The 53,818-nt window shown below is 39.6% G+C and overlaps 6 protein-coding genes across 7 annotated transcripts; 4 read left to right on the forward strand and 2 right to left on the reverse strand.

Moving 5' to 3' along the window:
• The first annotated feature begins 4,590 nt into the window (after positions 1-4,590).
• On the forward strand, positions 4,591-8,059 carry LOC111239393 (torsin-1A-like). Its single transcript, XM_022769263.1, has 5 exons — positions 4,591-4,847; positions 6,242-6,510; positions 6,618-6,793; positions 7,502-7,629; positions 7,739-8,059. Exons 1-5 carry the CDS (start codon positions 4,658-4,660, stop codon positions 7,981-7,983), a joined length of 1,008 nt encoding a protein of 335 aa, XP_022624984.1. The 5' UTR covers positions 4,591-4,657; the 3' UTR covers positions 7,984-8,059.
• A 38-nt stretch (positions 8,060-8,097) lies between these two features.
• LOC111239394 (torsin-1A-like) lies at positions 8,098-13,470 on the forward strand. The gene is made up of 5 exons (XM_022769264.1): positions 8,098-9,523; positions 11,661-11,929; positions 12,037-12,212; positions 12,395-12,522; positions 12,612-13,470. Exons 1-5 carry the CDS (start codon positions 9,328-9,330, stop codon positions 12,854-12,856), a joined length of 1,014 nt encoding a protein of 337 aa, XP_022624985.1. The 5' UTR covers positions 8,098-9,327; the 3' UTR covers positions 12,857-13,470.
• Positions 13,471-13,532: 62 nt separating this feature from the next.
• Positions 13,533-16,089, reverse strand: nsa2 (NSA2, ribosome biogenesis homolog). Its single transcript, XM_022769265.1, has 6 exons — positions 15,948-16,089; positions 15,003-15,190; positions 14,725-14,875; positions 14,447-14,626; positions 14,084-14,276; positions 13,533-13,808 (listed from the first exon to the last, which is right to left on the reverse strand). The coding sequence occupies exons 1-6, from the start codon at positions 15,948-15,950 to the stop codon at positions 13,741-13,743; spliced, it is 783 nt and encodes a 260-aa protein (XP_022624986.1). The 5' UTR covers positions 15,951-16,089; the 3' UTR covers positions 13,533-13,740.
• A 280-nt stretch (positions 16,090-16,369) lies between these two features.
• gfm2 (G elongation factor mitochondrial 2) lies at positions 16,370-22,978 on the forward strand. The gene is made up of 20 exons (XM_022769266.1): positions 16,370-16,677; positions 16,769-16,853; positions 17,551-17,596; positions 17,679-17,776; positions 17,879-18,004; positions 18,121-18,209; positions 18,306-18,394; positions 18,499-18,559; positions 18,777-18,962; positions 19,053-19,133; positions 19,224-19,372; positions 20,136-20,276; positions 20,372-20,471; positions 20,560-20,746; positions 20,838-20,914; positions 20,995-21,133; positions 21,233-21,415; positions 22,211-22,326; positions 22,412-22,594; positions 22,671-22,978. The coding sequence occupies exons 1-20, from the start codon at positions 16,636-16,638 to the stop codon at positions 22,797-22,799; spliced, it is 2,307 nt and encodes a 768-aa protein (XP_022624987.1). The 5' UTR covers positions 16,370-16,635; the 3' UTR covers positions 22,800-22,978.
• Positions 22,979-23,072: 94 nt separating this feature from the next.
• Positions 23,073-29,582, reverse strand: hexb (hexosaminidase subunit beta). Of its 2 annotated transcripts, none has more exons than XM_022769267.1 (14): positions 29,247-29,582; positions 28,927-29,078; positions 28,003-28,068; positions 27,441-27,487; positions 27,192-27,302; positions 26,997-27,098; positions 26,781-26,913; positions 26,473-26,653; positions 26,295-26,381; positions 26,137-26,209; positions 24,252-24,432; positions 23,720-23,810; positions 23,499-23,603; positions 23,073-23,372 (listed from the first exon to the last, which is right to left on the reverse strand). In XM_022769267.1, exons 1-14 carry the CDS (start codon positions 29,513-29,515, stop codon positions 23,309-23,311), a joined length of 1,662 nt encoding a protein of 553 aa, XP_022624988.1. In that variant the 5' UTR covers positions 29,516-29,582; the 3' UTR covers positions 23,073-23,308. The 2 variants fall into 2 exon arrangements, with proteins under 2 accessions (XP_022624988.1, XP_022624989.1); XM_022769268.1 differs by lacking the exon at positions 24,252-24,432 and adding an exon at positions 25,121-25,295.
• Positions 29,583-32,895: 3,313 nt separating this feature from the next.
• On the forward strand, positions 32,896-44,689 carry enc1 (ectodermal-neural cortex 1). The gene is made up of 3 exons (XM_022769269.1): positions 32,896-33,202; positions 38,953-40,768; positions 43,895-44,689. The coding sequence occupies exon 2, from the start codon at positions 38,959-38,961 to the stop codon at positions 40,732-40,734; it is 1,776 nt and encodes a 591-aa protein (XP_022624990.1). The 5' UTR covers positions 32,896-33,202; positions 38,953-38,958; the 3' UTR covers positions 40,735-40,768; positions 43,895-44,689.
• Positions 44,690-53,818: the final 9,129 nt, after the last annotated feature.

A 53,818-nucleotide genomic window follows, 5' to 3' on the forward strand; every position in this document is an offset into this window, starting at 1 on the left:
TGAACCAGCATTGCCCCTCATCCAGTGCTGTTGGTCCTCCCCTCGCTCCAGCACCACTCTCTCCTGAGAGAGATGAAGAGAAGACAGGAGGACCAACTTCTTCTGTCTTCATTTATACCTTTTTGATTGACATTATCTAAATTATGTCATTTGTTGCAATTGGAGAGGTGTTTTTGTCTGTCACCTGATGTCTCATGATGATGTCAGTCCAGTGTTCCCTCTCTTTTAGCTCTGTGTTTGGTCTCCACCAGCTCCTGAGGGAAATCTGTCTCTTTAGCTTCTTAATGCTCCACTATGTTCGCCAGCTGCTCTCGTCCGTGTCTGTCTGCTGAGGAGGTCGTGGACAGTGGCTACTGCTGAAAAAGTACATATATTCAAAGATGACAAAGACGGTAACTGAATCATTATTTTACTGCGCAGTTCTTTTTTCTTTTCAATTATATTCTTGAATTGCGTTCACCATTTAATTTGTAATTTGTGCTTCCTTTTATTCTTGCAGCTCACATCATGTACTGCGGTACAGTGGATGGATGGGCATCGGTTGGTCGTCACATGACTCACTATCACAGGGTGAGGAGCCCTGGAGAGAGATCATCAGTTTCACCTGTACCTCAAGTTCTGTTAGGCTTCAAATATATATATGTTGAAATAATTCTATAATGAATTCAGATTTCTCAAGTACTTTCTCATCCACTTTATTTTAAAAGTGGAGTGTAGAGTGTAATAGTCTAACATTTAATCCACCAACTGAAGCTTGCTAATCGTTGTTCTTTCTGTCACCATGATGAAACGTCAGCTCATCTCTCTTGGGATTGTACTTTCAGCTAGTCTTTTCAGTGTGACCTTAATCTGTTTTAAAGGGGCTATTTGTACGTTTTCTATGACATTGACTGGGGTTTCTTGTCGGGAGCAGGTGGTGATGATTGTCATTGCAAATAGAAGATATGAGGTTATAATATGCTCTCCGAGCAGCCTTACTTCGTCAGGTCAGATTGGAGGCTACAGTGAGATGCTATCGGAAAGTGACAAGACGGGCCGGGGCAAGCTGGTTGGCATGCTAACTTCAGTAGCATAAAAGACATGATAGAGACAAGAGTTAACTTTGTTGTTGCTTTCCACCACTGGACACTGATCTTGGAAAGTAAAGGAATGAGGTTTGATACTGAACTCAACGTTTACTCTAGACTGGTAAGTAAAGAGCTGTTAATGCTAACGCTAGATGTAGCGATAGTAAAACTTACAAATAGCTAATTTTCAATTTTTAATTTTCAACAGACTATTACATACTTAACTCAGAATTGAATTAGCTGTGAAAACTAGTCTTGTGTAATGAATTTGATTTGTAATTCATGTAATTTAAGTTTGTTTATGTTTGTTTTTCATTTTTATTTCTTTATGTTTTTATTTTTATGTATCATAATCTGTGCACCAACTCCTGCACACATTGCCCCATTGTTGGGTTTATTAAAAAAATTAAAGACCGCGGCAACTCCACCTCCAGCTGTATTTAGTCATTCTGCCACCAGCTGTTTACTCACTTACCCTCCAGCTATGTTTACTCACTCCGCCTCACCAAGCTGTTAGACAGTTTACTTTTTCTTAACTTATAAGAAACACTTGCACGAGATGAAACCGAGGAAGCAACATGTCCTGCTGGTGTGGATGTTGGTCTGCACCGGAGTAGCAGAGGCGTGGGATGATGTCTGCTTCACAGCAACATTAGTGGTTGGCGTTGTTGCGACTCTGGCTGGAGTTTCATATAAGTACCACACTTCCAACTATCATGAGAGCTGTGGACACCGGTTGATTTCTTTCACATGGCAAGGTAACACATATTCACTACAATTCAGTTCAGTCCAGTTTAGTAAGCTTATTGGCATGAATGTCAGGTGAGCAGTAGCTACTGCCAAAAGAACATATTTCATATTTAAGTAAAATTAAAAAAATAAATAAATGAATAGGTATTTTTCGTTTTGTGAAATGTTAATTCATGTTACTGATGAGCTAGTTAATTTGTCAGGACTGAAAGTAGGCCTAGTTGTCAGCCACAAGTGGAAGGTGTCAGTGGAGGAGAGGATCAGAGCATGAGAGAGGAGTCAAGGTGAGAGTACCAAGTCTTTAGGAGTGTATTAACGAGTGTATTAAAGCTGACGTTTACATGATTTTAAAAGCATAGAGTGAGTGGCTTTAACCCGCAGTGCCTGGAGAGATAATGAAAATATAATTTTTGCATTTTCCAGGACTTGCGTATGACCTCGATCCTCAAACTGTTTGGACAGCACATCGCAGCACACAGCATCTTTTCCTCAGCATCAGTTAAAGCAGTGGCTCAAAGAGGGCATCACTGACTGTGAACGCTCCATGTTCAGGTGGATAAGATGGATCCCGAATTGATGGACAGCATTTAGCCATACCTGGACTACTATGACAAGCTGGATGGAGTTTCTTATCAGAAAGCCATCTTCATCTTCCTCAGGTGAAAAGCTGAATGTATTCCTCAGGGTTGGGTTACGCTTGATCAGAACTATTTTGTATGGCGTGTTGTCTGACCATGTTAGAATTGAAATGGGTTTATAGCTTTTTCTGAATGGCCCCACTCAAAGGCAGAGTGAACATTTTCAGGCAGTCTCTCCCGGAGGGCATTCAGAGTATTTCACTTGGTTGTTGTTCACTTGAAAGGTGAGAGAAATTGTTGTGTCAAGAAAATAAAAAATAGACCTATAGAAGGAAGTTCAAAACCTGGATCCTTTCTCACCTCTGCACAGCCGGTTAATCACGGTGTGAAGTGGGTCCGAATGGTGGATTATTGGTTTTGGAAAGGTCACAGAAATGTCTGGATACAGCTGCGTCTAATCCAACGTTGGAAAGATGTGTGAGGAGGGGGTTTCTGAAGCTGACCACCCAGCGAGCAGTTCTGACTAGTACTAGAGTATACATGCTCTTAAGTCTCTAAACATTTTCATTTGAACCATAGAAAGGTATCAATCAAACCCGCCAGCAATAATATCTGGCCAGTCAGATTATTTTGATAATCTGATAAATCCGCGCTGGCGACAGCCAGAGGCATATCGATTTCGGGTTATCTGTCCATCCATCCATCCGTCCCAGTCCTGTGGACATATCTCAGTTAAATTCCTTGACAGAACTTCTTCAAATTTGGCACAAACATTCATTAGAACTTGTGGATGAACTGATTAGATTTTGGTGGTCAAAGGTCAAAGCTCATGGTGATGACCAGGCACTGTGGGTAATAATTGTGCCCCAATCCAGCCAAAATGTTTTTTTTAAAGCAGAATCCTATTTTGTCTTTAAAGAGGAGGAAGTGTTAAATCATACATAGACCTCTGACAGATTACTGTGATTGTGAAGGAACACTGTAGGTGTGGTTGTAAAGATGACATTATCAAGATGTGTCCCTGTTAACACCACCAGAAAAAACAAATCACAAATAAAATAAGAAATTTCGAAATAAGAAAATCTGAAATTTTATTTGAGTCACTGTTCCTGATGCATCCTTCACAACAAGGTTGATGAGTGCACTGCATGACTTATGAACCAGAGGGGTACGATTAAATTAATGATTGAATAGTTTTATGTCCTTGCCTAAGATAAAGAGGAGAGAGAAGCAGTGACATCATGTGGTAGATGCAGGTACGTGTTGCAGGCAGGGCTTGTCCTTCGCCCACGGACAGTGAGGTTCCAGTAAAGCATGAAGCTGAAATGCAGTATCAGAGTTGAAGAGCATGTTTGCAACAAAAGTAACTGTGAAAGGTCTCGATACAATAAAGCTGTGAGTTTGAAGCATCAAAATATGCAAAGTGCATTTTTTTTTATGTCAGCAGGAGTGGAGAAATAGTCATAAAAAGCTATAATACTGCTCTATTATAATATGGCTTGCATAAGGAAGGATGGACGCTGCTTTTTTGTTCGTGCATAGTTATTTAATAATTTTTGTGTCTGTTCAGATGTGTGCTCTGCCTGTCAAAGTACAGTGGGTACTTCTTTCAAAGGTCACTGAGGCTATGGCAAATGTTACCCCAAATCAGCCAGGCAGCAGGGCTTACTCAGGATTTTTTGTTCCGTATTCTGTCACCACACAGGTGGAACAGCTACTAATCTCTTTTGGGACTGTACTTTCACTCAGTCAGTCTTTTTGGCATGACCTTAATCTGTTTCAAACAAAAAATGAGATACTTAAGTTAAAATTTAATTCATTTATTTCGCTGATGAAATGCCTGCCAAGAAAAAATGTATATTATTAATGTCATTTCTTTATATACATACCGGCAAAATTGCAAAACAGAAGCCCAACCTTGTTATCCTCATGTCCTACCTGGACACACTAAAATACTGCATAAACTAAAAGCTCTAAAGCTGTGAAAACTAGAACCATATGTAATGATTTAACTTTGTTTTTTATTTATTAATTTTCTTTTTTATTAATTGTTTATGTATTATGATATGTGCACTACCTTGAGCATAGGCTACATTGGCTTCTTACAGTTGTTTAAACCTATTGTCACTTCCATTGTGTGAATAAAGTTTATGTAAAAAAAATTATTTACCCATCACGCCTCCAGTTTACCGAAGTTCATCTGCTCCGCCTTAAGCCTTTAGACAGTTTACTGTCTTCGTCAATAGGCAACTTTTGTTCGAAATGAAACCGAGGGAGCGACACGTTCTGCTGCTGTGGATGCTGGTCTGCTCCGGCGCGACTGAGGCGTTCGATCCCTTCACCATCGGGGCCGGTGTGGCAGGGACTGCCGCTGCGGCGATGCTTTCACCCATGATTTACTGCCGTTTCAAAGAGTGCTGTCGACCAGACTGGGTTTCTTTCAAATCGACAGGTAACACCTTTGTCCTACTAACACATTAGCCACGACATCTGACTTTTTTCAATGCAGTATGATTTATTGGCATGACTGTCAGGTGAACAATACTGACAAAACGCCACAGACAATACAGCTTTAACTATAATAGAATGCTGCAGGGTTGACGTATTTCTGTGTGCCAACCCGGAAGTTCGACTGAACCACTTTTTTGACTTTTGAAGCAGATACTATGGCTATAAGTAAAAAGCTAATGGTATGCTATAAACGAACTACACCACTTTCTGTTTAGTGCTTACCTCCTCTACAAAAGCTTTTCCTCCATTGCGAGTGAATTAGGATTTTGAACATAACGTATAATATAATAAAATATTAAAACATAATTATTCTATAAATTATAATAATAGTAAATATTATATTGTTATTTTACACAATTTTATTCTATTTTTTTTCAATTTACTTTCTCTTTCACCCTCTTTCCTTTCATGCTACCATGCCACACTCTACACCATAAACTAGTCTACCCAGGATCACAAAACACAGATACAGTACATATGATTACCTCTAATATAAACATCAAAACATGTGCATGCACACACACACACTGTCATACATAACTGTCTCAATAACTTCTTATTTTTGTTGTCGTCTACATTTCTGTCCATTAGGTCTTTTGCACCATTTCAGTCACACCTATTTTTGTTATGTTATGTCACCAATAAAGGAAATAAAAAGGAAATTAAAGCTGCAAGCAGTGTTGAGTGGGCCCTTTTGTGGACAGCAGGAGTAGCTGGCAGGAGGCCTGTTAAAGCAGCCTGCATCGTCACAACCATGGGACACTGCGCTTACGAGTAAGACTTCCTGCATGGCGGCAGGCAACGTGTTGCATGCAAGATGCACCAAACATGCATTTTTTTGACATTATTATTGCATATTTTTTTTCTTTTATATGCTGTATATCAAGTGCAGACCAGAACATGAAAATTTCATGTAAATCATGTAAATGAAATGATGATTGTATCTCAAGGGGGATATTTCCTGTATCCAGTAGGTGGCGCTATGACTATAACTACCTTTTTTCCATGCAGATGTGTATGACTGTCATCAAACGTGAAATTTGCAGCAGAATAGACAATGTATATTATAGTCATAACAACTTCCTGTTTAATTGTGAAACATCAAAATTCGCAGCGCCATCACAGCTGCACCATTCAACGAAAATTCACCGTGACGCATCATAAGGGTGTTATGCATTTTCTGACCAATTTTGGGGCAGATTGGACCTTGTATAACAGAGTTACAACAACTTCATGTTATGAAAATTGCCACAATGCCATGGACATGCCGTTCAATGAGCCTTGAATAGCTTAAAAAGCACTAATCCTGTTGACTCTCTGCTGTGTACTTCTTAGGACTGAAGAAAGACCTGGATAACAAACTATTCGGACAGCATGTTGCATCACGCATCATCTTAAAAGCTGTGGATGGATTCATGAGCAATGACAACCCAAAGAAGCCTCTGGTGCTCTCTCTGCATGGATCGACCGGCACAGGGAAGAACTTTGCTAGTCAGCTGATTGCTGAAAACATTTACAAGGAGGGAATTAAGAGCAGATTTTTTCATGTTTTCTCAGCCACACATCACTTCCCACATCCAAAACAACATCTTCACACCTACAAGGTATGGAGTACAAATAAGTTGATTCATCTCCCTTTCAATTGAAACACAGTGACACTGTTCTTTTTCAGCCTTTTGTATGAATTAAACATGCTGCTGTTTCTCCTTAGCATCAGTTAAAGCAGCTGCTCAGAGAGAGTGTCACCGACTGTGAACGCTCCATGTTCATCTTTGATGAGGTGGATAAGATGGATCCTGAATTGATTGACAGTATCAAGTCATACCTGGACTACTATGACAAGCTGGATGGAGTTTCTTATCGGAAAGCCATCTTTATCTTCCTCAGGTAAAGAGCTGAATATATTTCTAAGGGTTGGCTTATGCTTGATCAGAACTATTTTGTATGGCGTGTTGTCTGACCACGTTAGAATTGAAAGAATAGATTTTTCTTAATGGCCACACTCAAAGGCAGAGTGAACATTTTCAGGCAGTCTCTCCTGGAAGGCATTCATACTGTTGCACTTGGTTGTTGACTTGAAGGGTGACAGAAATTGTTGGGTCAAGAATGAAAAAAATAGACCTAGAGAGGGAAGTTCAAAACCTGGATCCTTTCTCATCTCTGCACAGCTGGTTAATCACGGTGTGAAGAGGGTCTGAATGGTAGAATTTTGGTTTTGGAAAGGTCACAGAAATAGTCAGACACAGGCCCCTCTTATCTGAGTTTCTGAAGCTGTTTGACCAACCAACAAGCAGTTTGGACATGATATACTGGCTTTTTTCATTTGAACCATAGAAAGGTATCAATCAAAAATGTATCACTTGTCTGTTTATAGGGTCCTGTTAAGAGCAAGTACTGAAAAGGAAAAAATTCAGAGCAATTGAATAGTAACAATGCATTAAGAAAGAATTGTAGGTATATGAGACTATACTTTGTATACTGTATATCTGTATTTGTTATATTGATTTTTTTTTTCATCGGTTTAAAACAGTGTGGTAACAACAGATAAACAGAGGAAAATTGTAATATGTTGCCTTGTTCTGATCTTCTTCAAAGCAATGCCGGTGGGGACAACATCGCACAGACAGCTTTAGACTTCTGGAAAGCAGGACGAAAACGAGAGGAGATCGGGCACAAAGACCTGGGAACATCGCTCTCTCTATCACTGTTCAACAACAAAGACAGTGAGTATAAATTACAGATAACGCTGTTTTGTAATTATCACTCAGAAACTACCTATGACGAAAAATTGATTTTTTTCTATTGGAAATATCTATTAAACTCTCCCCGTAGGTGGTTTTTTTCATTCAAGTTTGATTGACAAGAGCCTGGTGGACTTCTTCGTCCCATTGCTGCCTCTGGAGTACAAACATGTGGTCCAGTGTGCCATGGCTGAGATGAAAGCCAGACAACTTCGGCCGGACCAGGATGTGGCAGAGAGGCTGGCCAAAGATTTAGTCTATTCCCCCAAATCTGAAAGAGTCTTCTCTGCCACTGGCTGCAAGACAGTAGACACCAAGTTGCACTTCTACTTATAATATCACCATCGGATGGATGCTACGTTGGATCACAACGTGCACTTCTTTTTTTTTTTTTTTTTTTTTTTTTTTTTTTACAAAGAAAATCTGACTGAACTCTTTAGACGTCTCTTTGGAGATTTGGCTGTCTGACCTCGGGGCCATGAAGAGGGTCAGCAGGCCTTCTCCAATGTTTCATCTCGCTTATAATAATAAGATTTGAATACTATCATTTGCAACTGAATAAGGGGTTTGATCATCACTATTATGTGACAACAATGAGAAGATGGTGTTGCCTTCCTGAGAGACACTTAATGACTGAATGAGTCCTGAAACTATGACATGTCACTGTTTTAATATGTTTTTAATGTGTACTTCATATAATGTTTGTGGATTACTGGAAATCACCTGCCTTAATTCTTACTTTCACCATTTTATCTCATCATATTTATTTTGCACGTGTCCACTTATGAGTGAGACATACATATGAGTTTATTAACAGTGTTGGACTTTGTGGGTCTTTAGTTTCAGTTTATTTCAGTTTGTAATTGTTAAAGAAGTAATGCCCTTATAGATAATTTTTTCTTATTCTTTAGATTTCTTTTCACCCTCCTGACAACATGTTGCCCTTATTTTTTGATAGGATTCAGGTCTATGGTTACCAATAAAACAGAAATGGATAAAAACCTTGATCTCTTTCAAGTGTTGCTCTCCGAGCAGCCCTACGTCCTCAGGTCAGATTGGAGGCTACAGTGAGTTGCTATAGGAAAGTGAGGAGATGGGCTGGGGCTAGCTGGTTAGCATGCTAACTTTAAAAGCAGAAAAGACGTGATAAGATTTAACATTGTTGTTGCTTTCCACCACTGGACACTGATCTTGGAAAGTAAAGGAATGAAGTTTGATACTGAGCTCAAAACGTTTCCTCTAGACTGGTAAGTAAAGAGCTGTTAAGGCTAACGCTAGATGTAGCGATAGTAAAACTTACAAATTGCTAATTTAAATAGAAAATGACATACTTAACTCAAAATTGAATGACCTTTGGAAACTAGAGTATTGTGTAATGAATTTGATTTGTAATTCATGAATTAAACTGTTTGTTTTTATGTATCATAATCTATGCACCAACTCCTGCACACATTGCGCCTTTGGGGTGGTAAAGTCAGTTCCTTTGTGTAAATAAAGTTTATTTAAAAAAATTTAAAAAAAAAAATCAAAATTAAAGACCGCGGCACCTCCACCCCCAGCTGTAATTAGTCACTCCACCACCAGCTGTTGACTCGCCCTCCAGCTATGTTTACTCGCTCCGCCTCACCGAGCTGTTAGACAGTTTACTTTTTCTTAACTTATAAGAAACACTTGCACGAGATGAAACCGAGGAAGCAACATGTCCTGCTGCTGTGGATGTTGGTCTGCACCGGAGTGGCTGAGGCGTCAGAGTACGTCGCCGCGGCAGCCGTGGTCGGCGTTGTTGCGACTCTGACTGGAGTTGTATATAGGTACCAGAACATTTACTGCTATTATGAGTGCTGTGGACGCCAGTGGATTTCTTTCAATTGGCAAGGTAACACACATTCATTTCTATTCAATTCAGTTTAGTTCAGTAAGGTTATTGGCATGAATGTCAGGTGAACAGTTATTGCCAAAAAAAAACCAAACAAACAAACAACATATTTCATCAAGTAAAATGAATTAAATAAATGGATTAAAACAAAACACTAAACAGTTTTTTTTTTCGTTTTGTGTGTGTTTTATATATATGATAGACTTTGTCAAGGTAACTATTTGTCACTGATGTTGTTTTAATGTGCATCTATATAGTACTTTTCACTGTCATCTACTTCTATGAAGTTTGGGATTAACAAATCAAATTTCTCAAAGTATTCAACTCTTTGAAGATCTAGATATGTTAAAGTTGACTGTCGATGCCCAGTTCTGACCGGAGGTGCAGGTGCTGCTGTAGTCCTTGTGTGGGTGACAGCAACACTAGGTAATCAGCATGGAGCCTGAATTTAACTTCCTTATTGTTAAGGGTTAAAGGTTGGAGATAAGCTGTTGTCTGGAAAGACGTCTCTCCCTTGAATGAAGAAATCTGCAGTTTTGTTGTAAAGTTTTACTCCACATTTATTACAGATGTACAGAAGGTCTACATTGACTCAATTATGTCATAAAGTTTTAACCCCTTAATTAATTTGGAGAATTTTATTTTATAACTGCTCTTAGAATCATAAGCCTCTTTAAAATGAATAAAACATGTGTCTGTATGCAATATATTTAATATGCTTTCTTTGTGTTTTTACGTATGTTTTTATTTTATACATTTGTTTTTACTTGCTTTACTTTTACGTAATCTTATTTATTTTTATTATACTTTGTACAGCACTTTGGTCAGTTCAAGCTGTGCTTAAGTGTTCTCTAGCAATAAAGTTGACTTCACTTGATAAGGGAGGACAGCATCCGGGCATTGCTGCAGAAAACCTTCCCCAGATTACTGCTCACAGAAATGCCTCAGTAAATGTTAAGCGTGTGTGAGTGAGTTCAGTATATTCAGTTTGAAACAAAATGATGGACAGGGCATTAAAGTTCTTTAATTAGAGTGTTTACATCAATATATAAAGAGCTGTGTGGGGGTTATAGCCATTTAACATCATATAATGTCCACTATTTTCCCATGTTGGTTGTTGGCCTGTTAGCTTGTAACTGGCAGCGACTGACAGTTAGTGTTAGTGATTGTGCTAATGTAAACTGTCACTCTTTTTACTGAGAAGCTTTTGGTGATTTTGGTGTTTCAAAATGGTTAGTTTTAGAGAAAACATTGGTGAGACTGAACCACCCATGTTTGAGCCTCAGTCAGACCCAGACTCAGACAAGGAGTCCGTTGTGATCAAAATGAGCGACTAACAGACGTATCAGAATGGTTAGCACAGTTAGCATCTTTTATTTGTTTGTTAGCTTGTAACTGGTGATGGCTGACAAAGTGTTAGTAGTGTTGCTAATGCAAACTCTCCCTCTCTGTATTGATAATGTTTCAGGTTTATTTTCCCTGCCCACATCCCCACAAATTGACAGGATTGGTTCCTTAGGTTTGTGGCGTAACCCTGGCTGTCTGAATCTGTTTTTATGAGACTGTTATTGGTACACTGCAGTTCCAAGGTGGAGATATGCAGTCATGACATTGACTGCTTATTTTTCTCTTGAAATGTCTGGTATTATATAAAGAACACCATATAGACATGATAACTAGCTTAAAAACTTTTCATCAGAGGGGGTTGCTACTAAGGATCTGTGGATACTAATGTGAAGTGGTATATTATAGTAAACCATGAGTGGTAAACCCTTCATAGTGTCACAGGCCAGTGAAGTAGCAGAGGTATACCATCACCCACTTTTTGATCTTTGCACTGTTGTGCCTGTCACACTGTTTCAGATTTAGATTTCAGTCAGATACAGGGTTTTCCCACAGTATTTATATACTGCCCTAGATTTAGTGTATGGGATTTGCTGTATGAATAAGGTAATAATAAAACCTGCTGGTACTTAAATGTAGGTATAGTGGAAGAAAACAAGACTATGGGGAACTATGGTGTGAGATAAGGCAAGATGTTGGTGGCTTACCACCTCAGCTAAACAGTCAGAGTGAGGTTTTTCAGTCAATTTTTGCAGCCAATACTCCTGTTGACTTTCTGCTTTCTACTTTCCAGGATTTGCGGATGACCTCGACCTCAAACTGTTTGGACAGCACATCGCAGCACACAGCATCTTAAAAGCTGTGGAAGGATTCATGAGCAATAACAACCCAAAGAAGCCTCTGGTGCTCTCTCTGCATGGATCGACCGGCACAGGGAAGAACTTTGCTAGTCAGCTGATTGCTGAAAACATTTACAAGGAGGGAATTAAGAGCAGATTTTTTCATGTTTTCTCAGCCACACATCACTTCCCACATCCAAAACAACATCTTCACACCTACAAGGTATGGAGTACAAATAAGTTGATTTATTTTACTTTTAATTAAAACAAAGTGACACTGTTCTTTTTCAGCCTTTTGTATGAATTAAAGTTGCCAATGTTTCTCCTCAGATTCGGTTAAAGCAGTGGCTCAAAGAGGGCATCACCGACTGTGAACGCTCCATGTTCATTTTTGATGAGGTGGATAAGATGGATCCTAATTTGATGGACAGCATTAAGCCATACCTGGACTACTATGACAAGCTGGATGGAGTTTCTTATCAGAAAGCCATCTTCATCTTCCTCAGGTGAAAAGCTGAATGTATTCCTCAGGGTTGGGTTACGCTTGATCAGAACTATTTTGTATGGCGTGTTGTTTGACCACGTTAGAATTGAAAAGGGTTTATAGCTTTTTCTGAATGGCCACTGGTAACAACAGATAAACAGAGGCAAATTCTAATATGTGGCCTTTTTCTGATCTTCCTCATAGCAATGAAGGGGGAGACGTCATCGCTCAGACAGCTTTAGATTTCAAGAAAGCAGGACGAAGACGGGAGGCTATCAAGCTTGTAGACCTGGAAACACCGCTTTCTCTATCACTGTTCAACAACACCCAAAGTGAGTATAAATGCTGGAATGCATGAAACAAAAACATGGCCTTTTTTTTTTTTACTACTGGAAATGTCTATTAAACTCTCTCTCTGTAGGTGGCTTTTTTCGTTCAAGTTTGATTTCGAAGAAAATGGTGGACTACTTCATCCCGTTCCTGCCTCTGGAGTACAACCACGTCATCCAGTGTGTCAAGGCTGAGATGAAAACCAGAGGAATTTTGCCAAACCCGGATGTGGCAGAGAGGCTGGCCAAAGATTTAGTCTATTTCCCCAAATCTGAAAGAATCTTCTCTACCATTGGCTGCAAGACGGTAGACAAAAAGTTGCACTTCTACTTATGATATCAAAATCGGATGGATGCTACGTTCGATCACAATGTGCACTTTTTTTTTTTTTTTACAAAGAAAACCTGACTGAACTCTTTAGATGTCTCTTTGGAGGTTTCTCTGTCTGACTTCGGGGCCATGAAGAGGGTCAGCAGCATTCTCCAATGTTTCCTCTCGCTTACACTGAATAAAGGAGCTGATGAAAGCGCTAATTGAATGAAGAAATAATAAGATTGGAATATTATACTTTGTAACTGAATACGGGGTTTGATCTATGCTTTTATGTCACAATGAGAGTTTCAAAGATGGTGTTTTTTTCCTATGAGATTCTTAATGAATGTGTCTTGAAACTATGACAGGTCACTGAATTAGTTGAAGAAAAGTTGCGACTTTTCTGTAAATCAATGTGGTTGCTATTGTTGTTCTGCTGTTTCATTTTTCATATTATCTTTAACAAATGTGTTGCTGTGAACAATGAATGAATTGGTGTGATATCAAACTATGAGTTGGCTTTATGGAACAGCTTAATCCATATTTACTTTATTAGGATCATTCAGCCCCTGATTTTCACAATAATTCCTGTATTCAATAATTTCTGTTTTCAGTGACAAAAAAACTGACTCAACTGCTGAACTGTTTATTATTATTATGTGGAATATTTTACTAGTGAGCAAAGACAGGGACAAAAGCATTATCTGGTGTCATATCAAGTTTATTTATATCAAGTTTAACAAAGTAATCACCTCATTTTATTTTCCTCTGAACGTCCAAACACTGTTGTGTTGCATCCGTGATCTTCCTGAAAATCCCGTGATTTTAAGCCCCTTGCATGTTGCAGCTTTGTGTTCTTTGTGGTAATTAAGAGTTACCAGGCACAGTCTGTATAAAGGTTGAGAGTCTTATACCAGCAGGACTGCATTAATGCAGCCATCATTTTCTGGGTTATTTGTCACCTGGGCATATTTACCTGAGAAGCAGAAGAAATTTTAGTTAAAACATTATCAAGTACCACATTGATATCCAGAAATATTTTTTTTAGTATCACATTTGCAGACTAATTAAGATATTTTCTTAAAACTGAGTACTGTAGATGTGTATAAAGAAACAGAAGACACTGAGACAGCCTGAATCTACAGAAGAAGCATGGTACATTCTCTAAGACGCTTGGAACAACCTGCCTGCAAAGTACCTTGAAAAAATTCACCAATGCTGTTATGGCTTCACATAGACTTGAGCACTCACCCCAGACAACCTTTCCTCCTTGTGTAACCAGACCCAGCTCGCTGACATTGACCTCTATTACTGTTCCTTTTGTGATGACTCCCAGAGAGGTGTAGAGAGGTGAAGAAGGGTTCTTCTTCACTCCAAGGATGGGAAGACAGAATGTGGCCTTCAGCTCTGGATGTGTGACATGAGCTTTCTTAAAACGCAAACCCTGAAGAAGAACATGGAGAAACAGGTGATTTAGGAGTAAGGCACTTCAACTGAAACAAAAGTCAACTTCAACATTAAACCCTAATGCACACAAAAAACTGTTGGGGCTTAGTTCAAGTGTAGATTGTCACATAATGTCTAAAAGATTTCAAAACAACAATGTGATCTTACCATAGGCCTGATGAAACGCTCATATTTTGGAGGTTTACGGGTGAAGCCATCACCGACAAAGCAAACTTTGGTGACCATTCTCTTCCAGGCTTTCTTTTGTCTCTTTCCAGTTTTGATGACTTTAAGCACTTCTGTCTCTCCTTGGGCACGCACCTTTGGCAGGGGCACCTCCCATTTACCCTACAGAAAATATTACACATATGGGTTTAGACAACATTGATATCATTTCCACACGTAAAAGCACCAAATATGGATGCTGCTGACAAGCCAACACTTACAGCCTTCTCTTTCCTCTTCTGTTTGATCATGTTGGAGAGGACCTTAGCACGGGACTGTCCCTCTCTGTCCAAGAGGTAGGCTGGCACTGCTCCCTCTGGCGTCTTATCATCATTCTTTTGTTTTGTCTTCCTCTGTTCATGCATTTTGATGCTGCAAAGATACAAGTCAGATTTGTCAGACTGTTAATAAGGCACAGTTTTCATGTTTTGTTTTTCTAAACCAGCTAGAAAAACAAGCACTGTTTTCAACAAAGCCAAATTTCTCCCTCTATACTCACGTCTTCTTCATCTGGATCTTCTCTGCATGTCTCTGTTTGTGGTACAGTTTGGCCTTCAAACCAATCAACTTCCTGGCTTTGTGCGACCGCTCATGGGCCTCACGGCTCTCCTTCTTCCTTTTCTTTTCATGGTGGTCCAGGCGGTAGCCGTGCCGCTTGCGGTGCAACTCAATGTGCTCGTTCTGGGGCTACACATGAAAAACCAAACACGAAATTCAGTTTTTCTTGATATGAAGTGTAAGAAATTCACAGGTTTGGTTTGAGGCAGGCATCTACATTTTCCAGTTAGCTACAGTATTACATTGATCTTCAGATACTTTCATGGCTTAAACAAAATTAATTGATAAACTATACATTTAAAAAAAAAAAAAAACGCCAAACATTATATGGTTCCTGTTTCATTAATGCGAAGATTTGCTGCTATACTCTATTTTATATCACTGAGAATTGTATATATATCGGTTTGTTATTGTTGGTTGGGCAGACAAGCAATCAGAAGACGTACAAAAACAATTCAGCTTAATTTTCAAATTCAGATCAACGTCAAAGGCAACACCTAGTGACATGTCATGCAGAAAGCACAGATAGATCTAGACTGGGTAACATGTTATAAATATTACAGGTAAAGGTTTAGAACTTTAAGGTTGTGTGACGCCGTTCACGTATCTACAACTGAGCACGCCATATGAATGGTAAACAAGTGAGGCAACTTTCACAGAAACAGAGCTTTCACGCTCATACACCTGTAATTACAACTGCATTCGTCAGTGTAGGTCAAACAGTTTTCATATAAACACTTTATACACAGAAACCCGTCCTACACAGAGTAAAGCAGTACGTCACCCCGCCACATGTCAACCAAAGCTAATGCTACTATAACATGCTAACGCGTTAAACTGCCCGATTAAAGTAAAAATAATACAGTTTAAAAGGTTGCTTCCCTACCATTTTGGGGGTAAGAAGTTACGTGTTACGATGAATCCGTCGAAGATGATATCAGTTGGTATAGACGCAGGATATTCGGTGTTTTATTCTTGAGGCTGGGGTCCTTTAGATGTTGTTTTCCCCGGAGCCGAAACTTAGAGGAAGTACGTCATCGTGATGCAACCGGATGTCCGTAGATCAAATATGAACGGCTTATCGCGACACTGGTCCATTATTAACGATTAAGGATAAATTACATAATTATCATATATTTTAAAAATATAATTACAGAATGTAATCCATGTGTGATTTTATGTTTAAATATACATATATTTATATTAAAGTATTTTATCATTGACGGAGCAAGTTTTGTTTTCATACCCGGAACTATAAGCCTTACACGCTTGTTCCTATGAATCTATTTTGGGGATGTACCTTATGAAAGCGTGACTTCTGTGACAGTATGAAAGATTACTTCATTTTGTAGGACACTTGAATGCCTTTTTAATGCTTCCAGTCTTTAAGACGTCCAGTATTATTCTGCTGATTATAGCAGTAGTCTTTCTGTCTCCCTCTTCCTCCTGCTAATGGTGCAGCCATTAAAAATAGGCAGACATTGCTTCTTTTAACTAATGTTCCTCCACTATGGCTCACCTGAAGCTTTGTTTCATCCTGTGGGAGAAGCTTGGAAGATAACTAGACATCAAAGATGCGTGTTAAAGCCTTTAGCACATTTAGCAGGATGATTTGGGTAAGTAACAGCTTTTCTAAAATATGTTTTGCCAGTGATACAATATATTGATATTATGTTGAGTTCATAACAGGGTCGTTGTCGTTCACAGGGAAGGTATTTTTTAACTGCAGGGCTGCAGAGCTGCAGATGCAGAGTAAGCTGTCATGTAAAGAGACAATACAGCTTTCTTCCAGGTATGTTGTTTTCTTAACTGGATCCATTAACGGACATTTTTTAATTAGTTGATTTATTGATTTGTCAAGCAACAGGAAACTAGTTGATTCCAATTTTGGTAATCAATTATTGGATTCAGTCATCAGTTATAAATGTTACACGTTTGCTGGTTTAAATATTACATTTGTTTGCTTCCTTTTTTCAGTTTCACATCATTACACAGTAAATCTTTTATTTACTATCCTCACCACCACCAAAGTCCATTTAGTAGCTGAGGTTTTTGATCATATCACATGATCTTCACCAGCAGATACGTTTTCCACGTTGTTGTGGAAATGTAGACTTTAATATTTAAATATTTCATAAGAAGAGACATTGATCTGAAGAAGAACACATCAGATTATGTTAGTGATTAGAATGACACCTGCTAAATGAAGCTCATTTGATATGTTTGAAAGCTCCAGAACTGCTACTAAATGGAATTTGTTTTGTCAGCTGCTGTTTGCAAGGTCGAGGATTGAACTTTGAAACTGAACATATACTTTTTGGGGCTTTATTTTTGACCGACGTGAGCAGTTGTGCATTCGTCATTATTTATGACATTGCATTGATTAATAATTGATTCTTTGGAAAAACATATTCAGTAACAGAAACTTACACACAGCACCACTATCTCAGTCAGATCGTCATTGTTGTACTTCATGTTCACTGTCATAGATGATGTCAAATCATTGCGGGCCGTGGTCAACCCGGACATATCCAAGTAAGTAATTGCATTCTGCAGTCACTTGGTTGAAATACTCTTTAGGTTCAGCTCCGTGTTAACTTGTGTGCTGTATCTGCAGGATCCGAAACATCGGCATCATGGCCCACATCGATGCAGGAAAGACGACAACCACAGAGAGGATGCTTTATTACTCTGGCTATACGAGGGCACTAGGAGGTGTGAAGGAGGAAGAGATGTGAACACTGTTAATTCTTTACAACTTACAGACTGCCTGTTTGTTTCTGCCTCTCGGCTTATTTCTGTCACTGTTGCTTTTAGATGTAGACGACGGGGACACAGTCACAGATTTTATGGCTCAAGAGAGGGAGCGCGGCATCACCATACAGTCGGCAGCAGTCACATTTGATTGGAAAAGTTATAGAATAAACCTTATAGACACCCCAGGTAGAGATATTATATGTAAGCATCCTTCTTAGACTAAAATATCCCAATGGAAATGAGAAGAAGCGGCTCCTCAAACTACACTCTGTGTGTGTGTGTGTGTGTGTGTGTGATCACAGGACATGTTGACTTCACTCTTGAGGTGGAGCGGGCACTTCGCGTTCTTGATGGAGCTGTTGCAGTGTTTGACGCCTCAGCTGGTGTTGAGGTTAGCCTGTTGCTTTCAAACAGCTTTTTCTCTAATTACTGTGTTGCAAAATTGGGTGCACTCTGATCACAGCATCTTCTGTTGCCCTGACAACAGGCTCAGACTCTGACCGTGTGGAGGCAAGCGGAGAAGCACCACATTCCCTGTGTTTGTTTTCTGAATAAGATGGACAAACCTGCAGCCAAGTGAGTGACTCAACAGTCCAACCATACTGTGTACCACTTATTTTGCTTTTTCCAAATTTTTTTACTGGAAACTGCCTTTATTTTTGTTTTTGTATTTCTCTCAGCCTGAGTTTTTCCATCGAGAGCATAAGACAGAAGCTGAAAGCGAATCCAGTCCTCCTGCAGGTAAGAAAACAAGAGGTGAATCTTTGATGAAGGGTAATTATTAAATGCCGTTAAAGGAATTACTTTGTAATGACTGAAATAAGTAGTTCAAGTAGTCAAAACGTATTTTTATTACTGTACAATTTCTAACGAACAATACAAAGGAAGTAAATGAAACAAACATAATAGGAGTCATGTCACCATGTATTTTATTTGTCTCCTGAATCTTGTTTCGTAGATTCCTGTTGGCAGCGGCAGGAACTTCACAGGTGTGGTTGACTTGTTAACCAACCAGAAGCTGATATGGAAGCTAAGATCTATGGGAGATGATGGACGAATGTTTGAAAGCAAACCTCTCGACCAGTCTGATGAGCCAGAACTCCTGCAGGAGGTGAACGAGGCCAGGATGGCTTTAATCGAACAGGTACATGTCATATCGTTTTCAGCAGTGATGAATGATGTTGTTGATTGTTAGTTTTTTTTCTCCAGTATGTATTTCTCTTCCCAATCACAGGTTGCTGATCTGGATGACGAGTTTGCTGAACTGTTGCTGACTGATTTTGGTGATAATTTTGATGCAGTCCCCTCAGTCAAAGTAAGTGGGATCATCCCAGTTTAGAAGCCTAGAAAGTAGCAGTAGCAGTTAGTCGTGAATACAGAGTAAACTTTGCTGATGTGTCTGCAGCTACAAGAGGCTGTGCGGCGGGTGACTCTGGCCCGTAAAGGCGTCCCAGTCCTCTGTGGGAGCTCTTTGAGGAACAAAGGTGTTCAGCCTCTTTTAGATGCCATCATCGCCTACCTGCCCGCCCCGAATGAACGGCACCACGACCTGGTGTGAGTGAACTATTTAATATGTGACCAACTTTGACCAGAACTGTCATAACACTGAGTGAAAGAATGATTCCAGCATGATGAGAGTATTTGTCCAGGCTCGTTGGATAGTTTCAGTTTAATTCTGTGGACTGTTTCAGTGGAAAGTTTCCTCATCACGTGGAATTTAATGGGTATGAATGAACTGGTTTGATATGAGCTATATGGGTGTTTAAATGTTGTTTTTCTTTAATGCATCTGATGAAATACATCACTTTAATTATAATAACAAAGGAGACACAAGATTTATGAATGTAGTGAACATTTATATTTAACACTAAAATATTAATCACTTGAACAAAGAAAAATATTTGAAAATAAAAAAATGTGTCTGTTGGTTTAAGTAACTCTGCACGCTACTTATTATTTTACATTAAAAAAAAAGAATTTCCACAAGTAATCAAAAAACTAAACTTTTAAAATTTACATTTTACATTTACAGACATTTTTCTGTTTATCAGCCTCATGAGCGCAGGTATGGCGGATGCTATTTATCTCAAAATGCCAGATATCAGACAAATTCATTGGTCTATCACTTATTATCACAATTATTGGTAAATAGATAGAAGACACATAAAAATGAGCCAAAAGTCAAATGATGCTGGAATTGTCCTTCAGTTACTGTAACATGCCAGTATGAAAATATGTTTCTATAAACAGTACATTCGGTCATTGTTGTCAGACAGTAAGCCCTGTTTTTTTTATTTTTACATTCCTCATCCCGCAGGCGGTGGTACAAAGATGACTTATGTGCTCTGGCCTTCAAGGTTCTCCATGACAAGCAGCGCGGTCCTCTGGTATTTCTGAGGATTTACTCTGGTACTCTGAAACCACAGACAGCCGTCCACAACATCAACAGGAACAGCACGTATGTCGTTTCCCTTGGAAATGTAACCCACTCAGTTTTGACCCTGATGATTAGATGTGTCAAACCTTCTCATCTTTGCATCCTGTTGTCTGTAGAGAGCGGATGAGCAGGCTGCTGGTGCCGTTTGCTGATCAGCATGTAGAAATCCCCTCGATGACAGCGGGAAACATTGCACTAACTGTAGGACTGAAACAGGTAGAACATCACATACCGTATTCCTTATATGCTAAATTGAATATTTTCTTCCTCAAAAGGTTGTTTACTTTTTCTGCTTTCTCTTAAGACAGTCACAGGGGACACCATCGTTTCATCCAAGGCTTCGGCAGCAGCTGCAGGCCGCCGAGCCCAAAATGAGAGCGGGGTGGGGAAGAAGGGCGGGGAAAATGCGACTGTGGTGCTTTCAGGAGTGGAGGTCCCTGATCCCGTCTTCTTCTGCACTATAGAACCACCCACCATGGCCAAGCAGGCAGGTCAGTGACAGCGGTTATAGCTTTGTTACACATGCACAAGAGCTTCACTCCAGAAAACTTGTCACTCACACATTGTTTTTTTTCCCGAAAGATCTTGAGAATGCACTTAACTGCCTCCAGAGAGAAGACCCCAGTCTTAAAGTCAGGGTTGACCCTGATTCTGGGCAGGTAATACCATCATTGGATTAACCAGGTCAGAGCCTCTGCCAGAGTGAGTCAACTAAATGTCCTTCACTCTCCTTTCTCAGACTGTTTTGTGTGGGATGGGAGAGCTGCACATTGAGATCATCCATGATCGAATCAGAAGAGAGTACGGCATCGAGACTCACCTTGGACCACTACAGGTGGCTTATCGGGAGACTATTCTCCACGAGGCCTCTGCGGCAGGTACAGCAAACATACATCGGTGCATTAGGTGGGGGAGACATCATTCCTGTCGACCACATTCTGTTCCCGCATTGATTTTCCTCATTGCTTATAATGTAGATACACTGGACCGGACAGTTGGTGAGAGAAGACATGTTGCGACAGTGGAGCTGGCCGTCAGGCCTGTGGACATCTCTACAAGTGGTTCATGTGAATTAGCTTTCACAGATGAAGTTGGGGGGCATATACCACAGGAAATGAAAGATGCAGTGGAGAATGGAGTGCACAGTTCATACCTTCAAGGTAACACTGACTAAACTCATTTATTCTCTGTCTTAAAGGCCCTGAAAACTTGTCTCTCAAACATTAAATCTTTATCACTAGATAAACAACAAAGTTCAAGTTCAGGAAAACAAGTTGTTAACTGGCTTGTGGTTGATTGATTTAATTCTTCTGTGTGATATGTGAAAACTAGAGTTGTATGTCTCCACCAACCAGCTGTTGCAGGAAATGTTCGGTTTACACAATCTCCCTTTCCTGAGTTACGGCATCGAAAAATGGCCAGAAGTGTTTTTGCAGAACATCAACTTGAACTTGTGTCGTAGTGTATGAATTTGTGCCAAATATATGTTTTGTGGGGTCACAGTGATCTTGATCTTTGACCTCTTACTACAAAATTCTTATGAATTCACCCTGAACTCCAAGTGAATGTTTCTGCAAAATTTGAAGAAATTCCCTCAAGCCGTTACTGAGATATCACGTTCACAGGAATGGGACGGACGGAAAAGCTGAAAACATATTGTCTCTGGCCCCGGCTGTCGCTGATGCAGGGGCAGTAAAAAAAAATCTTTTTTTTTTTCAAAGCTGTGTGGGTGTTAAATTTTATTTAATCTGGAACTGAGATTAAGATCCCCTTTTACAGGATAGACCTGAGGACAAAGTGTACACACACACACACACACACACACACACACAAAACTGTGTTCACGCAGTAAGAAACTGAGTGTAATAGTTTTCAGGGCCTTTTAAAGAAGGAATGTAAACATGTCAGATTGTTATTATATAATGAGACTGACTGATGTCTGCTTACACCCTCAGGTCCATTGCTAGGTTATCCTTTACAGAGTGTATCTACACTGATCCAGAGTGTCGCCATGGAACCAGGAACGTCTCCGGCCATGGTGTCTGCCTGTGTGTCCCGCTGCATGCTCAAGGTAAAACATCATGGGCTCTCATGTCAGAACTGTAAACTGCATGGTTGTCCGTAGAGAAGCTACAGTCGTGTTTGTTTGGACGCAGGCCCTGAGGCTAGCAGGAAGTCAGATCCTGGAGCCAGTGATGTCACTGGAGGTGACGGTTGGGGAGGAACACCTGAGCTCCGTGCTGGGGGACTTAGCCCAAAGACGAGGTACCGTCAGAGACATCCAGAGTCGTCATGACAACAAGGTGCTACTAGCGACCGTGCCCTTGGCAGAAATGATGGTGAGGTGACATCTGATTCAAACACTTTATCTGTATGTTTTCGGTTTAATTTACTGACACGTGTTTCCTTGTGAAGGGATATTCCACCATCCTGCGAACGCTTACATCCGGCAACGCCACCTTCTCCCTGGAGCTGGACAACTACGAGGCCATGAACCCCCAGGACCAGAACACGCTTCTTAAAAGAATGAGTGGCCTGCTGTGATTCAGGTTGGTAACACTGTAACCCATCAGGAATGGCGCTCTCTGACAGACGCATGGCGTCTACCCAAACAGACTTTTCCAGGACTATCAGATTTGAAAATGCTGTTTATAATGTGAATATCCAGGATGAAGACGACTATACAAATAGTGTAACATGTTCATAGTTGGATGTAAAATAAATGTGCAACCAATTACCTCATAATCTTGTCTTTCAAAATGAAACAACGGACTAGCATCTAAAATATCAACATTTTATTGACAATTGTACAAACATTCATAAAAAAAAAAAAAAAAAGCAGTGACTGCATTCATGATTCAGGATGTTTAACAGCATCAGATGTGATCAAGAGTTCTGTGCGTGTCTCGGTGTAGCAATACATTGCCAGTGTATCTCTAGAAGAGCAGTTTAGCATTTGATTTCTCAGTTTAAAATGCAATCATGGAGTTTATCGTATATGGACTTGATTCCTTTTCCCTTTTCCGTCCACACGGCCGGTCTTTCAGTTGTTCTCAGACACCTTTGTACTCACGGGGACAGTAGCTGGAAAACAGCGGCTCAGCTGGGATCCCGCGCCTTAGACAGGAAAATACGAGGAATATGTTTTTATACAGTTCTGTTTAATGTGAGTTAGGTGATGGCACAGCTTTTGGCGACTTGCACTGATGCAGTGAATGGTATAAAGAGATGTGAGATACTTACTCCACCATACGACAGCGGTGCATGGACAGTCTGTTGAAGGCGTCGTTGATGTCCGTCACTTCTTTGGCGCTCCACAGCCGCTCCGCCACAGCACTGGCACGAGGCCTGAGGGAGTGATAGAAGACAAGAGGAAAAAAAAAACAAAAGATATCAGTCCATTCATTGTCATGTGATGTGTCAAGGTTCAAAAAAACATAATTAAGGAATCACATGAGACATACCAGAGTCTGGGTGTCAGGTTGGTGCCGTCGACATATTCTCCCCACAAACAGGCTTCTCCACCAATCACAAGTTTCTTCTGCGCTTCAGTTCCTGTTTTAAAAAGTAATGTCTGATGAGATCAAGCAGCATCACCAACATCCAGAGAATGTAAACCTCCACAGGACTAGAGATAATACAATAAAAAGAAATAAAATGCTTAATTAAACTGAATTACGATTATGTCGATTTTCTCCCCTCCGATAGCAAAAATATCAAGATATTTTCCCTCTGTTCATTCAACAGGCTTACACGTATTTGCACAGGAGTGACAACTCCACAACGTTTCAGATCTGTGTCCAACAGAGTCCAACAATACAGCTGATAAAATCTGGGTCAGATCAACAACAGAGCAATAAAACAGAATCATATGACTCAGGCAAACTCCCAACACCCTTCCTTATGTAAATACTGAGAAAAAAAAAAAAACAACCAGTGAAAATGTGCAGGGGGAAAAAAAATCTTGCTAAATAATTCAATCATGTGGACACAAACCCTTGAAATCCTGCGGGTCAGCCTTGTAATGGCCCCGCCAGTCCTGGCCGTAGGAGATACGGTTCAGGTACCAGGGAGTGGACAGCAGGGTCTGGTACCCTGATGATGTAACATTTGCCATCTCATTCTGGTATTGCTGCTGGGTTCCTTTCCAAACGTGGATAATTGTGTCTGGTTTCAGCTACACGGCATACATACATGAGAGTGTCAGTATTAGCAAGATAAGAGAGAAATGGTGAAAGGGTGGGGGGGGGGGGCGAAGACGAAAATGTCAGAGCCTTCAATTGTTTCGAATCCACTCGAGACATTAATGTGTCTTTTGTGTTTTGATTATCTTCCTTTTTAGTTAGTCGCAGATGATAATGTCACAATCTGCATGATGACATTTTAGGAAAGTGTCTGGAAATTGAAAAGGTTCAGTCCTACTTTCGTCTTGGTCCGTGTTCATGGAGGACCAAACCTGACTTATTTCGCCCCGGCTGGTTGACTTGAACCCTGGACATCCAGGACAAGGAGTGGACTTCCTTTCGGTGCCAACGTTGTTGCTGATTAATTACTTCACCTTTAGTTTATTTGGTTATTGTTTCAAACAAACCAGGATTGGTCCTCCACAGCGGTGAACTACATTGACCCATGAAAGAAACATCTGAAACCACCAACCACACTGCCCCATGTTCACCTCAGGTCTGTATCTGACTCTCTCCTTGTCACAACTGTGCAGTTTTCAAGCGTAAGCCTGTTGAACAAAGTCCAGAATACTTTTTGTTGCCTCAATTAAATCAAACCCAAATCAGAGTTTTCCCTCCACCAAATGAACTGATTCGACATAAAACACAATTTTTTTTTTTTTTTTTTAAATGAAAACTAACCGTTGAAGTTGAGTGGCTCAACCTTGTAGTACCTCTGCCAGTCCTGTCCGTAGCTAATATAATCTAGGTACCATGGGGCGGAGAGGATGGTGGTGTATCCCGCTGCCGTCACCTTGCCCATCTCCTCATTAGACCCGCCGCCGATCCACACATGCACTACTGTGTCAGGCTTTAGCTGCAATTGTTACAGGCCAAGCTACTGTTCTTAGGTCACATACTACAGAGCAGGCGGTCATGGTTAAAGGAATAGTTCAACATTTTGGGAAATACATTTGTTTTCTTTCTGAGAGCAAGGTGAGTAGTTAGAGACCAGGCTCGTGTTTGTATGCCAAATACAAAAGCATCCAGTTAGCTTAGCTTAAAATCCTGGACCAGGGGGAAACCGCTAGCCTGGCTCTGTCCAAAAAAACAAAAACAAAACTGGTCCACCAGCACCTTTAAAGCTCACTAATTAGCACATTATATAATATCTTAAAACATTATATCTTAAAACTATAGTGTGAGAACAAGCTGTGGCTTAACTGAGGTTATGCACCAGACAATTAGCCAGCAGTAGCAACTTCCACCCTTAAAACCACAGTAAGTCATTTCTCTTTTGCATAATGACATTTGATAAATACTGATAATGAGTTAATTACACATAATGAGTTAATTACAGACCCATCAAAGGTGCTGGTAGGTGGATTTTCTTACCTTTGGACAGAGTCAGACTTGCTGTTTACTCTCATTTCCAGTCTTTGTGCACACATAACTGGCTGCTGATTAGCTTCATATTTAGACATGAGAGTGGTATTGATCTTTTCATATAACTTTCAGCACGAAAGGAAATTATCTCCCAGAATGTGAAACTATTCTAACACAGGATGAAAAAACAAAAACACAAATGACCAATAAATGTTGATAAAGTACTTGCCCAAACACCTTGTTTTATTTAGCATTAAAAAAATCCCTCAGTCTTAACTCTAACATGCAAATAACTTTTATTGAGACAGCAAGACACACAATTTCTATTTTACCTTAACACCATTGTCAAAGACTTCCTGCCAGATCATGTAGCCCTTCTTGGTGGTGGTGACGATATCCAAGAGTCTAAAAGGAAAATAAAATATGGAAAGAAATTAGGAATAAAATGTAGGGAACAAGGAAAATACTAAGGTATAAATGTGAAACAAACTTTTGGATGTAGAATGATTCCAGTTTGCTGTAGTCCTGTCCGAAGCCTTGCTGATCCATGAACTTCTTAATGTCCGGGTTGGACTTCCTGCAGGGTCAGAGCAAAAACAGCAGCAGATGTTAACGCTTGTCCGGTCTCTGATGCTGAGAAGTTTCCAACATCGTGTACACCGTCTCACCAGCAGGTGAAGTCCACCTCATCGCCTCCCAGGTGAACGTAGGCATCAGGGAACACAGAGCTGACCTCCATGAAGAACTGCTTCATGAAGTCATACGTGGTGTTCAGGATGGGGTTTACTGGTCCGAAGGAGCCGGAGGGTTCGGCGCCAGAGTAGCAGGGTGTGAGCAGATCGGGTTGGCCTGAGAGGGAAAGACAGGTTAGATTCATTTTTTTATGCTTTATTGTTTTCAGATAGTGTTTCCAGGTGCGTACAAAAAAGGGCGGTGACACAGAAAGCTTCTCTCCACCAGTTCTCGCAATACTCACCTTTGCCCCAGGACTGTGTGTGTCCCGGAGTGTCGAACTCTGGGATGACGCGAATGCCTCTCAGGCGTGCAAACTCAATCACCATCTTCACATCAGCGGGTGTGTACACATGTGTGTACGGGTGGTAAGATCCCTGTGAACAGTGTGATGAATAAGCTCTTCTGGTGGATTGTAACAAATACAGTGTGCTAATATGAAAAACGCAGTCGTACTGACCTGCTGGCTCAGCTGTGGGAACGTTCGGCTCAGGTATGGGAAGGATTGATCGTCGACGATGTGCCAGTGGAAGACATTGAATTTGTTCATCGCCATTGTTTCCTGTATGAATGGACAAAGGATTTATGTATTTAAAACTGTAAATGAAATTAGAAATGAGACAAACAAAATAAGCAGCTCTTATTATTGACGTACCAGATTAGCCAAGATGACTTTAATGGGCAGGAAGTGCCGAGAGGTGTCCAGTAAGATGCCTCTATGTGCAAATCTGGGGAAGTCACTGATTGCTGTGGAATTGATGCTTTTCTGGAAACGCAGTTGAAACAAGCTTGAGTTAAAGCCTGGCTCATATACAGCAAGGCTGACCAGTCTGGATGTCAAGTGCAACAAAACGTCCTCATTAAGATAAGAAAGTTAGAAACACTCATATTGTCCTTCACTTACAGCTCCATATTCATCTTCATACACCAACTGGCTGAACGTTTCCAAACCTAAAAACCATGGAAACAATGAAAAATAAAAACACACATCGTAATTAATCAGGTGCAGTTCTTGAAAGTCATTTACCTTTAGATTGGGCAATAAACAAGCACACTGTAATTTTATTGTACAAGGAGCGAGGGCAACAACAAAGTGAAACTTTGTATCAGACTTTTATCTGTGATCATCGGTCGTAATGGTGACTTCAGCTTAATGAGTGTAATTTGTCATTTCTGTTTCCAGCTTCTTAGGTTCTGCTTTTCTCTGTTTTATATCATTATACATTGTGTGTCTTTCGGGTTTTGGATCACTGATTGAACAAAATTTGCCAATTTTAAGGACATTATCTTAAGCTCTGAGAAATTGTGACGGGCATTTATAACTTTTTTTCTGACATATTGTACATTACACCAAACAATTATTCAAAAGAAATAATAATAATGAATTAATAAATAATGAAAATAAATGTCCTAAAGCAGAGTTTGCTTTCAAATGGTGTAATAACAGGCAAACAAAAAAGTCCTACCATGCAGGGCTCCCCAGACCTTTGGTGCTTTGAGGACAGCAACCGGCTGTTTCACTGACAGTTCATCTGTGGACACAAACAGTTGTACACTGCATGTAAATTTACAGAGTTGTCAAAGCTTTGCAGGTGGTTATTACAGAGGGTATTAGAGGGGGGCTTTAAACATTCAGTCTAGATTAACCGTGTTAATCCTCGTATCTGTTGGCCAAGTAAACTCTAATTCCACCGGCAAATCATGAGCACACAGAATCAGATCGATGCCCCATGTCGTCAAGAATTCAGATCCTCTTCTTAAGTAAAAGTAACACTACAACAATGTAAAAATATGTGTAAAAATAAAAGCAAAAAACCTTTATTGAAGTTCCTGCCTAAGAAAACGTATTATCAGCAAAATGTACTTTAAGTATCAAAGGTAATACTACTCGCTCAGCAGAAAAACGCAACCAATCAACCAACTAGACACTTGCCAAAAAATGTTAAGAACCACTGGTTTGTCAGGGAAGAAACTTGAAATAGCAATAGATGAATATCATAATTAATCAACAGAGTCCTGCAGATAACAGTATGCAACTTCCATTTCTGCAGAAGCAGAAGATATTAGATATTTAGATAATTTACTTAAGAAAAAGTACTAATACTAATAATAGTCAGCAGCATTTCACTAGTCAAGCTTTAACTACTTTACAGACTGATGAGCAGCTGATGCATCATATTTTATAAATTCATGTCAAAGTTTTATAAGTAACTCATCCTTCATTCAGTAGTGTTCAGTGCTGTTAAACTGTATTGTATTATATAGAGATGTGCCTATTATTTGAAATTCATACTCAATTGCAGTACTTGAGTAAAAGTACTTGTTTACTGCGTGGAAGTACCGTAATAAACAACAGGATTAAATGAGATATCAAAGAGGAACAGACTCACATGACTCATCAGATGTCACACTGGGGAAACCGTCACATTCAGAGTCAGGTGATGTGATCCACACCTGCAGCTCCGTGAGCTCAGAGGGGCCTGTTCGCCAGGTTTTGCCCTGCTTCTGTTTTTTGGCACCTCCAAACACGTACTCGTAATACCTGTTGAGAAAGACAGGTGAGATCTTGTTTATGAAGCGGAGACCGGCTCCTGAACGCAGCAACGAAGCTTTTGTTTTCGTCTTACAAGGAACTGGGGAGGGGGAGAGAAACAAAAGCGAGCTAAACACATACATAAACAACCCAGCTGATTAAAACCCAGCTTCTCACCTCCTGTACGCGTTCTGCAGGAGGCTGCAGCTCGGGCCAGCGGATGACCCTTTGGCGTCAACAATTTTGAAGCTGAAGCCGGACAACTTCAATGAAACCTCTGAGGTCTGCACTTTCTGCGGAAGAGGCCACAGAGAGCCATATTTTGAAGCCTGGGAAACGGGCTCGACTCCTTCTTCTTCCTCGATGTAGTTGTCATAGTTGTGCTGCAGCCCCTGGCAAAAGCCGAGGGCCAGCAACAGCACGGTGAACTTCAGCGTAGTGCTCATGTTGAATGAAGACCGTAAAGTCACAAGACCTGGCAGCGACCCGAAAGCAGCATTATGCTGAGGGAGGAGGGCGGGGCTTCTAAGGCGGAAGTCGATTTTGTGCAAACATTTAAAGGGGAACCACTTACTTGCTGTTTGGAAAGTATCTATAGATTTCTTTATTCATTATTAAACAAACGGAATTAAATGTAAAATGCAAAGAATGCAAAAACAACAGGAAACATGAAATTAGCTTTATTTATGTGTACATCCATTTACAATTATTTTTTATAATCTTGGTGTTATCTGCTGGAAATAAGTAAAATAGATAAATCGATAAACTTAAAATGCAACAGAAAGGGTTGAAGGGTAAAACAAGGATGAACAGGATGAATTCGAATAAAAAAAGACATTAAAATGTATGGTAGGTAAAAGCTAGTGGACTCTAGATCAAGACATTTTTAGTTTGGAAAATATATCTGCCAGCATCTGTGTCATCCCTCGTGACTGATTTATCACAAGAGGTGAGACAAAAGTAGTTATCAGTGACTGGTTTGTGCAGCCTGAGAAAAGCTTAAAAATCATTCAGAAAAAAGGGCCCATGCCCATTTAAATTTGATTATTCAGACACAGGTGAACTATCTAAAAGGAAGCGTTTACAGCAAGCTTCTTTAGCTTATTGGCTTATCTATCTATCTATCTATCTATCTATCTATCTATCTATCTATCTATCTATCTATCTATCTATCTATCATTTTCCTCTCATTTGAGACAGAGCTTTGTGTAAAACATCATGTCATATTTAATTGTTAACAATGTGTATGAATCTTAAGTCTAAAAGTTAAATGTTAAATCTAAATCTAAATGATACTAATATTGAAGTAACGTAGGAGTTTTTTACTTTAGTCCTATTTGAGTAAGTGTACTTAGTTATATTCCACCAGTGAGTAGAAAGGTACTGCATCAGCAACATGCTTTTTTTTTTTTTTTTTTTACTCCAAATGCAAATCTGCTCAACATGTTTCTGAGTGCTAACAGCTAAGTGAGCTAACAGGAAAGGTCTTTCAATTTGTAATAAGGCTCTGTATCACATTTCATATTACCCAGTACTGTATGATTAAAATAAGACTTGATACTTCCTGCATCAACGTTGATGTTATTGCAGTCCTGTCTGATCCGCATTCAGACTCAAGCCACAGTGTGAAACTATAGCAACAGCCTGACACAAGAGATATTGAGATATGAGATATTCTGCCATCACCTTAACCTCACTTCCTGGAAAGGTTGTGTTGGACGCTGGAACAACAATCAGCTACAGCCCAACTGCCCCTAGACTGAACGAAACTGTTTACCACGATACATATTAGGTTTAAGAAACTCAGACAAATTGAAACTCAGTCATTAGGAGAGGAAAGGCTCCCAGAGTTTAGAGCCCGTTGTGGAGTTTTGAAGTTTTTCAGACATGCTGTTTGTGGTGATGGGAAGGGTTAAGATATCAGGAAAAAAATATTATAATTCTTTTTACACATACAACAGTGAAGTGAAACCCCAAACAATGACTAAGTAAAAACCAATGCCATCCAAACACGTGGGTTCAGTTCATTACAATTCAGTCTGTATTTATTCCCTCAGTTCCAGTTTTCAACCCTCTGCACTATTTGCCCACTAGGTGTCTCTCGTGTCACGTAGATGAAGCATTTGCTGCCACAATGAGGTTTTCTTCATAATTAAATGCATCTCTCTGAGGAACAGTGTGCTGTATCATCCTTGATGTGAAGCTACGGTAATTGTTAACTCTGTCTTTATAAAAACAGTTTGATGGGAAAAGAAACCGGATGCGAGGATGTAATCGCCACAACACAAGTTCACCGCACATAAAAACAAACAAAATAATGACATTATAGCCTCAAGGGTCCACTAAAGGGTTTAGTCACAGCCAAAAGTACTCTCCGCAAGGACCACAGATGTGACTCACACAAGATGTCCAGGGATAAAATTGGACTTCCCATTCCCAGCTACCCCGGCCAAAAACCACAATGTCTTTATAATCCTATAGGACTTATATTGTGGCTGTGGCATTCAGCGGTGGGTTTGCTGTGGCTCAGTCAGACATTATGGTATTCCCTATACCTTCCTACCTTGTTTTGAAACATATGTACCATAGTTTTTCTTTCCCCCTTTCTTTTTTTTTTTAAGTGGTGACTCCACAAGAGTATGACACAAACAACAGTAACAGTGTAATCTAACATCAGCTCCTGAGCATCAGCTGTAGGTCTGATATCGACAGACAGAGGTTTCCTGTATCTTACAGAATTGATTTCAGAACAATCTAATGTGTAATCAGCTATCACAGTAACATTTGAGGTGTCGGCAACACAGGCACCCATATATTTAACACAGAGCTATTCACATGATGAAATCTAGACACACGTGGTTCTAATAAGATGAGACACATACAGGTCTAAAAGAACAGTGGTGGGAGGAGAACTCAGATCATTTATTCCCTGTAAGTAATATAAGTAAGAAATATTCGCAGTAAAATGTATCAAAAGTGACAGTTCATATTTTGCAGAATGGCCACTATTAGTGTTGAGTCATTTTTATTCATGCATTAACATGTAGGTGGAGCTAATTCAACTGCTTCATAAATGGCTATGCATCACATTTTATAAACTGAATATATTTTATATGTAAAGTCTGACTCTTAAAAGCAGCAACGAAGTACTGCAGCCTTGAGGATTACATTTTTCATTTAACAGTGAATGGCTAAGTTTATAAAATACATTGTTTGAGATGAAACCTAATGTTTCCTAATCACTTAGAGGGGCCTGGTCCAAAGGGTGGGAGCCACTGGACCAAACTCAGAAACAACATAGTAGGTACTTACAGGGGCAACTTAACTATTAGGCTACTTTTGCTTTTGTATGTTTTGTTGCTCATTGTTCTACACTGAGTTTTAACTGCAAGGAGAATTTTTACAGTAATACATTGGTACTTTTACTCAACTAAAAACTTTTTTGCGAGGCTGAAAAGTAACTAGTAGTAACTATACTTTACTTTACACCACTACTACATAAAATAATTAACTTTTTTAGTGCACTGGTTCCCCAAAGGCTGGTCCAAGAGTCTGAAAGGGCCCTACAGCGAGGAATAAGTTTAATTTGACTCATCTTGAAGTAAATCTTTAAAATACTTAAACCTAAATAAATTTAAAAAAAAAAAAAACTCCATATCAAATTGTAATATGCATGTGTGAGTTCTCCCCCACCACCAACCACACACTTCATTTCCTGCACGAGGTGACGATCCTCCCCCTTCCCACAGTAAACACACCCATTGATTTCAGTGAGAGAGGACTGGGAGCGCAGGAGGAGGATCGCCACACAGGAGCGGAGCCGCGGCGCTGGAGGAAAGCCTCCAAACATCTCAGCTCATCCCCGATATCAAAGCCCGTCCATTTTGTGCGGAGCCTTAACATATTTATGTGAAATTATATTATAACAACTTCCGGAATTTGCAGCAAAAGCCAGTGTAGTGGAGAAAAAAAAATCGGCCTCATCCTGACGCGAGTACACCCGCCAGCGTTTCGGAAATAACCACGGAGTTACCACACTCCCCGTGCGCAGGGCTTGCATCGTGGCTCTTTCAGAAGTGGCATGTTCCAGGGATACTGCGGGCACAGTTGAACTCCTGCTTTCACCCAAAGAGGTACCTTTGACGATAAGTCCCTGTTACACCCTATTTCCATGTTGTTTTAATGTGAGAGCTGCTGCTTACCCCTTTTCTTGATCACCTGATGATGGAAAACTCCTTGTTGTAAGAGAGAAAGCGCAACAGAAAAAACAGGCTAATGGACAAAAGATTGTTATTGACATTCACTGATGAAATGATAGTGTTATCGCTATCATTTACTCAGCACATTGATTGCACTATTTCTTTATTTTTTATGAAATACGCTACAGATCTCCCGTCCTCCTTTGTGCTCTCCTCTCTCCTCCTTCCTGCATACTCATGCATGCTCAGGATGTTTTACATGTTTTAAAAAGGCGACATCAGGTGTGACACGCTCTCCTCGTGTGTTTATAATTGGATAAGCTGTATCTTTTTAATGGCCAAGGCTTTGGATTAAACGCAGTTAACCTCGCTCAGATGTGTGTGGACAGCTGGTGTGAGACTATAAATCTGATTCTCTCTGATTCCAATGAAGATTGATGCGGACATGCAGATCAATAGCTGCTGCTCTGCCCCTCTTTTGTTTTTTGCATCTTGTTTCATTTCTTTTTCTTTCTTTTCTTTGTCAAAGTGGCAGATGTATATACTTGGCCCATATAAGCCCGGTGTTTACTTTTGAAGTCTCTCCCTCCCATCCCTCTTCCTGAGTCCATGGTTGACTGTGAACACCTGGCAATGATTTTAAACAGACTGCAGCCAGCCAGGCCTCAGATAGAGTCCATGGCTGCGTGTGCATGCTTTTCTTTTTTCTTTCTTTCTCTCTCTTTTTTTTTTTTTTAACCATGTTCTTTCTGAGTATGTGCTTTCCGGTTGTGTACCCGTAGATCTGCTTTCTGTGAGGGGATAAGGATGAGAACTCTCACAGCCATCCAGGCAACCAACCGCACACACACACACACACACACACACACTCACACTGTTGGCATCTTTTCCTCCTCTTGATGGCACGTTGGTGTGAATGTACTGACTCTGTTAGTGTAAAAGAAAAATAGGCTTTGAGATCAATCACAGTCTACAGACTACAATACCATGAGCTCTGATTGTTGATTATTATTGATACTGGTGATTGGCTTTTGGGGCTGGAACTGATCTGATCTATTTTTTGATCAATAGATTGCAATTGCTAAAAAAAACAAACAAAAAAACAATGACATCAGCTTATTTTTTCCAACCTGCAGCCAAAACCTGAAAGTCTTCACATACAGTATGTAACAAAGGAAAGCAGCTAATCGTCACATGTGAGAAACCAAACAGCATCTTTTTCACCATTTGTGCTTGAAAAATGGCTGAAACACATCAGAATATTTAGGGATTACTTTTCTGTCGATCAACCAGTAGATGAACGTTTCAGCTCCTGTTGGTTTATGTTGTAATAATACACTTTGCCTAATTGTATTTGATATTTTCATTGTGGTTATATTCACAATGAATATGCAAACAACCTTCATAGCCTCAAACAACATGTATTAGTAATCTGGACTGTCACCAGTGGAAGTCAAAGTGAACGCATACACTCAGAATCAGAAAGAATGAGGAAACATGATAAAGCAGAAAACAAAACAGCCACACTATCACATCATGAGGGCAACAGGTTATCAGTTGAATTCTGTTCGGCAAAAAACATTTCGTTTACTCATGAACAAATTATGTAAATCTATATGCAAACTGTTATTTGATGTTGTTTTTTTCTTGGTAATTTAAAGTTATTAATTTACTCCTGAAGACGTGGCTGAAAAGAGTCATCTATTTGTTCTCAGTTAGAGCAGAAATTCATAGTTCAATTAAAATGTGTTGAAACATGGGATGTTTACGTCTGCCAGACGGTCGTCAGGCGTTTCACAGCGACTTGTTGCACTCACAATGTTTTCATCCTCGCTGTAACCTGTTTACTCTGAACAACCAGATTGTTAGATTGTGGTTATATCGGGTGAAGTGACCAGATTTTTCCCAATAGTCTGTGTTTACATGAAACATCTTCACATTACAGACAGTGTATTGTTTAAAATGCTGCTTAAACACAAAATTTACAAGAACCCATTTACTCTGAAATCACGTTTTCTTCTTAGAATATATAAGTTTGACACACAGTAATAAAACATCGTCACTGGACAAATGTTGGGGACAGGCAAGTTTGTAACAAAGGAAAAATCCCATTTAAATTACAAATGTATGAACAAAGGGTTTTCAGGACCTGCAGGCTACTACTACTTGGTAATCCAGGCTTTATCCTTTAAAATGCAAATGGTAGAAGAAGTATCTGTTTTGCTGCTCCTCTCTCTTTATCTCTCCTTCACTCACTGCAGGTGTGGAAAACTTTATGCTCTTTGTTTGATAAAAATGCAAAACAAAAGTAATTGTATGGGGCAGCTGAATAAGACAGGAATGTACGAACTGTAATATTTCTGATTATCATCATTTAGGCAATGAGGCAATCAAAAGGAAAATTCAAAGTTATTATAATAGGATTAAACGATTGAATAGATGAGTGGATACTGCTGTGATTTAAGTAAGATTTTAGAGATTCTGAAATGCTTGAATCAAACTGTCAAATCAAACTATTTGCTCAGCAGATCAAAATATTGGTGTTTCTGAGAGCGAGCCCGTGTCGTGCCGTGCCGTTATCAAGATGAGATAACACTGTGATTCTCTTTGATTCATTTCAGAGAGGAAACCGATGACACTTTGGAAGTTAGATCAGATTCCTTAGATTCCTGCACTGAAACAACTGTGCTCTTGGAAAGTTTTGTTAGTTAAAATCCTTGAACTGTCACTGTATCATTTGAAATACTAATAAGTGTCAGACCTGAAGGTTATATTTATTAACACGCTAGCGATTAGCATACGGAAAACCTCTCAAGCTTACAGCCTGATTTGTTAGGGCCACTTATTCAGATCAAGCCACTTACATCTTTCAATTAGAAAACATGAGCTTGCAGTATCATGACTCTGTGTGTGTGTGTGTGTGTGTGTGTGGGGGGGGGGGGTGCAGGTGAGAGAGAGCAGGCTAGGATAGTCTCGATATAGCTGACTGAGCCAGAGGCCTGAGGATGACGGGTTGCCAGTTTTGTCAGTGCTGGAATGCAATAAATCCTGCTGAGCCGAAGTCGCAGTTGCTTTTGCATTTCATCAAGTTGTGATAAATAAGAGTCTTCCTCTTGTTATTATTGTGAAATATGACTATATGGCCTATGTATAAAGTCATAAGTTAAGCGAAACGGCTGCTGTAGCTTCATATGTCACATGAATGAGTGTGGTATCAATCTTCTCGTCTAAATCAGGGCAAGAAAGTGAATAAACACATTTCTCAAAAAGTCAAACTATTCCTTTATGACGTTATGTTGGCTCACGTGCACGTATGAAAACAAATGGACAGTGTTATTTATGAAGCAGTCACACGAGTACTTTCTTATCTTTGTAGTTCACATAAAATTACAGCTGGTTATCTCGCTATCTTTCACACCTCGCTCCATTCTGCCTCCCGGCTTTGGCTCCAGTTTTGAAATGCTTTGCAAGTGGCTTAAATACATTATGCTAACAGGTGCTGCAGGTTTGGCACCACAGCAGCCAACCTGGGTGCCTGGGTTTTTTTTTTTTTTTTTGGAAGAGTTGCTGCTTGAGGGAGTTATTTTAACTGGAATTTAACCATGTTCCTGGAATTTATGACAAGTAACAATACGGTTCTGTTGAAGCCAACGGTGTGAGTGACACTGCTCAACAGGAAGCCCCATTGGACTTTCATTTGCGCCTGCAGGGTTCAGGCTTGGTTGTGTATTCATGAGGCGGCATTCTGGGGATTTTTGGGGCAGATGATGCAACTCAAGGAAAATGGAAAGTGTCCTCTCCGCTCCGCAGCTGCGTTGCAGAGGAATCATTTATGACACCTGGGAACTTTTGAACTCGCTAGGGCTTGAAGTGAAAATCAATCTTTTCAGTATCAAAAACCTCACCACCTGGAGGTTTGTAAAACATTTTCTCACCGACAGAGAAACAATGTCAGTGACTGAGTCATGTCAGCTTGACCTCAGTCAATGGATTACAATAGTGACAAGCTTGGAAAAAAAGATGATCAAAACACTCAAAATAAAAAGTATAGAAAAATATGTTTCCCCTTAAAACCATGAAGTTTATCATTTCACTGTGTCTGTGATGCACTGAGGACACTGATGGGCAGTGGTGGGAGTAGATCATGTTGCAGGAGTGTTTTGAAAAGATTTTATGACTGTTTTTCTAGTTTGAAAACACCTTTGCCTTGAAAGCTCATCATCGGGATCTATAGCACCCAGCAGAATTAGAGGAAACTACAAACATGCTGCAACAACCTCGAGCCTGTTTCGATCCAAAACACAGATTTTTCGAGTGTTAGTACAGTCGGTGTTAAAGTTTACTGTTAAGATCAATCCATCTTCTCTCACTCCTCAAATTATTACTCCTCAAAATAGACCCTGAGGCGGGCCGAGAACTTGAAATGTCTGGTTGAAGAATCTGTCAGCTGTGCATTTACTGGGTCAGACGGGGACTCAGTTCCTCTGGAAATAGAGTGCTGGAGGCACTTGACGTGTCTTGAAATTGGGTGGAATGAAAGTGAGCCCTGAGCAAGGACAGAGGAAGGACAGTGAGGATGGGAGCTGTGACTTACTGGAAGTTGTATTGTAGATTCTGTGCGTTTCTGAGGCTTAAAATAGTCTTTCAATACATTCCTTTCCTCTTCTCTTACTAATAAATCATGGTATCTGTACAAGAGAGGAGTTAATACTGCTCAGCTTTGAATGTGGAGAAGCCACCTGCTGTCTGAAGAGAGGACTATTGACCGTCATAACTCCCAGACATATGCTACTACATCTTTCTATCTTAAGGAAGGACTGCAATACTCTCTGCAAAAATGCACACAATCATAATACGGATATTAAGGCTGAACAATGTAATATTTCTGCAGTGACATCGTACTGTCAGATGCAGTTTAATAAGGCAAGTAAGGCCCACAGCAAAGTCTGCTTTTTTAATCTTAAAGACAAACAATCTAGTCTCTCTGATAAACAACATAATTTAGTCTGATTTACAGTAATTACACGCCACTTTTGCATACAAGCTAACATCTCATGTGTCTCATGTGTTTTGCATCTGACTTTCAAATTAGTGGACATGGGTAAAAAAAAAAAAAAAAAAAGATGGAAAATTCCAACATCTGCTATTTGGATGTGTTAGAAGAAAAATAATATATATACATGTTTGTTTAAAAAAAATGAAGAGAGAAAAACACCTATACTTTCTTTCTTTCACATAAACTGAAAGCTGCATATATCCCACTTTATTATCTGAATCATAAATACAACATATAAAAGATATTATTCCCCCAGGCTGCTCAACATTGTGGGTTTTTTTTTAAATATTGTTCAACCATAATACATATGAATATGTTTGTGCAAAGCCACATTCTCTTGGCACGGACAGAAAGAGGTGGACTGATGGATGGTGGAAGAGGAGACTAGAGAAGTGGAGATTTTTAGTGAATTCAGATGGAGATCGAATGATGAAAGACACATTTTTGTAACACTCTAATGACCTGATTTCTTTCCTTAAGCTGTCAATGACAACAACAAACTCCTACAGGATGTTATGACTGAAAGCTTGCCTCCTCGTCAAAGGAAACTCATTATTATGATGCTAAACTCTCAGCTAGGAGATATAATTGCATTAAAGAGAGATTTTTCTTGTTTTTTCTCTTTCAGGATTCAATGAAAATGTCCGTGTGCGTCCATGAGAACCGAAAATCTAGAGCCAGCACTGGCTCTATGAACATCTACCTGTTCCACAAGTCCTCCTATGCCGACAGCGTCCTCATGCACCTCAACTCACTGCGGCAGCAAAGGCTTTTCACAGACGTCCTGCTTCATGCCGGCAGCCGCTCCTTCCCCTGCCACCGCGCAGTGCTGGCTGCCTGCAGCCGCTACTTCGAGGCCATGTTCAGCGGTGGGCTGAGGGAGAGCCAGGCCAGCGAGGTCGACTTCCACGACTCCATCCACCCGGAGGTTTTAGAGCTGCTGCTGGATTACGCATACTCGTCACGCGTGGTGATCAACGAGGAGAACGCAGAGTCTCTGCTGGAAGCGGGGGACATGTTGGAGTTTCAGGACATCCGTGACGCCTGCGCTGAATTCCTAGAGAGAAACCTTCACCCTTCTAACTGTCTTGGCATGTTGTTGCTGTCTGACGCCCACCAGTGTACCAAGCTGTCAGAGCTTTCCTGGGGCATGTGCCTCAGCAACTTCCCTGCTATCTGCAAGACAGAGGACTTCCTCCAACTGCCCAAAGACATGGTGGTCCAGCTTTTATCGCACGAGGAGCTAGAGACAGAAGATGAGAGACTGGTTTACGAAGCTGCCCTTAACTGGATCAACTATGACCTGGAGAGGAGGCACTGCCACCTTCCAGAGCTTCTGAGAACGGTCCGCCTCGCCCTGCTGCCTGCCATCTTTCTGATGGAGAATGTCTCGACAGAGGAGCTGATCAACGCCCAGGCCAAGAGCAAGGAGCTGGTGGATGAAGCTATCCGCTGTAAGCTGAAAATCCTGCAAAATGACGGCGTCGTCAACAGCCCGTGTGCCCGACCAAGAAAAACCAGCCATGCCCTGTTTCTTCTGGGAGGGCAGACTTTCATGTGTGACAAGTTGTACCTGGTGGACCAGAAGGCCAAAGAGATCATCCCCAAGGCGGACATCCCCAGCCCCAGGAAGGAGTTCAGCGCCTGCGCCATCGGCTGTAAGGTGTACATCACTGGAGGGAGAGGCTCAGAGAACGGCGTGTCTAAAGATGTATGGGTGTACGACACCGTCCACGAGGAATGGTCCAAAGCTGCTCCCATGCTCATCGCCAGGTTCGGCCATGGCTCGGCGGAGCTGAAACACTGCCTCTACGTGGTAGGAGGTCATACTGCAGCAACTGGCTGCCTCCCGGCTTCTCCGTCGGTGTCACTCAAACAGGTGGAGCAGTTCGACCCAGTGGCAAACAAGTGGACCATGGTGGCTCCTTTGAGAGAAGGTGTGAGCAATGCAGCGGTGGTCAGCGTCAAGCTCAAGCTGTTTGCCTTCGGAGGAACCAGCGTCACCCACGACAAGCTTCCCAAGGTGCAGTGCTACGATCCGCAGGAGAATCGATGGACTGTGCCCGCGTCCTGTCCGCAACCATGGCGCTACACCGCCGCCGCCGTGCTGGGAAACCAGATCTTTGTCATGGGTGGGGATACAGAGTTCTCAGCGTGCTCGGCTTATAAGTTCAGCAGCGAGAGCTACCAGTGGACTAAAGTGGGCGATGTGACAGCCAAGCGGATGAGCTGCCAGGCTGTAGCATCGGGGAACAAACTGTATGTGGTGGGTGGGTACTTTGGCACACAGAGGTGTAAAACTCTGGACTGCTATGATCCCACGTTGGATTCCTGGAACAGCATCACTACTGTGCCATACTCGCTGATTCCCACTGCTTTCGTCAGCACCTGGAAACATCTGCCTGCTTGAGCCCCCGACCCTCTACCCACACCGTTTTCATCAGGTAAGTTTAACCCTTTGTGTCTCTTTGTAGAACCATAGTCATAGTCTGTTTATAAGTCTTGGGGAGTGCTACTGAAAAAAATAGTTTAAACCTTTGGTTGGGGCTGAAGACTGCAAGTTTGAAAATGGAAAAAAATATAAGTATGTGGAGCTTGAAAGACCTGCTCCTCATCTCTGTTTGAAGCTAATGGCTTGGGGCTACACCTGAGTCTCTGAATTATGTTTAATGTAGATGCCAAGTTTTGACAAGGGAGGAAAATGTGTGGAATAAAAAAGACGATATCTTTGACTCTGCTGCATCGATCTTAGTCCTTGGGTTGGGTCGCTCAGGCTTTCAGATTTTCAGAATAAGAGAAATACTGACAGGAGAAGAGAGGGGGAAGATCTAGAGGAGAGGAGGGTGGACTGGAGGAGGGGGGGATTGATGGGGGCTTGTGTGCATTGGTTAAGTGAGTTATGTGGCTGTGGGGATGGGCTGAAGGACAGAGAGGGTAATTGAAAGAGAATAGGATACTTTTATTGCTCCTGTGGGGGAAATCTCTCTAAGCGGGAAAAGGGGGTCTGCCAATTAGACAAGCCACACACCAGCAGGCTACGACACCCTGGCGAGGCTAATCTACTTCTCAGTCGCCTTCCTTTGTTGAGGTTATGGTCTTAACGTCGGGTGCGAGGGAGGCAGCCCGCGACTCACGCCGTGTCGGAAGCCATTCATCATCAGTTACAAGTGGAGGTGACTGAGAGATGTGGCAGAAGGGGAAGTGAGGATCTCCCTCACCCCTCCCTCACCCCACCTCTCGTCCCACCTTTGGACTCAACAGTCTCTTCTCGCTCCATCTACGTCTTCTTGGCCTCGCTCTAACCCCGCTCTCCTGCTCTGACGATAAACAGGCCAGACGTATGTGGAACATGTGTAGTCAGCTGGCAAACCTGATCTTCCTTCTCGCCGCAGGCTGCGAGGGTCCCGATCACATCACATCACACAAACCCTGCACCCTGCACCGATTCCCCTACACGTACACATGCATGTAATCCTGCTCATTTTCGCTTTAGGCCCATTTGTTGAAATGGTTGGCAGCTCGCAGCAGAAAGCAGAAAGCGAAGGAAAGAAATAGAGTGACTCCTGCACCTGTCCAGCACAACACAGTCTCCCCCATTTAATAATGCCAGGAAGCGGCACAGAGCAGCTTCACTGATGTTCCTGCTCTCTACAGGATGAAATATTTTTGAAGACTTATTATTCCCTTTCTTTTCACTGACTCATCTCTGAAAGGCAGAGACTCGACTGAAGGTTTGAACTACCTCTAAGCCAGTGCAACACAGTGTTCAGTGAAGGATATAATCCTGCCACTAATTTAATACAGAATTTGTTTTTTTGTGCGCCTGTCTGTCATGGCAACTGACAGTCTACTCACTGCACGCGGTGAAAAGACAAAATGTGGAGGAATGGAAAAGAAGGCTGACTGTTAAGGAATGAAAGGGAAAGGAAGTATGTTAGACCTCACAGAAGGAGACTGTAGCTGTGAGAAGAGAAAAAAAAGAAGCTCTCAGTGTTTTCCCAGGAGAACAATTCTCACTTCCTGCTTTTTAAATTTTTTTTGTCTCAGAAAGCTTTTAGTCGGGGGCGAATGGTACTAACAAAACTAAACACAATATTTTTGACTCTTAAATGAGGTTGATAATGCAGGAAGATGAAGGTGATATATTTACAGGATAATTACACACAAAAGATGAAAAGAAACTATCATGAAAAATCTGAATCTGATGACCAAACATATGTAGCTGTACATGGTTCAGCTCTGTTCACATTTTTTGGGCGTTCTTGCCTTTATTCTGAAAGGACAGTGAGCGATAGACAGGAAAGTCAGGGAGAGAGAGAGAGAGAGAGAGAGAGAGAGAGAGAGAGAGAGAGAGAGAGGAGAGAGAAGAGAGAGAGAGAGAGAAGAGAGAAGAGAGAGATGAAATGCAAGCAAAGGGCCATGGGTCGGACTCGAACCAATGGCTGCTGCGGTTAGAACCACGAGGCGCCCCCAATTCACATTCTTTAACTAAACCCATGTCTAAGATACTGTATCTTGTCTCATAACACCATACTGAAACTACAGCCAGCAGCCAGTTAGCCTAGCTAAGACTCCAGGAAGTTACTGCTCCTGGCCAAGAAATAGTCTGGCACATGACACCCTGTGAAAGCACAATGTTTCATTTTTATTTTTTAAATGGTTCGTTAGTTTTCTGTTTTTCAAGTGAATTTACAACAAATGATGATTGTAATCTTAATGTTAGGACCAAGGCTTCATCACCAACAAGACATTTCCTCTCCCAGCCAGTTTGCTACTGGGCAGAAAGTCCTCTTCAGGGTTTATTTTTTTCACTCGTCACGTATGTCCTGCAGCACCAGCAGCAAGTGAAAGACCTAACTCCAGACAGAGATAGCTGATGATATTACATTCACATTATACACATAGAGAGCTGCCAAGCCTGTAACCATCTGTGGTGTACAGATAAGTACATATTAAATAAACGCTTTCAAAAATGGAAAGGTCAGAGTGAAATTCTGTGAGTAAAACGCGCTCAAATGTGAAAAGTGTAGTAGGCTGAGGGGGAGATAAGACGTTGGATGTAGGCCAGACTGTACTGAGGAAACAGAGTAGGTGGATTTACCAAATCTATTAGTCTAGCCGGAGATACAGCAATACCTGTAAAATGTATGTAATGTAGTAGCTCTGAAAATAAATCACAATGTTGTGATGCTCCTGGTCTTAAATTCTTGTCCAAACCGTGTCGGGGAGAAGTCGTCTCATTCCTATGGTGATATTTGAGGCTGCCCTTTGTGTTGGTGTTGTATTATATCACATAGGAAGCGAATAAAATGCGGTCCAATACAAACAGGGGGGCCTCAAAAGTCTTGAATCGACAGCTATTGCATTGGATTCTGTTACATTTTACAAGTGTTGGTTTTTATTTCATCCACCCTCGGTACATCCTCGACTTTATGCTTTATGCTAGAGCCTTGTTTTTGTACTGGGAATAATGGGAAAGTCACATTTACACTGTTGAGCGTTGTTCGCTTTCAGGCATCTTTATTCGTTATATTGTCCCATTTGACAAGTCATTCTTTTCTCTTCCTCAGATTTCCCCGTTTTGCATCATCCACTGGACTCCAACTGTGAAGAGGCACACATTCTCCTCCTCTAAAAGAGACATTGAGCAGTGATGTACAGACACCCACATTCATCTTGATGTTGCGAGGATGCAGAACCCAGACACACGATCGAGCAGCTGGACACTTTAACCGGAATGATGTCATCTCTCGTTTCTGAGAAGGAAGCTGAGACGTACAGTGCAGTAACTCACGCAAAACAAACCAAACAAAACTGCTGCTGCTTGTTCGACATCTAGCATATCAGGCTTTCATGCTGCCATACGAGGAGTGCAGAAATATTACACAACCTGCATTTTTCCCATTTAGTCATGGCAGGCTTGTGAGGATCTGTATTGATGTTTTTCTCTATGATTAAAAATAAAAAATAAAAAAAAAAGAAGAAAAGAAATTACTCTTTTCACAGAGACTGCAATGTACAGTATAGCATGATGAATGTTCTATTGAGATGGAGGGAGAATGCAGTGATTGGTGTGCTAAAGAAGAGGAAGCAACTCAGTTTGACTGAATACAGCTGATTTATAAAAGGCACAATGAAGGAGCAAATCTCCCCCTCTTCTCCTCTAATAAGCTCTTTTGTTTGACCCCTCGTATCTTTTTTTTTTTTTCTTTCTTTCTTCTTTCAAAGACGTGCTTCTAACAGCTCAGACACAGAGACAAACCTTTGAGTGTTCCTCTTATGAAGGCTTTGGCAGTTTGCTGTCAGTTGCAAGTCACGAGGTGTTGATGACCAACGCCAGCTGAGGTTGAGGAGGATGGAGGGGATCTGTGCGTGGCCCGGTGGAGGGTGGTGGTGGGGGATGTCGAGGTGCCTCGGGGGGGGGGTCACGACCTTACATGTTTGCTGTTTTGCAGCTACGCATTAACGCCCCAATGAGTGTCGGTTAACGAACCCACTGTACACAGGGGCGGCATTCAGTGTTTGGATTCAGCGCTTCAGAAAAGACACTGTCATATTCAGCTGTTCACTTAATGCTGTAAAAGACCGGCTGTGCTTCTGTTATTCTGATAAAGGCGGCGGCTTGCTTGCTGAGTCATAGATAAAGCCTTTTTAGAGCATGTCCACTCATAGTGATTCAGTAAAACTGGCATGAACTCTTCTCTGTGGTCACAGAAATCTTGTCACCTTAACCTAAACTGAGAATGAATCAGTTTCTTTTTAAACTTGCTGCAATGTAGTCTTAATTTATATGACAATGATTACTCTGTTATGTTTAATATGTTTAATCCTATTTATTTCTTCTCTGCCTGCATTCATATGTGAATGTATGTTTGGGTTATGTCATGCATGGCCAGGTGTTGTGTTTTATTTGATCTCAGTTCGGCTGCATTTTGCACAGTTCAGTCTTTCCCAGGAGGAACTTGTTCTTTTCAAAGAGACAGAGGTGCAACTCTCCCAGGGTTTTCAGTTATGTCAGTGTGGATGGAAGAGGAAGGATAGCTCCGATTACTGATGACGTAAAGCAGTTTAGGCCACAAGGTCACTGCCCAAATAAGAAGTCTGAATGGGGTTGAAAGACAGAAATAATCATTTTACTTCTGATAGATTCTCTTTAAGCCCTAACCTGGGTCCAAACCTGCCTTAAATTGGCCCGCTGGGGCTCAAACTTTACCAACAAAACAAAAAGATATGAACCATAAAACGGATAAGGCTGCTGGAACAGTGCAGTAGCGACCCAGTAACTATCAGGGACGTCACAGAGTAACCCTGACATGGTTAAGAATGCGATGGTCAGTGCAGCTGTCCTTGGGACAGCTGGAGGACTGTCACATGTGCTAACTTTTCTTCTCATTTGGGGGGTGTTAATTCACAGTCTTCTTCACCATTAGGGTTGAGAAAGAGTTGAATCCAGCGAGCTGTGCATTGATAAGGGCAGACACCGCAGTGCTTTTCATCATAGTGTTAATGATGCACATAAAAAAAAAAAATGAAAAAAAAAAACACTGCAAGTTCTGAAAGAACAAAAAATGAGAATGTCCTAAACACCTGCATATGAAATTCTTGGTAACTCTAATCAGTGTTTTTGTCTGTGTGTCTGTCTACGTGACCTGAACATTGACGTTTTACAGTTGAATATTAATGGACTCATTGAATTTCAATGTAAGAGCTAATGTTTTGGTGCAATGTGTGTATATATATATTTTTTTCAAATGTCCGTCCTTGTGGATTCATGAATCAAATCAAATCTGTTGGGTTCGATTGGTAAACAGCCCTTTAAATTCCTGCTCAGCTCCTTAAGCCACCCAAAACTTCATCCTCTTATTGGCAATCTCAGGCCTTCTGTGGAGACCCTCGTGGCTCCATAAGGTTGACCTCCTCCAGCCATTGAACACAGAGCCACTGGCCCCACCAATCAGATAAGAGCATTTCTTCCCCCATTGAAAATAAGTTTCCCTGACAACAGCAAGCAATGAATGCCCCTTCAATTTGCTCCTAATTGCTGAGTGGCATTTCCCATTTCTTCTGTTGCACTCCTCTTATTCTCTGTTTTATCTGGAAATCCAGCTGGCTCAGATTGGAGCACAGTATCCCACTTCACATAATGATGTAAATTAGACAGAAAACACTGTCAGTGTGCATCAGTTTCTTTACTTTATTTTATTATTATTTTTTGTCATGTAAGAGTTTGATTTCTATTTTTATGGCATTATTTTGTACATGTGATTTTTTTCACAATGTGAAATTCATGGCTAATAAACATAAGAGTTTTTTCCTCTTGACTGTATAGCATTGCCTCTTTGTGTGGAGATCATTTGTCTGTACATTAATGTAATAGTGCAGATTTAGAAGGGGAAAAGCATCTTCAGCACAGCGTAGGATGCTTTCTCATTACTGCATGTTTCACATATTTAGACAGCTTTGGAGTGAATACAGCAGCCAAAGTGTCCCGAGGTATTTAAGGCAGTATATCATGCGTACAGCTTTTGTTCTGTGGAGGAGGGACTGAAATCATCTTATCTATGCCTCTGGCTTCTAAGCTTCCTGCACAACGAACAGGCAAAACACAGCCAGATACTTTCCCTTTCTCTGTCAAGTCACCTTGGCAACGGCAACCTTTATCTGCAAACTGTGGGGGCTGGAGGAGAACATGAAATCTTAAAAAGCACCTCACTCTTTTCTCCTGCCTCCCTCCCTCCCTCCATGGCCTGCCTCCCCTCTCACTTCCTACGCCCCCTCTCACACTTTTTCATCAGCGAAATGTATTGCGAAGCGGCTCCGCCAGTGGTGGAGCCCTCCTGCTTTTGACGTGTCCTGGTTTGTAACAGTTCTAACATCCCATTAGTGAGCGACTTGCAGAGCTCACTGCCGCTCGCCGCATTCCTGCAGCTCAGAGGAGTCCAGCTCTGTACACTGTTTACATTCTTCGCCCTGACACAACTCCTGACCGGTGACTTGAGGTTGAGAAACACCAGTTTTACTGGATCCTGACCCTCATGCATTCACAAACAAAATACACTGGGGGTAGTGGGAGCTTGGGAAAATAAACAAGCTATCTGGCTGTCACAATATGTGCTGAGATGTTGAAATTATCTTATCTGCACAATTTCAAGATGACTTAGTCACAGGATGATTTTTTCTCAAGTGCTCCATGACTGAGAACCAGGAAAAAGAAAAAAAAAATCTGAGGTGAAATATGGGAGCTCTGTGTGCGGGAGGCCCCTCAGTGCCCCTTTGTGATCCAACAGTCACCCCCATTAATCAAGACAGGAAGTTGAATTTCCTGTCCGCCAGGAAGTAGGTCTTATCCCCCACCCCCGCACCCCGTCCCTGAACATACCACTGATAGCTCAACCCTTCAACACTGTGAATCCTTTGGGTGCTGTTATCTTATGCAGAGCTTGGCTGAACAGACTAACATAGAGTATTTTGTGTGGGCAGTCTGCATGTGTGACCGAGTGTGATAAAAACAATGTACCTACATGTCATTGTCGCCTGGCAACGCAGGCATTAGCCGCGACTTGGTCATGCACGTACACACACACACACACACACACACACACACACACATTCAGAGACGGTTTCAAATAAAATTAACTGCAAATTAGTTGCACATATCCTCACATTACTCCAACATGTCAGAGTCAGCAGATGTGTAGTCACAGTCATTTATCATATCTACATTTAGAAATAGGAATAATATCTAAAAAAAAGGAAAGAAAAAAGATGTAGAAAAATAGTCAGAGCAATGATTAATATTTTCCAGAACAAATCTGAGAGAATAGGTGTGTGTTATTCTATGTTATTCATACTGTCAACAAATCCAATGGAAAGACCAAAGGCACCAATGTGTTAGTCTTTCTCTCAATACTAAATGTCTTCCTCTCTCTGTCTGTTGCACTCAAGCCCCAAGCCCACTGGTTCCTACTGAAGACATAAATCTTTAACAACAGCTTACAGATTTGTAGTTTCATTTAAAAACAAACAAACTGGGAACTAGTACAGCAGGACAGTGTACGTGAGATTGAATCAAAAATAAACTAGTGTGTGTGTTAATGGTAACGAAGGTCACCCAGTGCAACAATGTGGCTCAATGGCAGTTCATGGCCACAAAAATAATCTGAGATTTTGATATTAAAGTCATAATATTGCAACAATAAAGGTGCAATACAGTAGATGAGAGAGTCCCAAATGGTTCTACGAAAAGTTTAGAGTATATGGACTATCATTAAATGCTAAAACCTACACTTGTAATCCAATAATCCAGTCCAATCAATCTAATCATAACATATGACTTCTTATGCCTTACTGTACTATGACGTCTTTATGACATTTTAGGGCTTACTATACTATGATGTTTTTTTTTATTTTTTGTACCTTCTTTTACTATGACAACTTTTTTTAATTTTTTTGCCATACTATACTATGTTTTTTTTTTCTTTTAAGGTCTGACTATACTATGACATCTTTATGCCATACTATATTATGACTTTTTTAATGTTTTTATGCCTTATTATACCATGTCGTTTTTTCACTTTTTTCTACATACTATACTATGTCGTTTTTTCCCTTTTTTCGCCATACTATACTATGTCATTTTTTTCACCGTTAAGGCCTCACTATACTATGACATGTTTAAACCTTACTATACTATGACGTTTTTTGATGTTTTTATGCCTTATTATACTATGTTGTTTTTTCACTTTTTTTACCATACTATACTATGTTTTTTTTTCTTTTTATGTCTTGTTATACCATGTCGTTTTTTCACAATTTTTTCCCATACTATAATATGTCATTTCTTACACTCTTAAAGCCTTACCATACTATGACATGTTTAAACCTTACTATACTATGACATCTTTATGCCATACTATATTATGACGTTTTTGATGTTTTTATGGCTTGTTATACCATGTCGTTTTTTCACAATTTTTTCCCATACTATAATATGTCATTTCTTACACTCTTAAAGCCTTACCATACTATGACATGTTTAAACCTTACTATACTATGACATCTTTATGCCATACTATATTATGACGTTTTTGATGTTTTTATGGCTTGTTATACCATGTCGTTTTTTTCACTTTTTTCACCATACTATACTATGTTTTTTTTTCTTTTAAGGTCTTGCTATAGTATGACATCTTTATGCCATACTATGTTATGACGTTTTTGATGTTTTTATGCCTTATTATACCATGTTGTTTTTTCACTTTTTTCGCCATACTATACTATGTCATTTTTTTAAACTTTTTTTTGTCATACTATACTATACTATGTTTTTTTTTTCTTTTAAGGTCTTGCTATAGTATGACATCTTTATGCCATACTATGTTATGACGTTTTTGATGTTTTTATGCCTTATTATACCATGTTGTTTTTTCACTTTTTTCGCCATACTATACTATGTCATTTTTTTAAACTTTTTTTTGTCATAATATACTATGTTGTTTTTTTTCACTGTTAAGGCCTGACATCTTTATAACTTACCATACTATGACATTTTTTTGGTGTTTTTTGCCTTACAATACTATGATGTTGTTTGTTGACTTTTCATTCCTTATTTTACTATGACTTCTTATTTTGGCTTTTTATGCCTTATTATGCTATGACATTTTTTGCCTTACTCTACTATGACGTTTGACTGACTTTCTATGCCTTACTATTCTATGGTTTTTTATGATTTTTTGCTTTACTATACTATAACGTTTTTTTAACTTACTATACTATGATGTTTTAATGACTTTTTATACTATACGATGAGGTCATAGTATAGTAATGTGTAAAAAGTGAAATAATAAACGTCATAGTATATCAAGTGAAAGTGAAAAAAAGACATAGTTTAGTACCCTATGGCGAAAAAAGTGAAAGAACAACATAGTATAATAAGGCATAAAAACATCAAAAAACGTCATAATATAGTATGGCATAAAAATTTCATACTATAGTAAGACCTTAAAAGAAAAAAAAAAAACATAGAATAGTATGGCGAAAAAAGTGAAAAAAACGACATAGTATAGTATGGCGAAAAAAGTTAAAAAATGACATAGTATAATAAGGCATAAAAACATCAAAAAACGTCATAGTATAGTAAGGTATAAACATGTCATAGTATAGTGAGGCCTTAACAGTGAAAAAAATGACATAAGATATTATGGCAAAAAAAGTGAAAAAACGACATAGTATAGTATGTCGAAAAAAGTTAAAAAATGACATAGTATAATAAAGCATAAAAACATCAAAAAACGTCAAAGTATAATAAGTTATGAACATGTGATAGTATAATAAGGTCTTAACAGTAAAAAAAAGGACTTACTATAGTATGGAAAAAAGCGTGAAAAGACGACATGGTATAATAAGGCATAAAAACATCAAAAAAGTCACAATATAGTATGGCATAAAGATGTCACACTATAGAAAGAGACCTTAAAAGAAAAAAAAAAACATAGAATAGTATGGCGAAAAAAGTGAAAAAAACGACATAGTATAGTATGTCGAAAAAAGTGAAAAAATGACATAGTATAATAAGGCATAAAAACATCAAAAAACGTCATAGTATAGTAAGGTATAAACATGTCATAGTATAGTAAGGCCTTAAGAGTGAAAAAAACGACATAGTATAGTATGGTAAAAAAAGTGAAAAAACGACATAGTATAGTATGGCGAAAAAAGTTAAAAAACAACATAGTATAATAAAGCATAAAAACATCAAAAAACGTCATAGTATAGTAAGGTATAAACATGTCATAGTATAGTAAGGCTTTAAGAGTGAAAAAAACGCCATATTATAGTATGGGAACAAAAAGTGAAAAAAACGACATAGTATAGTATGACAAAAAAAGTGAAAACAACCATAGTACAGTATGGCAAAAAAAGTGAAAAAAAAAACAAAGTATAATAAGGCATAAAAAAAAACGCCATATTATGGTATGGGAACAAAAAGTGAAAAAAATGACATATTATAGTACGGCGAAAAAAGTGAAAAAATGACATAGTATAGTATGACGAAAAAAGAAAAAAAAAACATAGTATAGTATGGCGAAAAAAGTTAAAAAGTGACATAGTATAATAAGGCATAAAAACATCAAAAAACGTCATAGTATAGTAAGGTATAAACATGTCATAGTATAGTGAGACCTTAAGAGTGAAAAAAATGACATATTATAGTATGGGAAAAAAAGTAAAAAAACGATATAGTATAGTATGGCGAAAAAAGTTAAAAAGTGACATAGTATAATAAGGCATAAAAACATCAAAAAACGTCATAGTATAGTAAGGTATAAACATGTCATATATAGTAAGGCATAAAAANATGACATAGTATAGTATGGAAAAAAGAGTGAAAAAATGACATAGTATAGTATGTAGAATAAAGTGAAAAAACTGACATTATAGTATGACGAAAGAAGTGAAAAAAAAACATAGTATACTATGGCAAATGGTATGGCAAAAAAAGTGAAAAAACGATATGGTATAATAAGGCATAAAAACATCAAAAACATCATAATATAGTTTGGCATAAAGATGTCATAGGATAGTAAGGCCTTAAAAGAAAAATAAAAAACATAGTATAGTATGGCGAAAAAAGTGAAAAAAACGACATAGTATAGTATGTCGAAAAAAGTGAAAAAATGACATAGTATAATAAGGCATAAAAACATCAAAAAACGTCATAGTATAGTAAGGTATAAACATGTCATAGTATAGTGAGGCCTTAACAGTGAAAAAAATGACATAGTATATTATGGCAAAAAAAGTGAAAAAACGACATAGTTTAGTATGGCGAAAAAAGTGAAAAAACAACATAGTATAATAAAGCATAAAAACATCAAAAAACGTCATAGTATAGTAAGGTATAAACATGTCATACTATAGTAAGGCTTTAAGAGTGAAAAAAACGCCATATTATAGTATGGGAACAAAAAGTGAAAAAAACGACAAAAACGTATGACAAAAAAGTGAAAAAAACCATAGTATAGTATGGCAAAAAAAGTGAAAAACACAACATAGTATAATAAGGCAAAAAAAAAAACGGCATATTATAGTATGGGAACAAAAAGTGAAAAAAACGACATAGTATAGTATGGCGAAAAAAGTGAAAAAATGACATAGTATAGTATGACGAAAAAAGAAAAAAAAAACATAGTATAGTATGGCGAAAAAAGTGAAAAAAACAACATAGTATAATAAGGCATAAAAACATCAAAAAACGTCATAGTATAGTATGACGAAAAAAGAAAAAAAAAACATAGTATAGTATGGCGAAAAAAGTGAAAAAAACAACATAGTATAATAAGGCATAAAAACATCAAAAAACGTCATAGTATAGTATGACGAAAAAAGTGAAAAAAACCATAGTATAGTATGGCAAAAAAAGTGAAAAAAACAACATAGTATAATAAGGCATAAAAAAAAAAACGCCATATTATAGTATGGGAACAAAAAGTGAAAAAAACGACATATTATAGTATGGCGAAAAAAGTGAAAAAATGACATAGTATAGTANACATAGTATAATAAGGCATAAAAACATCAAAAAACGTCATAGTATAGTAAGGTATAAACATGTCATAGTATAGTGAGACCTTAAGAGTGAAAAAAATGACATATTATAGCATGGGGAAAAAAGTGAAAAAACGATATAGTATAGTATGTCGAAAAAAGTTAAAAAGTGACATAGTATAATAAGGCATAAAATCATCAAAAAACGTCATAGTATAGTAAGGTATAAACATGTCATAGTATAGTGAGGCCTTAACAGTGAAAAAAATGACACAGTATATTATGGCAAAAAAAGTGAAAAAACGACATAGTATAGTATGGCGAAAAAAGTTAAAAAATGACATAGTATAGTAAGGCATAAAAACATCAAAAAACGTCAAAGTATAATAAGGTATGAACATGTGATAGTATAGTAAGGCCTTTACAGTGAAAAAAACGACTTACTATAGTATGGAAAAAAGAGTGAAAAAATGAAATAGTATAGTATGTAGAAAAAAGTGAAAAACGTCATAATATAGTATGGCATAAATATGTCATACTATAGTAAGACCTTAAAAGAAAAAAAAAAAACATAGTATAGTATGTCGAAAAAAGTGAAAAAATGACATAGTATAGTATGATGAAAAAAGTGAAAATATACCATAGTATAGTATGGAAAAAATGGTGAAAAAACGTCATTGTATAATAAGGCATAAAAACATCAAAAAACGTCATAGTATAGTAAGGTATAAACATGTCATAGTATAGTGAGGCCTCAACAGTGAAAAAAATGACATAGTATATTATGGCAAAAAAAGTGAAAAAACGACATAGTATAGTATGTCGAAAAAAGTGAAAAAATGACATAGTATAATAAGGCATAAAAACATCAAAAAACGTCATAGTATAGTACGGTATAAATATGTCAAAGTATAGTAAGGCTTTAAGAGTGAAAAAAACGACATATT

This window comes from Seriola dumerili, unplaced genomic scaffold, assembly GCF_002260705.1.
Source record: "Seriola dumerili isolate Sdu_G_001 unplaced genomic scaffold, Sdu_1.0 BDQW01002433.1, whole genome shotgun sequence".
Classification (NCBI taxonomy): Eukaryota; Metazoa; Chordata; class Actinopteri; order Carangiformes; family Carangidae; genus Seriola; species Seriola dumerili.

What these genes read in the sequence shown, in the direction of transcription:
- LOC111239393 (XM_022769263.1), top strand. Translation starts at nt 4,658, where the DNA reads ATGAAACCGAGGGAGCGACACGTTCTGCTGCTGTGGATGCTGGTCTGC. An exon ending in GGTTTCTTTCAAATCGACAG is followed by an intron (nt 4,848 to 6,241) that starts GTAACACCTTTG and finishes TGTACTTCTTAG; the next exon opens with GACTGAAGAAAGACCTGGAT. An exon ending in GCCATCTTTATCTTCCTCAG is followed by an intron (nt 6,794 to 7,501) that starts GTAAAGAGCTGA and finishes TCTTCTTCAAAG; the next exon opens with CAATGCCGGTGGGGACAACA.
- LOC111239394 (XM_022769264.1), top strand. Translation starts at nt 9,328, where the DNA reads ATGAAACCGAGGAAGCAACATGTCCTGCTGCTGTGGATGTTGGTCTGC. An exon ending in GATTTCTTTCAATTGGCAAG is followed by an intron (nt 9,524 to 11,660) that starts GTAACACACATT and finishes TCTACTTTCCAG; the next exon opens with GATTTGCGGATGACCTCGAC. An exon ending in AACATCTTCACACCTACAAG is followed by an intron (nt 11,930 to 12,036) that starts GTATGGAGTACA and finishes GTTTCTCCTCAG; the next exon opens with ATTCGGTTAAAGCAGTGGCT.
- nsa2 (XM_022769265.1), bottom strand. An exon ending in AAGATCCAGATGAAGAAGAC is followed by an intron (nt 14,876 to 15,002) that starts GTGAGTATAGAG and finishes GTATCTTTGCAG; the next exon opens with CATCAAAATGCATGAACAGA. An exon ending in AGGAGGAAAGGTTGTCTGGG is followed by an intron (nt 13,809 to 14,083) that starts GTGAGTGCTCAA and finishes TCTGCTTCTCAG; the next exon opens with GTAAATATGCCCAGGTGACA.
- gfm2 (XM_022769266.1), top strand. Translation starts at nt 16,636, where the DNA reads ATGCGTGTTAAAGCCTTTAGCACATTTAGCAGGATGATTTGG. An exon ending in ACGCCTCAGCTGGTGTTGAG is followed by an intron (nt 18,210 to 18,305) that starts GTTAGCCTGTTG and finishes CCCTGACAACAG; the next exon opens with GCTCAGACTCTGACCGTGTG. An exon ending in GCACAGTTCATACCTTCAAG is followed by an intron (nt 21,416 to 22,210) that starts GTAACACTGACT and finishes TTACACCCTCAG; the next exon opens with GTCCATTGCTAGGTTATCCT.
- hexb (XM_022769267.1), bottom strand. Translation starts at nt 29,515, where the DNA reads ATGAGCACTACGCTGAAGTTCACCGTGCTGTTGCTGGCCCTCGGCTTT. An exon ending in CACACAGTCCTGGGGCAAAG is followed by an intron (nt 26,654 to 26,780) that starts GTGAGTATTGCG and finishes TTTCCCTCTCAG; the next exon opens with GCCAACCCGATCTGCTCACA. An exon ending in GAATCATTCTACATCCAAAA is followed by an intron (nt 26,210 to 26,294) that starts GTTTGTTTCACA and finishes TTTTCCTTTTAG; the next exon opens with ACTCTTGGATATCGTCACCA.
- enc1 (XM_022769269.1), top strand. Translation starts at nt 38,959, where the DNA reads ATGAAAATGTCCGTGTGCGTCCATGAGAACCGAAAATCTAGAGCCAGC.